We start from the raw sequence: 65,626 nt of genomic DNA, 5'->3' as shown, positions 1-65,626 counted from the left end.
AGGTTGCAAATGCATCACAAGAGATTTATTACAAAGCAACAAATCAGGACAAGAACTTCGGAATTCTAAAGGCTCCTCTAAAGCCATTGCTCTCTGTGTCTTACACACCTGTTTTCAAAGCTTGTACGCACCACTAGGGTGTGTCTAATATATTCTAATAAATAAAATTCTCATTTTAATACTGTCATGTGATACTCTGAAAATTCATAATCCTCCATAAATCATCACAGCATGACCTGATAGAAACGATGATCATTCGGTAACATTTTAAGTTTTTAAGTATATTCTAAAATATACACATCTATTATGAACCTATTCTCTTTATTTCATGAAAATACTTTATCATACAGTATAATCAGATTACAATTTCCCCTCCCCAACTACTCTCAGAACATCCCCACTTCTCCACCTACACAAATCCACTTTTCTATCCCTCATTAGACTAGAAACAGACATATGATAATGATAATGATAATACAGTAAAAATAAAATATAAAAACAAGCAGAAGAAAAAGAGCCAAAAACAGCACAAGAAATACATATAGACACAGAGACACACACATTCACTGACACAGAAATCCCATAAAAACAAAAAAGCAGAAACCACATTCTATATGCAAAGAAGCTGTAAGGTATTTCTAAAAACACAGGCATGAATAAAGGCCCTGGTGAAGTATTATGAGACAAAGTACCTCCAAATGCCAAAGATTGATTTTGCTTTGGCCACCTACTGTTGGACATGAGATCTGGCCTTAGGAGTGGTTTCTATATCAAGTGAGAGTCAATTAGAGAAGACTAATTTTTTTCATTTGCAAGTGGTTATATCTCCTGGGTGAGTAATGAGGGCTTGTGACCATTTCCTCTCTCAATGCTGGGACCTCGATCTTGCAAAGACCTGTGCAGGCCCTGCACATGCTGACATAGGAATTCATATGTGTGTCAGTCCTGCTGTGTTTAGAAGGCTTTGTTTTCCTTGGGATTCTATTCTCAGTGTGAAGCTACATCAGAAATAAAGATCAGCAACTTTTTACTGTGGCCCTTAGTTCAGGGTCTCTGCCTGTATTTCTTCAGATAGCATCATGTAGAATATAGTCTTCTATGTCTTTCTTTGGCTCTGCATTTATATTATTAGTATTTGTCTTTTGACTCATTTATTTCATTGTTCTGCAGATGTTCTCAGAATTTACTAAGGTCCAGACAAGAAGACATACCCTGTTCTTATGAATAAGATAAGACAATCAAGATTTCACTAAGGCTACCAACCCAGAGCAGTGAGTCCCTGACTAGAGGGCAGGCCTCAAGGTCCCCGCCAGGGAAAGCGGGCCCCCGCTGCTGGGGCTGCAGTCTCTGCTGTGATCTGCTAGACCTGCTCTGCCTGCGCCCTACTTCCCTTAGTCCCTGGCTCATTGGGGCATCCAGGAGTTCCTGTGTAGGTGCCGAGAAGTTTCATCGGGACGGGTGAGTGTGTGCTATCCTGGGGCGGACTGTCCCGGTAGAGAGCACAAACGCCCCTACACTAAGGCTACCCAACCAGAGCAGTGAGTGCCTGCCTAGCGGGCAGGCCTCAGCAACCCCCGAAAGGGAGCACAGGCACCTCCAGCTTGTACTGCAGTGTCGCCTGTGTTCTACTGGACCCCGCCCGACCCCTTGCATCCGGCCTTCTTTACGCGGGTCATTGGAATACCACGCATCCATGTTTTGGTGTTGAGGAGTTCATCTGGAAGGGAACGGTTCCTGCCCCTACACTGAGGAGATACACCTAGAGAGTTAGTCACAGCAAAGACTGGTCCAAGACATCAGGCCTCTCCTGCCTCCATTTGAAGGAAAAGATGGGCAGGCGCCAATGCAAGAATTCCCCCAACAACTTGAAAGGCAACGTGACATCACCAGGATCCAGGAATCCCGAAATGAGAAGTCTACACCCTAATTCAGAAGAATTAGAAGAATTCGACTCAAAAGTGAATTTTATGAAAATAATAGAGGACCTTAAACAGGAGGTGAAAAACTGCCACAACCAATTAGAGATTACAAACAAAAAGGTAGAGGAAATGAATAAATCTCTCAAAGATACCCAAGAAAACCAAGAGAAACAAGAAAAAGTAATCAAACAGGTAAGGGAAACGGTTCAAGACTTGAAGAATGAAGTGGAAGTAATAAAGAAAACACAAACCGAGGGAAGGATGGAGATGGAAAATTTGAATAAACGAACAGGAACTACAGAGACAAGTACCACCAACAGATTACAAGAGATAGAAGAAAGAATCTCAGACACTGAAGATACCATAGAGAAAATAAACACTCTCATCAAAGAAAACAGCATAACCAACAAATTCTCATCACAAAACATTCAGGAAATCTGGGACACAATAAAAAGACCAAACCTAAGAATAATAGGGATAGAAGAAGGAGAAGAAGTACAACTCAATGGTCCAGAAAACATATTTAATAAAATTATAGAAGAAAACTTTCCCAACCTTAAGAAAGATATTCCTTTGAAGGTCCAAGAAGCATACAGAACACCAAATCGACTGGATCAAAAAAAAACATCTCCTCGTCATATAATAATCAAAACACTAAACATACAGAATAAAGAAAGAATATTAAGAGCCGCAAAGGAAAAAGGTCAAGTTACCTATAAAGGTAAACCTATCAGACTTACACCTGATTTCTCTATGGAAACCATGAAAGCCAGAAGGTCCTGGATAGATATACTGCAGAAACTACAAGACCATGGATGCAAGCCCAGACTACTATACCCAGCCAAGCTTTCGTTCACTATAAATGGAGAAAACAAAGTTTTCCAGGATAAAAACAAATTTAAACAATACGTAGCTACAAATCCAGCCCTTCAGAAAGTAATTGAAGGAAAATCACAAACCAAGGAATCCAACAATGCCCACATTAACTCAGACATCTAATGACCCTTCACCAGCACAACTTGAAGAAGGGAAACACACAAACTCTACTACCAAAGGAAAGAAAGAAAGAAAGGAAAAATGACCGGAGTTAACAACCACTGGTCATTAATATCACTTAACATCAATGGACTCAACTCACCTATAAAGAGGCACAGGCTAAGAGATTGGATACGAAAACAGGATCCAACATTCTGCTGCTTACAAGAAACACACCTCAACCACAAAGACAGACATCTACTCAGAGTAAAGGGCTGGGAAAAGGTTTATCAAGCAAACGGACCTAAGAAACAAGCAGGTGTGGCCATACTAATTTCTAAGAAAGTTGACTTCAAACTAAAATCAATCAAAAGAGATGGAGATGGACATTTTTTACTCATAACAGGAACAATTCACCAGGATGAAATCTCAATCCTGAATATATATGCCCCTAATATAAAAGCACCCACTTATGTAAAAGAAACGTTACTAAAACTCAAGGCAGTCATCAAACCACACACACTAATAGTAGGAGATTTCAACACTCCTCTCTCACCAATGGACAGGTCAATCAGACAGAAACCTAACAGAGAAATAAGAGGATTAAGGGAGGTAATGAATCAAATGGACTTAACAGACATCTATAGAACATTCCACCCAAATAGGAAAGAATATACCTTCTTCTCTGCAGCTCATGGAACCTTCTCGAAAATAGACCACATACTCGGTAACAAAGCAAACTTACACAGTTACAAAAAAATATCGGTAACCACCTGTGTCTTATCAGATCACCATGGATTAAAGTTAGAATTCAACAACAATGCTATCCCCAGAAAGCCTATGAACTCATGGAAACTGGACAGTCAACTACTGAACCTCACCTGGATCAAGGAAGAAATAAAGAAAGAAATTAAAGTCTTTCTTGAATTCAATGAAAACGAAGACTCAACATACTCAAACCTATGGGACACTATGAAAGCAGTGCTAAGAGGAAAATTCATAGCATTAAGTGCCCACTTAAAGAAAACGGAGAAAGCACACATTGGAGACTTAATAGCCCACCTGAAAGCTTTAGAAAAAAAAGAAGCAGACTCACCTAGGAGAAGTAGAAGACTGGAAATAATCAAATTGAGGGCTGAAATCAACAAAATAGAAACACAGAAAACAATCCAAAGAATCAATGAAACAAAAAGCTGGTTCATGGAGAAAATCAATAAGATTGATAAACCCCTATCCAAACTAATCAAACGGCAGAGAGAGAATACGCAAATTAACAAAATTAAAAATGAAAAGGGAGACATAACCACAGACTCAGAGGAAATTCAGAGAATCATTAGATCTTACTACAAAAACCTGTATGCCACAAAATTGGAAAATGTTATAGAAATGGACACTTTTTTAGATAAGTACCATATACCAAAGTTAAACCAGGACCAGGTGAACAATCTAAATAGACCTGTTAGTCGCGAAGAATTAGAAGTTGTTATAAAAAACCTCCCCACCAAAAAAAGCCCAGGTCCAGACGGCTTCAATGCAGAATTCTACCAGAACTTCCAAGAAGACCTAATACCTATACTCCTTAATGTATTTCACAATATTGAAACAGAGAAGTCATTGCCAAATTCCTTTTATGAAGCTGAAGTTACTCTGATACCAAAACCACACAAAGACACAACCAAGAAAGAGAACTACAGGCCAATCTCACTCATGAACATCGACGCAAAAATACTCAATAAAATACTGGCAAACCGAATCCAAGAACACATTAGAAAAATTATCCATTATGATCAAGTAGGCTTCATCCCAGAGATGCAGGGCTGGTTCAACATACGAAAATCTATCAATGTAATCCATCATATAAATAAACTGAAAGTAAAAAACCATATGATCATTTCATTAGATGCTGAAAAAGCATTTGACAAAATTCAACATCCCTTTATGATAAAGGTCTTAGAGAGATTAGGAATACAAGGGTCGTTCCTAACTATAATAAAAGCTATTTATAGCAAGCCGTCAGCTAACATCAAATTAAATGGAGAGAAACTCAAAGCTATTCCACTAAAATCAGGAACACGACAAGGTTGTCCACTCTCTCCATACCTCTTTAATATAGTGCTTGAAATTCTAGCAATAGCAATAAGACAACATAAGGGGATCAAAGGGATTCAAATCGGAAAGGAAGAAGTTAAACTTTCATTATTTGCAGACGATATGATAGTGTACATAAGCGACCCCAAAAACTCCAGCAAAGAACTCCTTCAGCTGATAAACACCTTTAGTAGCGTTGCAGGATACAAGATCAATTCCAAAAAATCAGTTGCCCTCCTATACACAAAGGATAAGGAAGCAGAGATGGAAATCAGAGAAGCATCACCCTTCACGATAGCCACAAATAGCATAAAATATCTTGGGGTAACCCTAACCAAGGAAGTAAAGGATCTATTTGACAAGAACTTTAAGTCAATGAAGAAAGAAATTGAGGAGGATACCAGAAAATGGAAGGATCTCCCTTGCTCTTGGATAGGGAGGATCAACATAGTAAAAATGGCAATTCTACCAAGGGCAATTTATAGATTCAATGCAATCCCCATTAAAATCCCATCAAGATTCTTCACAGATCTTGAGAGGACAATAATCAACTTTATATGGAGAAACAAAAAACCCAGGATAGCCAAAACAATCTTATATAATAAAGGATCGTCTGGAGGCATTACCATCCCTGACCTCAAACTCTATTACAGAGCCTCAGTATTGAAAACAGTTTGGTACTGGCATAAAAACAGAGAAGTCGACCAATGGAACCGAGTAGAAGACCCTGATTTTAACCCACAAACTTATGAACACCTAATTTTTGATAAAGGAGCTAAAAGTATTCAATGGAAAAAAGAGAGCATCTTCAACAAATGGTGCTGGCAGAACTGGTTGTCAACGTGTAGAAGAATGAAAATAGATCCATATCTATCACCATGCACAAAACTCAAGTCCAAATGGATTAAAGACCTCAATATTAGTCTGAACACACTGAACCTGATAGAAGAAAAAGTGGGAAGTACTCTACAACATATGGGTACAGGAGATCACTTCCTACGTTTATCCCCAGCAGCACAGACATTAAGGACAACATTGAATAAATGGGACCTCCTGAAACTGAGTAGCTTCTGTAAAGCAAAGGACACTGTCACTAAGACAAAAAGGCAACCCACTGACTGGGAGAAGATCTTCACCAACCCTGCAACAGACAAAGGTCTGATCACCAAAATATATAAAGAACTCAAGAAACTAAACTTTAAAATGCTAATGAACCCAATAAAAAAATGGGGCACTGATCTGAACAGAGAATTCTCAACAGAAGAAATTCAAATGGCCAAAAGACACTTAAGGTCATGCTCAACCTCCTTAGCGATAAGGGAAATGCAAATTAAAACAACTTTGAGATACCATCTTACACCTGTCAGAATGGCTAAAATCAAAAACACCAATGATAGCCTTTGCTGGCGAGATTGTGGAGAAAGAGGCACACTCATTCATTGCTGGTGGGAATGCAAACTTGTGCAACCACTCTGGAAATCAGTGTGGCGATTTCTCAGGAAATTTGGGATCAACCTACCCCAAGATCCAGTAATACCACTATTGGGAATATACCCAAGAGATGCCCCATCAAATGATAAAAGTATCTGTTCAACTATGTTCATAGCAGCATTGTTTGTAATAGCCAAAACCTGGAAACAACCTAGATGCCCTTCAATGGAGGAATGGATGAAGAAAGTGTGGAATATATACATATTAGAGTACTACTCAGCAGTAAAAAACAATGACTTCTCGAATTTTGCGTGCAAATGGATGGAAATAGAAAACACTATCCTGAGTGAGGTATCCCAGACCCAAAAAGAGGAACATGGGATGTACTCACTCATAATCGGTTTCTAGCCATAAATAAAAGACATTAAGCATATAATTTGTGATCCTATAGAAGTTAAATAAGAAAGTGAACCCAAAGAAAATCATATAGTCATCCGCATGGAGAGGGGGAAGTAGACAAGATTGCAGGGCAAAAACTGGGAACTTGCGGGTGAGGTGGCATGGGGCAAAGGGGAAATGGGATGAGAAACATGAGAAGGAGAGGATGGGAGGAGCTCGGGGGATTGGGATGGTTGGGATATAGGAAGGATTGATACGGGAGCAGCGAAGTATATACCCTATCTAAGGGAGCCATCTTAGGGTTGGCAAGAGACTTGACTCTTGAGGGGTTCGCAGGTGTCCAGGAATATGTCCCCAGCTGGTACCTTGGGCAACTAAGGAGAGGGAACCTGAAATGACCCTATCCTATACTGATGAATATCTTGCATATCTCCTTAGAACCTTCATCTGGCGATGGATCGAGGTAGAGACAGAGTCTCAATTTGGAGCAACGGTCTGAGCTCTTAAGGTCCAAATGAGGAGCAGAAGGAGGGAGAACATGAGCAAAAAATCAGGACCACGAGGGATGCACCCACCCACTGTGACAGTGGAACTGATTTATTGGGAGCCCACCAAGGCCAGCTGGTCTGGGACTGAATAAGCATGGGTTGATTCCGGACTCTCTGAGCATGGCGGACAATGAAGGCAGATGAGAAGCCAAGGACAATGGCACTAGGTTTCGATCCTAATACATGAACCGGCTTTGTGGGAGCTTAGCCTGTTTAGATGCTCACCTTCCTGGAAGTAGACAGAAGACCTTCGTCTTCCCGCAGGGCAGAGAATTTGGACTGCTCTTCAGTATCAAGAGGGAGGGGGAATGGTGTGGGGGGAGGAGAAGAGGAGTGCGGATAGGGGGAGGGAAGAGGGGGGAGGGGGCAATATTTGGGAGGAGGGGAGGGAAATGGGAAACGGGGAGCAGGTGGAAATTTTAATTAAAAAAGAATAAAAAAAAAAAAGATAAGACAATCAAGTGAAAAAATTCTGTAATAGTTTGGGAAGATTTATGAATACACAAGAAGATTGTAAAGAAATTTGGAAACAGCAAAGGCATTCCTACAGTTACAGAGCTCTAGAGATTTCTAGGGTCATAAATCAAATCTATAGTTCCAGAACAGGGTGAGATAAAAGGAGGCATAAATAGGAGATTAGCACAGCTATTTCTTCATTTTACCATGGGCTTTATTTATGTTTTGTTGGGGACACATCAACCTGGGGTGCAGTGTTGCAATTACCATTGTAACTGTCATTTAGTAAATTATGTCACGAAATTTGAAAACTCAGTGGCTTGTCATGGGGCACATATGTAGACTAGTGAATTCTGTGTTATGTTTCATTTGATATAAAATATGTCCCCGGTAAAACAATACCGGTTTAAGTACAAGGTGTGTTGGATGAATCATTCTATGAGCCTACGAATGATTAACCTAGCAGATATGTAGGTTCTATCTCAATGACAATTTAAACAGTGAAGTAGGAAAGGAATGAATGATATACAATTAAGGATTACTTAAAGGAGCAAGATTTATTGAATGGTCAACCCACAAAGCTGCCCAGGAAGGTGGCAATCTCAATATGGAATCAAGGTTAGAGGTGCTACAGTCCCACAAGGAAAAATAAACATGAGGTGGAGACCAAGGATAAGTAATACTGTGTGTCTAAATGTCTCCAATTTTAAGGCAGTAGTTTATGGCTAGCCTGGTTACTATAATCATAATGATACACTTGCAACTACCTTAAAATAGAAAGTAACTAAAAGAGGATATAGAAAAGGAAGCAGAGCCACAAGGCTACTTGTGTTAAATAGATTTATGATGAGTTAGCAGACTGTAGAGTGTCTATAAGAGGCCTACGTGCCTACATTGTACCAGCTGATAAAAACGTTATAGTTCCATTGGCATCTCTAAGATATCACACAAACTTTCGCTAAACTCTGACTTAGACATATACTGAAAAAAAACATGGGAAATACAAAGAAAACTTAAAAATTGAATATCATAATGTTAACTGGACAGCTTATATTACTGACAATCATGTATGCTTGCAGATTTTAAACAAACAAGTGGTTAGACTGTGTGCAAGGTATAGCAGATGAAAAATTAACTCAGATCAATGTCAATTTGTAAATTCCGCATGGAGTGATAACAGAAAGTCCTGCATCTGAGAAAATTGATGAACAGAGAGAGAGAGAGAGAGAGAGAGAGAGAGAGAGAGAGAGAGAGAGAGAGAGGTTAACATTTCCTTTGTCAGTCTTAAAGCACCTTCTATCTTCAGCACACTAAAAGTTTGTTTCACATAAAAATTCTTCTTTGGGAATAGGGCTCTGTATTATTATGTTTTTGTTTCATAAATACATAATTGCTTGTCTGTTGATAGAATACATTGGAAATCTCACCTAACAGAAGAAAAAAATCACCCAAATATCAATATAGGTAAACAAATCTGATCCTAGAAAGTAATTTTTCACTGAATTTGGTCAACAATGAACTGTGTTCAATGAGAAAAGTTCACACTGCAATTATTTAGGAGATCTTCCCATATTTCAGTAACTGTCTGCATATTCTCTTCATTGATGTCTTCATTTCTTGATTCCTCAGCGTGTAGATCACAGGGTTCAGAAAAGGAGTACCAACTGCATCAAATATGGCCAGATACTTATCCAGGTGTGTGGAGGGAGAAGGCCATGAATAAATAAATATCAAGGGACCAAAGAACAAAACCACAACAGAGATGTGAGCGGAGAGTGTAGTCAGAGCCTTAGAGAAACCAGTTGAGGAATGTTTCTGAACAGTGACTATTATGACAATATAAGACATGGCCAGTATGAAAAAGGAGCCTACAGAGATGAATCCACTGTTGGCTGATACCATTAATTCTAATTGGTTGGTGTCTATACAAGCAAGTCTGATGAACCGAGGAAAGTCACAGTAAAAACTGTCCAAAATATTTGGTCCACAAAAAGGCAAATTCACTACATAAACAAATTGAACCAGGGAATGCATAAGACCAACCACCCAGGCAGACACTAAGATGAAAATGCACATTTTTGCATTCATAATGGTCAAATAATGGAGAGGCTTACATATGGCTACATATCTATCATAAGCCATGCCTATAAGCAGCACCACCTCTACACCACCAATCACATGGATGAAGAAGATCTGAGTGATGCAACCTCTAAAGGAGATGACTTTGCGCTTTCTGAACAGGTCATAAATCATCTTGGGACAAGTGACACATGATGCACCTAAATCAATAAAGGAGAGATTGGCCAACAGAAAGTACATAGGAGAATGTAAGTGAGGATCAGAAGCCACTGTGAAAATGATGAGGGAGTTTCCCATCATGCTTGCCATATAAAACACTGAAGCAAACACAAACAGAAGTACTTGCAACTTCCAGGAGTTGGTGAGTCCGACGAACAGAAATTCTGACACCATAGAGTGATTTGTTCCTTCCATTGATGTTCTTTGAAGCACTACCTGAAGGACAGCAGTAGAAGAAACTGAAAATTATGATAATTGTATTAATACTTTAAAAGGATAGAACTCAAGGTTATAAAAACCCATTTTTCATTTAGCATTTAAATTCAGTCCAAAGATGAATGTATATATGAGCAAATGCTTACATGGCTACTTATCAGGCGACACAAAATTACAAACACTCTTAAATACCCTTCCATACTAGTTAAAAGAGCTTTCATCAAAGGCTCTAAAATAGCAAGTTTTGGGTAGGTGTTTAAAAAGAAACCTTGTATAGAGTTATTGGGAACACAAATTAGTGTATGTATTCATTTAAGAAAGTGTACAGTGAAGTTGGGGATTTAGCTCAGTGGTATAGTGCTTGCCTAGCAAGTACAAGGCTCTGGGTGCAGTCTTCAGCTCTGAAAAAAGAAAATAAAGCATATATCCTTTTCTATAAAAATTTTAAAATAGGGCCTTTATATTTAAATGGTATAAAGTACATGCCTTCCAGTTGTAGGGCCCCAGATTTCATTCCCATTAAAGAAAGAAAGGGAAGAGAAAGGAAGGAAGGAAGGAAGGAAGGAAGGAAGGAAGGAAGGAAGGAAGGAAGGAAGGAAAGAGGGAGGGAGGGAGGGAGGGAGGGAGGGAAGGAAGGAAGGAGGGAAGGAGGGAAGGAGGGAAGGAGGGAAGGAGGGAAGGAGGGAAGGAGGGAAGGAGGGAAGGAGGGAAGGAGGGAAGGAGGGTGTCGGAGCCCATGTGGGTCCAACATAGATTCCCTAACCCAGCTGAAACGGAGTCGCGAGGAATAAAACTGACACAGCTTACAAGGTCATCTTGGAAAAGGCCATCCTCCTCTTTATTCTCAGAACATCTTATATCTACATTCAGTGGGGGAAAACACATTAGGCTGTCTCCAAGGCAACCAGGTGCCTGGGCTTAGGTCAAGTCCGCATCTAGCAGTCAGGTAGGACATGAATTAGCATCTCTATAAGACATCCTCTTAGTTACAAAAGGAAGGAAGCACCGAATCTCTAAACTTCTTGAGTCATCAGCTTTAGCCAACATCTCTCCTCAGGTAATCCACATTCTAACAAAAGAAACTAGGAGCAGCACATCCTGACTTTTGTTAAGGAGGCTATAGCTTGTCTGCAGAGCTATGTGATTAGCTCAGACCGGGCTATGGCTACTGTGCCAAACTGAAATATGGACCCACAGGAGGGAAGGAGGGAAGGAGGGAGGGAGGGAGAAAGAGGAGAGGAACAAACAGAAAAATGATTAGATGGAGATGAAGACAGAGAAAATACAATAGAACACAGGAGAAATGGACTGGGAGAGAGAAGGAGACAGAAACAGACAACTGAGAGAGGGAGTTATTAACAATTATGAATTTTAGAATGAATCACCCAGAGGAAATGACACTGTTTGGCCCATGATCATTGAAACATTATTTATAATAACCAATATAGAAACATCCCAAGTTCTCCTTTACAGATGAGTAGACAATAAATATAAATACAGACATACACATGCACACATAAACACACACATATATATATAGTATAGATATTTGAACTATTCTACAGCGTTTAAAAATCAGGGAATTCTGTGTCTCATAATAACATTTATGAACCTGGATGTCATTTTTTGAGTGCAACTATAGACACAAGAAGATAAATGCTAAAATATCTTATGTACATATAAAATCTGAAGGAAGTCATACTTATAGAAGCAAAGAATATGATGGTGGACCAGGCAAAAAAGGCATCGGAAGTGGGTGTGAAGCATGATGATGATGATGATGATGATGATGATGATGATGATGATGATGATGATGATGATGATGATGATGATGGTAAAAATACAAAAGCTCCATTGACATAATAGTTACTTCCTGGAGATACAGCGTAGCATGGTGATTACAGACAATGATAATTATGAGTGGCACTCTTGCTGAGAGTCCATCATCAATGTTCTCACAACAGGTAAGTATTCAGGTAAATATATACTAAGATATATATAATGTAATGTTATATATATGCTTTTTTATTTATATATAGATATTAAAATTAATCTTATATGTAAACGAATTCTGTATATATATATATATCAAATATATACAATATTTATTTGTTGGTTGTGACTATATAAACCAGAAAGGGAAAAATGACCTATTTGCCCATAGAGGTGTTCTTTTTAATTTAAGTATCATTTCTTTTTTCATTTATTTTAGGTGGGCAAAAGCTCTCTTGATCTTGATTTTCAGTACGAATACAGACCGTGAAAGCGGGGCCTCACGAAAAAATAAATAAAAATTCATTTATTTTATGTACCAATCAATTCCCCCTCCCTGCTCTCCTCCCATCTCCTCCCTTTTCCCATCTACATCCCATCCCCATCCACTCCTCCTCCATCTCCATTCAGTAAAGGGACAGGCCTCCTATGGGCCTGCACAAAGCAAGGCACAACAAGCTGAGGCATGATCAAGCTCATTCTCTTATGATGAGGCAAGACCTGCTAGTACAGGATGAGGATATGTTACCAACAGCCAACTAAGTACCAGGGAGAGGTCCTGCTATCACTCTTAGAAGCCTTACTAAGAGACCAAGCTACACAATCGTTACACACATGAAAAGAGCCTTCGTAGGTCTCATGCAGTCTCCCTACTGTTGGTCCAATGTCTATGAGCTCCCTGAAGCTCAGGTCAACTGTCTCTGGGGGCTCTCCATCACAATCCCCCCTAGAAAGGTACAATCTCTCCTCCCTTTCTTCCAAGGAAAATCTGTCTATCATTTTCAAATAACTACTTAGGAGAATAAATGAAACAAAGTAACACCCTTAGCTTTCTAATTTTAAAATTCAATCAACTCAGTACTTTTTACATTTTAGTTACTCTCTCATTCTCACTTTCACTCAAGAAAAATTAAAATTTTCACTTGTTAAAACTATGTAACTGTCTTACTTACAGTTCAGAAATAAAATTAATATAAAAACTTGTTATGAACCATGGGAGATGGAGTTGAAGGGATGGCTAAATGGTTGAGAGTACTCACTGATCTTGCAGAGGAAATGGGTTCAGTTTATCAGTATCCACATGGCAGCTCATATCTGTCTGTAATTCCAGTTCCAGAGAACCCAACACATCCTTCTGGCTTCCTCGAGTACTGCTTACAAGAAGTGCATATACATTCATGGAAGCAAAAAAATAAATAAACATAAGCACAAAAAATAAACATTTAAAAGAGGAGAAAATGTAAAAAATAAATCTAATTCATGATAGGTAAGTTTTATTCTGTTTTCAAATTCACAACAACACATGGAGAAATGAGTATGTATTGGAAAATTGCACCTCGAGTAAATTAAAAGTACCACAAAGCTTTTTGATGTTTTCTAGTGTCTTTTACATTTCTTCATGTACAATGTTATTTTAGCTCAAAGTCAAATACGATGAACATTTTTCTATACATCAGAGAATTTTTCATAGTTATTTTCCCATGCTATTCAATTTCTTTTCTAATTTGCTATCTACTTTGCTCTAAACAAACACAAATATGATCCATGCTCATAGCAATTTCAAAACTAAAATTGTATCTACAAATAAAGACACACTTCTCATTGTTTAAACATCTTTGTGCATTTTACCTGTATAAAATGTACAGCATCTTCACAGACTGTCTTCCCTGATTTCTCTAGCCTAAAGTACCAAATAATAACCTAACATAAAATATATGAAGCCAGTTATTCTAACCTCAAGAGATCATTGAGCCAAAGAGTCTAAAAACACTAGATAGTTTTGAATGTGTTCATAGTTTAGACTTTCTCCCTAGGGGACTGTTTGATTTGTCCAGTGCAACTAAAGGATTTCATAAAACAACACTAAAGAGAAAAAAGAAAACAAAATGGAAATGTTTATATCATTGTACTATTTTGTTGTAAATATTGATGACCAGTCATTATGATTAATCCCTAAAAGTAGAAAATTAGTTCAAATCCTGACTATACACATTTAATCATTTTAGCATATCTTAAGAAAAAGTATGAAACTTTCACTTTTATGCATTGTATAATTGTGAATTTGTATATAAATTTAGATGTGTAGAAGTCCACAGAAGATATGAAACTTAAAAATGAAAGAAATAATTAACTACCAATCAATAAAACAGGGGTCTAAGAGCAGGAACAAGCCAAGAGTAACCATTGTCTTCACTCCAATACAGTATAGTTCCTAAAGTCTTAAATAGTTCAATAATACAAAAGAAAGGAAGGAGGAAGGAATAGAGAAAGGAAGTAAGGTCAAAAAAGGAAGAAAGATGAAGGAAGGAAGGAAGGAAGGAAGGAAGGAAGGAAGGAAGGAAGGAAGGAAGGAAGGGAAGGAGGGAAGAAGGGAAGGAGAGAGGGAGGGAGGGAGGGAGGGAGGGAGGGAGGGAGGGAGGGAAGGAAGGAAGGAAGGAAGGAAGGAAGGAAGGAAGGAAGGAAGGAAGGAAGGAAGGAAGGGAAGGAGGGAAGGAAGGAAGGAAGGAAGGAAGGAAGGAAGGAAGGAAGGAAGGAAGGAAGGAAGGAAGGAAGGACAAGCAGCAAAAGGAGTCAATGTATCAAGGTAGCCCTTGTTGCTGATAACATGATTCACTATATACGGAGACCTTAAAGACCACCAAAAATCTCTTAAAGCTGATAGTTTCAACAAAGAGTCAGTATACAAAATAAACATGCAAAAATCAAAAGCCAATTTACAAATGTACAAAAAAGAAATCCAAGAAATGATATGGTAGCAAAAAGGGAAAAAAAAGAAAAGAAGAAACCTGGAGAAAAAAATCTAACCAAGAAAATGAAGATCTTTTACAATAAAAACTTTAGAACACTGAAGAAAGAAATTGAGGACTATATCAGAAGATAGAAAGAACTCTTGTGCTCATTGATCAGAAGAATCATTGAGAAAATTGATATCCTACCAACATAAATCTAGAGGCTTTATGAAATATCCTCAGTAAATACTAGAATCATTTTCACAGACATGAAAAACCAATTTCAAAATTTATATGGAGATTAAAAAGACCAAGGATAGCCAAAGTAATCCTGAACAAAAATACTACAGAGGATGTCACCATACTGATTTCAAATCACAAATAGAGCCCCAATAGTAAAAATAACCATGGTACTGGCACAAAAGAGACACATAGATCAATGGCATAGAATAGAGGACCCAAACATAACTCTGCATAGCCACAGAACCTGACATTTCACAAAGACACCAAAAATATGCATTGGAAAAAAGACAGCATCTTCAACAAATGTTGTTGGAAAACCTCAATCTCACCATGTAGAAAATTAAACTAAAGACTTATTTCTCGCCCTGAACAGAATTCAGCTCCAGGTGAAAAAAGGACATCAATGTAAGACCTGATGCCCTGTAATTGCTAGTAGAAAAAGCAGGAAGTACACATAAAATAACAGACACATGGAAGAACTTTCTCAATAGGACAGGCACAATGGCCAACAATTGACAAATAAGATTTCATCAAACTAAAAAGCTTCTGTACAGTGAAGGAAGCAGCCAAGGGAAGAGGCAGCCCCCATAAAGGGAAAAGGTGTTTTCCTGCTATACATCTCACAGCAGATTAATAATTGGAGTATAAAAAGAACTCAAAAAGAACTCCATTGAAGTATCAGCTGTAGGAACTGGAGAGATGACTCAATGAATAAGAATACTTGGGGCTCTTGCATAGGACCTGGCTTCAGTTCCCAAGACAACATGGCAGCTAACAATTGCCTATAATATCAATTCTGTGGTATATGGTACCATCTTCTGGCTTCTGGAGGCACTAAGCATGCACAAAATCTGCATACACACATGCAGACAGTACTCATACACATAAAATAACTTTTTTAAAAAAACATGAAAGCATTCCTGTCAGGGAAGCAGGTAGGGTAGTTTCAGATCTTCATCTCTCCTTCTGGTCCTCCAGATCCTATCTCCCAGTCTCATCCCAACTCTGTAGCAGAACACCAGATTTGGTCTCATTTCCTCTCTGATTCATTCATAACAGATAACAAAGATCATCTCCTCCAAAATTCCTTCCCCAATGGATGCCAGTATACAAGTCTCCAACACCAGCAAGTATTCCATGGGAACAAACTAGCTGAGCAGCCTAGCGAAACAGGAAAGCTAACTGAAGACATTCATTACTATCTCCTTTGGGAACAAGCAAAATCATCTTCTCCTAAGTGATGCCATTTTGACTTCAGACACTGTTTTACCAGTAGGGTGAAATAAAGTTCAGTTTCCCAAGCCCTCGGGAAGCTTGGAACCTTTTAATAGTTGACGGACCTCCCCCTTAAATCAAAAATAGTTGTTAAGTATCTTCACTTCTCTGGAAACATCATGGCTGCTCCTAAGAACAGAAAAAACAAATGAATCTGATTGGTTAACCTGAAAGGCTTGCATTGTGTGTCAATTGACAATGATGGAACATTCAAGGAAGATCCTAATCTCTAAATCCTGACTGCTGAGAATTATAACTGTAACATGGCAACAAATATTTTTATGCTTAAATATTTGCTTCAACTGGCATTCAGGGATGCAGTTCAGCTCCCAAGTCTGTTTTGTGGTCCTAAGTGATCAGGCCCCTTCCTCTCTAACTCCTTTTGTGCTGCCCTGCAGTAACTCTTGCCATTACCTCTTGCATCTGCTTGGGTTGATTCAGAGCCTCAAACCACAGCACTTCTTCTCCTCCAAACCTAGTGCCCCAGCCTCCACCCTAGTACTACAACAGAACACCTGCCTCAGCCTTCTTCACCTACTACTACGCATTTCCAGTGGATTCCACAGACCTTCCATTCCTAACCTCCCTCCCCCTGCTCCTTTATTCCAGCCCCCAACTCCAGCAGGCACTTTAGGAGACCTTTTGGGATGCTCTCTCTTGACTCTCTACTCCCATTTCAAGGATACTAAATAAGCATTTATGGCATAGTATTCTGTGGGGTTTTTCCCCTCCAGGGAACCACTCAGTCACATACCCTATCCCCATTCTTAGGTGTCTACTCCCAGTACCCAGAAACACATTTTATTTGGGAGCTCCAGTGACCACACCAATCAGGTCCACAGAAAATTTCCCACCAGGGAACACACAGACACCATACTTTCCTGAAATCCAGAGAAGAATTAGAAAACAAGGAACAAAACACCAATCAGAGACGAAACCAGGTATCAACACCCAGAACTATAATCCTCCCAGTCTAAATGCTCAGAGCCTAGTGTGAAAACAACAGCAATAACAGCTAGGATAATATGCCTTCACTTACATCCCAGCAATCCTACCAGTACATGCCCTGAATATTCCAACACAGCTGAAGCACAAGAAAAAGACCTTAAAGTCAACTCTATGAAGATAATAGAGATCCTTAAAGAGGAAATTAATAAGTCTCTTAAAGAAACTCAGGAAGACACAGCAAGCAGTGGGAGGAAATGAATAAACTCCTTAAAAGAAGCTTAAATCCCACACAACTCACCCCAAAGCACCCCCTCCCCTGGGCTGCATATTACTGCCCACAACTTTGTCTGCTTTACCAGAAACCAGTCTTTTCCTAGGAATCCAAGGTAAGATATTTCCCACTGCCTGCTAATACTCTTTAAAGCCTGCCCTACAACTCCAAATTATACCTCCTCCCCTGAGCTCTATTCCAGCCAACAAGTTCAGTAGAAGACTCCTGTACTTCCGCCTGACTCAAGGCATGACTAGTTCTAGGGACCCAAGGAAAGACACTGCCCACACCCAGCTAACACGGTGTAAAACTGGCCCACAATCAGCCACCTCTACTCCCTCCCTGAGCTCCATTATCCAACCCACAATCTTGGCAGAAAACTCCTGCTGTACTGGAGGGCATTCCATACTAGAATCCCAGAGGCCACACAGTTCATGGAACCACAGGGACAATATTGACATGCAAACCCCCAAAAGTCTTACAGGTCACAAAAACCTCAATAAAGACATACTATTGGACCTGAAAACTCACTAATCATCAGAACTTGGTCACTTAGGTCAGAGAACCAGAAAGGAAACAGAAAAAGGGCAACAAGACATCTATCTAACAAGGACAAAGTCAGGAATTAACACCTAGACCTATACTTATCCATAACCCAGATATGCTTAAATGCCAGTGTAAAATCGTTATTAACCAGAAAAAGGGCAATGTGATACCACCAGAACTGAGCTATCCTTAAACAAAAAGACATAAGCATTCCAAAGAAGCTGAAGCACAAGAAAATTTCCTCAAAACCAACTTTATAATGATAACAGAGGTCCTTAAAGAGAAAATGAAGGAAATCTCTTAAAGAAATTGAGAGAAAAATGAACAAAAATAGGAGAAATAAATAACTCTCTTAAAGAATGCCAAGAAAGCCAAGAAAAAAAATGAACGGGTAAAAGACATTGGTCAACCTGAAAGTGAAAATGGAAGCAATACAGAAACCACAAACTGATGAAATTCTGGTCAGTTTTAGATAAGTTCTATGAGGTGCTGAGAAGAAGGGGGTATATATATAGTTTGATTTTTTTGAGACAGGGTTTCTCTGTGTAATAGCTTGGCTATCCTGAAACTAGCTCTGTAGACCAGGCTGGCCTGGAACTCAGAGAGATCTGCCTGCTTCTGTCTTCCAATTGCTAGGATTAAAGGCATGCGCTACCAACACCTGTTGTTTAGGTGAAATGTTCTGTAGCTAACTACTCTCTCCATTTGAATCATAATTTCTGTTAATTTCATTATTTCTCTGTTTAGTTTTTGTTTGGATGACCTGTCTATTAGTGTAAGTAGGGTATTGAAGTCTCTCACAATGTGTGAGGTTAAATGTGTAAAATAAGTTTTAATAATGTGTGTGTGTGTGTGTTTCACAAATGTAGGTGCCCTTGTATTGTGGCAAAGATGTTAAGAATTGCAATGTTCCCTTGGTGGACTTTTGCTTTGATGAGTATAAAATGTCCTTCTCCATTTTTTTTATTTAATTTTGGTTGAATGTCTACTTCATCTTGATTGAATGTCTCCTTATTAGGTCTGTATGCTTGGAAAATACTTTTCCAACCCTTTATTCTAAGGTAATGCCTGTCTTTGGTGTTGAGGTATGCTTCTTGTATACAGAAATATGGATGATGTTTTCTTATCTATTCTGTTAACCTGTCTCATTTTATTGGGGAATTGAATCAACTGATATTGAGAGATATTAATGACTAGTTGTTTTTAATTTACTTTTTGTTGTTGGTAGTACGTGCATGTGTGTGTTTCCATTCTTTGTGTTTTTCTGGTGTGAGATTATCTATTGCCTATGTTTATGCGGTTGTATTTAATTTTCTTGAGTTGGAGTTTTCCTTTAATACCTTTTGTAGGACTGGATTTGTGAATAGATGTTGTTTAAATTTGACTTTGTCTTAAAAATTTTTGTTTCTCCATTCATGGTGATTGAAAATTTTGTTGGAAATAGTAGTCTGAGCTAGGATCTGTGGTTTCTTAATATCTGTCCAGGACCTTCTGGCATTTAGATTCTGTTGAGAAGTCAGGTTTGTTTGGTGTTTTATAAGTTTTTTGTACCTTTACAGGCATGTCTTACTTTAGATGAGGGAAACTTTCTTATCTCCGCTCAAAAACCAAGAAAATGTATTTAACAAAATCATAGGTGAATGGTATTTGGAAAATGACACTTGAAGTTGACCTGTGTCATCCATATGTACATGAACACATGTACAAACATACTTGTACACTGACAGGAGTGTGAGGCAGACACACTCACATACATACATTAAACATTTCTTTTTTATATGCTGGAGCAGTTGAGATGCTACCATACAGTATTCTAACAAATTCAATGTAATGATTTTATGAGGATATTGGTCACAAGGTATATCCACCAATGTCTGCAAAAGCAGTTATATTCACAAAATAGAAATTGATTTACAATTGATGTTACATTTGGAGTCTGAAATTTTTAGTTTGTACTCTCCATTCTTTTTCAGTGTAATGGGTTTGTTGATCTTAAATAAAAGTATAAGTTGATGAGCTGCAGGAATGGCGTTTTTTCTTTCTGTCACCTAGGCTTACCATGTGATTCTCACTGGATCTTTGTCTTCCTCACTAACACTCTGTCTGAGATCTGTATTTGTCTCACTGCCCAGCTCCATTCAAGCCCGAGTCTTTCACACGACTGTTCCCTTGTAAAAGGACAGTAGCTATTTTGACTGAGGCAAAGATAGCACCCCTTTCAGCTTCATCCCAGGAACATCGAGGTGAGAGGTCATCTCAATACTGAAATGAGAGTCATTGTTTTTTTTGTTTTTTTTTTTTTTTTTTTTTTTTTTTTGGATTTTCGAGACAGGGTTTCTCTGTAGCTTTTGGTTCCTGTCCTAGAGCTAGCTCTTCTAGACCAGGCTGGCCTTGAACTCACAGAGATCCGCCTGCCTCTGCCTCCCAAGTGCTGGGATTAAAGGTGTGCGCCACCACAGCCCGGCTGGGATTTTCTTTTAATTTCTTTATTAAAAATTTCCACCCTCCTCCCATTTCCCTTTCCCTCTCCCTCTCTCCCTCCCCTTCCCCCTTCCTCTCCAATCCTAAGAGCAGTCAGGGTTCCCTGCCCTGTGGGAAGTCCAAGGCCCTCCCCCCTCCATCCAGGTCTAGGAAGGTGTGCATCCAAACGACTATGTTCCCAAAAAGCCAGTACATGCAGTAGAATCAAAACCCACTGCCATTATCATTGGCTACTCAGTCAGCCCTCATTGTCAGCCACATTCAGAGAGTCCGGTCTGATCACATGCTCATTCAGTCCCAGTACAGCTGGCCTTGAAGAGCTCCCATTAGATCAGTTGCACCATCTCAGTGGGTGGACGCACCTCTCACGGTCCTGACTTCCTTGTTCATGTTCTCCCTCCTGCTCTTCATCTGGACCTTTGGAGCTCAGTCCAGTACTCCAGTGTGGTTCTCTTTCTCTGTCTCCATCCATCAACAGATGAAGGTTCTATGGTGATATTCAAGATATTCATCAGTGTGGCTATGGGATAAGGCCAGTTCAGGCACCCTCTCATCTGCTGCCCAAGGACCTAGCTGGGGACAGCTCCTTGGACACCTGGGAACCCCTCTAGAGCCAAGTCTCTTTGCAACCCTAAAATGGCTCCCTTAATTAAGATATCTTCTTCCCTGCTCCCATATCCACTCTTCCTCCATCTCAACCATCCCATTCCCCCAAGCTCTTCCCAATCCTCCCCTTCTCCCTTTTCTCTCCCCATCTACCCTTCCCCCCACCCAACCGCCAGTCCTGTGCTCCCCACTTTTGTCTGGCGATCTTGTCTACTTACAATATCCAGGAGGATAAATATATGTTTTTCTTTGGGTTCACCTTCTTATTCAGCTTCTTCAGGATCATGAATTATAGGCTCAATGTCCTTTGTTTATGACTAGAATCCACTTATGAGTGAGTACATACCATATTCATCTTTTTGGGTCAGGGTTATATCACTCAGTAAAGTGTTTCCTATTTCCATTCATTTGCATGCAAAATTCAAGATGTCATTGTTTTTTACCGCTGAGTAGAACTCTAATGTATAAATGTGCCACACCTTCTTTATCCAATCTTCTATTGAGGGGCACCTAGGTTGTTTCCAGGTTCTGGAATGGGACCTCCTGCAACTGAGAAGCTTCTGTAAAGCAAAGGACACTGTCATTAAGACAAAAAGATAGCCTACTGAATGGGAGAAGATCTTCACCAACTCCGCATCAGACAAAGGTCTGATCTCCAAAATATATAAAGAACTCAAGAAACTAAACATTAAAATGCTAATTAACCCAATTTAAAAATGGGGTACTGAACTGAACAGAGAATTCTCAACAGAAGTTCAAATGGCCAAAAGACACTTAAGGTCATGTTCAACCTCCTTAGCAATCAGGAAAATGCAAATCAAAACAACTTTGAGATACCATCTTACACCTGTCAGAATGGCTAACACCAATCAAAAGCACCAATGACAGCCTATGCTGGAGAGGATATGGAATAAGGGGCACACTCATCCATTGTTGATGGGAACTTGTGCAACCACTTTGGAAATCAGTGTGGCGGTTTCTCAGGAAACTGGGAGTCAACCTACCTCAGGATCCAGCAATTCCATTCTTGGGAATACACCCAAGAGATGCCCAATCATACTACAAAAGCATTTGAGTCATTGGTTTTGAATTTTTAGTGTGTGTGTAGCTGTGTGAGCATGCATGCAGAAGTCCAAGGACAATTTGCTGGAGTCAGCACTCTCCTTCTACCATGCTGAGGATAGAGCTCAGGTACTCAAGTGATAAGCTCCTTTACCCACTGAGCCAGCTCCTCGTTCCCTGAAATGTGATCTTTTATGAAGATTGCAATCCCCTTCAAAATTCTGTCCTTCTGTTTCCATTTCCCTATTATACATGTTATGAAGACCTAATTATTGCATTTAGAGTATAGTTCTTATATTCCTTTCTCTTTTCCTTTCACCCTCTACTAAATCTTCATTATCACCTTTTATTTTTATCTCTTTCCTGCCCACCTCCCTAGCCTTACATCTTACCTTTCTTCAAAATTGAAGCTCCTGTCACACCAGTTCTCTCAAATATCATGAGACACTGTTATATTTCTCATTCCCATGAAATTCTGTGTGTGTGTGTGTGTGTGTGTGTGTGTGTGTGTGTGTGTGTGTGTGAGGGGGGAGGGAGAGAGAGAGAACTCCTCCACTCATAGAAAGTAAGGAAACCAGAGAAACACACTGGGACTTCCAGGCAGTATGGTCTACTGGATTTGTGTAACAATTTATTAACAAATGTTCCTCTTCACAACTCTAATAAAAAGACTCCTAAACTCTTGCTAAACAGTGTGTCTTTCTTGATAATTATCTTCAATACAGATAGCATCATACTTTTTCTTTACATATTTTTGTCTATATTTTTTATTCATCACATTTAAACATAAAATTCAAAGCATGAGAAAGAATGAGGGCAAAAAGAATCTGACTCTTTCTCTTCACAGTGTAAAGGAATATGACAAAATTTCTAAAACGTTGAATAATCTTTTAAATGTTAGCTAGAAGAGTTCACAATCCAATAATTCATGAAGAATAAAGGACTCATTGTGGTACAATTAAGTAGATAATATTCAGGATGAAACTCAGAAAGTTAAATAAACATTAGATCCAAAAACAAAACAGCTACATTACATTAAAATGACAACATATTGAAAAGGGACGTGTTAGGCAAGTCACACAATGGTTACCTATGAATTAATTTTATGTGTGCCTGTTTGACTAAAGTAAGGATGTTAGTATTTGTCTGTGAGTACATGCTGTGGTCTGGATAAAGTTGAAGGGAAGAGAAAAGCTGGGCCTGAAGAATCATGTCCTGCTAAGAGTCTTCCAAACAGACCAAGCTACATAATTGTCACACACATGCAGAGGGCCTAGGTTGGTTCCATGAAAGCTCACTAACTGTTGGTCCAGTGTCTATTGCTTCCACCTGTCCAGGTCAGCTGTTTCTGTGGATTTCCTCATCATAACCTTGACCCCTCTGACTCATACAATCTGTCATCTCTTTCTTCAGGAGGACTCCCAGAGCTTGTACCATTGCTTGGCTGTGGATCTTTGCATCTGCTTCCATCAGTTACTGAATGAAGACTCTCTGATGACAATTAGGATAGTCATCAATCTGAATACAATAGATGGCCAGTTCAGGCACCTTTTCCACTATTGCTAGGATCATTCCACTTAGCTGGGATCATCCTTGTGGATTCTTGGGAGATTCCCTGGCTCCAGGTTTCTCATTAGATCTCTGTCCCACACCAAACTGCTTCTTGCACCCAGCCAGGCCATCCTGCTCCCTCAAATTCTCATCCCTCCACCTCCCACCAGTTTGTACAGAAGATTTCTTCTATTTCCCCATCCTAGGGAAATCCATGCATCCCTCTTTGGGCCTTTTTGTTCTCTATTCTCTCTGGGGCTGAGCATTGTAGGTTGGTTATCCTCTTCTTTACTCCTTATGAGTGAGTACATACCATGTTTGTCTTTCTGGGTCTGGGTTACCTAACTCAGAATTATTATTTATAGTTCCATTCATTTGCCTGAAAATTTCAAGATGTCATTGGTTTTTTACAGCTGATTAAAATACTCCATTGAATAAAAATACCATAATTTTCTTATCCATTCTTCAGTTCAGGGACATCTAGGTTGTTTCTTCGTTCTGGATATTATGAAGAATGTTGCTATGAACATAGTTGAGCAGATGTCCTTGTAGTATGATTGAGCATCTTTTGGGTATATACTGAAGATTGATATAACTGGGTCTTAAGGTAGATTGATTCACATTTTTCTGAGAAACCACCATAATGATTTCCAAAATGGTTATGCAGGCTTGCACTCACACCAGCAGTGGAGAAGTATTCCCCTTACTCCACATCCTCTTCAACATAAACTTTCATCAGTGTTTTTTATTTCAGTCTTTCTGACAGGTGTTAAATGGTATCTCAGAGTCTTTTGATGACTAAGGATGTTGAACAATTCTTTAAGTGTTGTTTGGCCATTTGAGAGTCTTCTGTTGAGAATTCTGTTTAAATCTGTACCCAATTTTTTAATTGGATTATTTGATGTCTGGTATTTTTAGCTCTTTATATATTACGGAGATCAGCCCTCTGTTACATGTGCGGGTGGTAAAGATCTTTTCCCATTCTTTAAGCTGCTCTTTTGTCTTATTGAGAGTGTTCTTAGCCTTACAGAAGCTTTTCAGTTTCAGGAGGTCCCAATTTACTAATGCAGTATCTGTGCTACTGGTGTTATATTCAGGAAGTAGTCTCCTGTGCCAATGCGTTCAAGGCTAGTTCCCACTTTATCTTTAGCAGATTCAGTGTCACTAGATTTATGTTGAGGTCTTTGATCCACTTGGACTTGAGTTTTGTGTATGGTGATGGACATGAATCTAGTTGTATTCTTCTACAGGCCAACATCCTGTTATGACAGCACCATTTGTTGAAGATGTTTTCGTTTTTCCTTTATATAATTTTGATTTCTTTGTCAAAACCAGGTGTCGATAGCTATGTGGATATATCAAGGTCTTTCATTTGATTTGATTGATGCACATAAACAGAGTTAGAAAAAAATATTTTCACAGAGATGGGTCAAAATGCACTCCCAAGTTCATGATGCAAAGATCTTTCTATACCTCAGAAACTGAGTACCCTCTGCATTACTTGGTGTTTTGTGAACTCCTAACTGTGAGTGGGTGTGTCTCTTACTCTTTTGCCTGCTCTTTAAACTATTTTCCTTCTATTTGGTTGCCTTGTCAAGGTTTGATATGAGGGTTTTTGCCTTGTTTTATTGTATCTTGATTTGTCCTGTTTTGGCTGTCATCTCCGGGAGACATGCCCTTTTATGAAAAGAAACAGAGAGGAAAGGTAAGAAGAGGTATGTAGTTGTGATGTATCATATGAGAAAGGAATCTTTTCAATAAATAAATACATATATAAAATACAAACATTAAAAAAGTTTCTAGATCATACACAAGGACAAGATCACTTACTTGGAATCCATACTTACCTACAGAGAAAACTCCTAAGAGATAGTGTTTGGAATTGTCTTCACTTACACATTAGCCCTACTTGAAAGTGCTGTTTCATAAATGCATTCTTTACACTCATAACTAATGAAACCACCATATATCTTTGCCTAGTGTAGTAATTAATGCTTTTCCTTGGCCTATACAAAACTAATAAATCAAAGAAAACATATTCCAAGACATTCAGTCCTTATTGATGGACAAGGTGTTTGGTATTGAGGTTCCTAATACAAAGTCATCAAGTTCAATGTCTCCATTAAGCAGTGCTCGTGTAAACCATCATCCATGTGTACTTCATTTTCAATCTAGAAATAATCCAAGCTTACTCACACACTCAACTGAAACATTTCATATTTGAAACTTCTCAAATTGGTTGGAATATCTCTATTTTGAATTATTATTTAGGGGATTTAAATGATTGTCTCCTTTTCAAATACATACATACATACATACATACATACATACATACATACATACATAAAAGAAAATGACTTTGTAGCTTCAAATTTACTGAACTCAATAAACTAAATGTTTAGTTGTTCTTTTGATACAATGTCCTTTTGTATCCCAGGTTGGCCTCATGACAATCCTCCTGCCTCTGTCAACTAAGCTGTGCAAAAACATGCCCAAAATACCTTTAACAATCCTTTTTATATTTCTGATTTTCTTTCTTACTTTATACCACACATTAAAAATTACTATTTTTCAAACTTCTTTCTTATTTTATTTTTATTTTTTCCATTCAAAAATTTACACTTCCTCCCCTCCTCCCATTCCCCTCCCATTCCCTCACTTACCCTCCTCCCCACCCCCTCCCTCCTTAAGAGAGGGCAGGGAACCCTGCCCTGTGGGAAGTCCAAGGCCCTCCCCACTACATCCAGGACTAGGAAGCTTTGCATTCAAATAGACTAGGGTCCCAAAAAGCAAGTACAGGCAGTAGAAACAAGTTCCAGTGCCTTTATCATTGACTTCTCAGTCAGTCCCCATTGCCAGTCACATTCAGAGAGTTCCGTTTGATCACATGCTCATTCAGTCCTGGTCCAGCTGGATTTGGTGAGCTCCCATTAGAACAGGCACACTGTCTCAGTGGGTGGACCAACCCCTCATGGTCCAGACTTCCTTGCTCATCTTCCCCCTCCTTCTGCTCTTCAACTGGACCTTGGGAACTCAGTCCATTGCTCTGATGATTTATTCTAGTTGTTGTTCAGAAATAAAATGAGTACAAACATTACCTATAAATGGTGGGAGAAAATCAGAAAATAAATACAAATCCAGGTAGCTTTAGATATTATTTTGTTTTGAAATTATCCATATCATATCTAAAACTGAAATTAGCTTTTTATAAAAGAATCTGAGATGAATGTGAATTAGAAGTAGAATTCTGACCACTTGAAAATGCTAGGAGGAAGAAACTGCACAAAAGTCTCTCATCTTCAATGCCATATCCCTTCCTACTCTCTTACTGTTTTCTTTTCTAGTCTCCTGTGGTTGACAAATTCTGTGGTCTATTTGAGAATTTGTCATTTACTTTTCAAGATTGTTTAAGCTAACTCATATTTTTGTCTCTGGAAATTACAACTTTCACATGGTTGAACATTTTATTTTCTTGAAAATGTTGAAGGCCTTTGTCTGTATTTTTGAAAGTGCCTCAGGTAATGTGATACACAGGTGTGTTCTACTGTCTTCCACTCTGTGGTCTCTTGACTTTTTGTATATTCTTCTCCACCACACTAAACTAGTGACATTGAAACTCTGTTTCTCACTTCATTGCTCTAAAGAATAGAAAATTTTCCAGGGAAAGAGCAATGCCTTATATAACTATACATCCACAAGTTTCTGTCAAGATTTAAACATTCAATGAATACCTGTTTAACAAAACAAAACTGCATAAATACTGAAAAATTAATCCTAAGGTTATATAAAAAGAAATAATCAAAATAGTTTAAACTAGGATTATAAAAATAAGAGAACAATAGCCCATGATACAATTGTCCATATATCTTAGTTTCAAAAGGAGTACATAAATTTATAACACTGCCTTTAAAGTCATAAAAGCTTCACAATAGATTGTGCACACAGCAACAATGCAGGACAAGAACACCAGTATCCTCCCACAGACTCCTCTAAAGACACTACTCTCTGTGTCCTACACACTTGCTTTCAAAAGCTTCTAAAACCACTAGAATGTGTCTAATATATTATAGTAAATAAAATTCTTTTTTTTTTTTTTTTTTTTTTTTTTTTTAGTAAATAAAATTCTGGTTTTAATACTGGTCAATGATACCCTGAAAACTCATAATCTTACATAAATCATCACAGCATGACTTGATAACAATGATGATCGTTCAGTAACATTTTTAGTTTCAAAAGCATATTCTAAAATATAAACAATGCATTATGATTTTATTCTTTTTTAATTTTATGAAAATAGTTTTTTCATACAATATATTCAGATTGAGATTTTTCTTCTGCCAACTACTCTCGAAACCTCCCCACTTCCCCACACACCCAAATAAACATTTTTTCCCTTCCTCTTTGGAAAACAAACAGGCATAACACAATAATAATAATAATATAATAAAACTAAGAGAAACAAAGAAACAAGCAGAAGAAAAGAGCCAAAGAAAAAGCACAAATAGACACAATGACACACTCACTCACTCACACAGAATTCCTATAAAACCATAAGAATCCCTTAAAAATCAATACTATATATGCAAAAGACTTATTTTAAAAATAAATAAATAAACAAGCAAGCAAAAAAAAAAAAAAAGACCCAGCATATCATTGAGAGATAAAGAACCTCCAAAATGCCAAACAATTCATTTCGTGTTTGCCACTTTCTGCTGTACATGAGATACAGTGAGACTCAGTTAGAGACAACTAATTTTCATTTGTGAGTGGTTATCAGTTGGAGATAGCTTCTGGGTTAGAAATGAGTGCTTGTGTCTGTTTCCCCTCTCATGGCTGAGGCCCCATCTTTCACAGACATTTGTGGGTCCTGCGCATGCTGCCACAGTCTTTGTGAGTTCATATGTGTATCAGTCTTGCTGTGTTTAGAAGACTTGCTTCATTGGTGTCTTATTCTCATTTTAAAACTACATCCCAAAGAAGGGCAAACACCCTTTCATGGTGGCCCTTAGTTCAAGGTCTCTGCCTGTATTTCTTCAGATGGCATCATGTAGGATATATCTTCTAGGTCTTTATTGGGACTTGCATTTATACTGTATGTATCTGCCTTTATAAATGTGTATGGACTCTATTCTTTTCTTTAGTTTACAGGGTTTATGAGAAATTACTCAAGGTAATTTTTCTTCCATAAATCATCACAGCATGACTTGATAACAACAATGATCCCCCAGTGACCTTTTTAGTTTCAAAATCATAAACATAGTTTCTAAAATATAAACATTGCATTATGATTCTATTCCGTTTAATTTATTTATTTAAAATATTATTAAATATTTTTTAAAATTTTTATCTTTTTTTAACCCTAATCTAATGAATAAAATGAGATTTGATTATAACAAGTGAAGAAATTCTTTAAAAGTTTGAGAAAATTTATACAAACACAAGAAGATCATAAAGAACCTCAGGATCAGCAGGGGAATTCCTACAGCTATAGAACTCTAGGGATTTATAGGAGAATAAATTAAATCTATAGTTCCAGAACAGAGTGAGACAAAAGTAGATGTAAATAGGAGAGTACCACAGATATTTCTGCAGTTTATCCTGGGCCTTATGTTCTGTTGGAGAACACATCACCCTGGGGTGTGGTACTACAATTAACATTGTAACTCCCCTTTAGCAAATTATGTCACTAAACCTGAAAACTCAGTTGCTTCTCACGAGACACACTGTAGACTAGTGAATTTTGTGTTATGTTTCGTTTGGTATAAAATATGTCCCCTGGTCAAGCAATTCCTTGTGTAAGTACAAGCATTCTATAAACCACAAATGATTAAGCTACCATATATGTAGGATCTAGCCCACTCACACTTTAATCAGTGAATAAGAAAAGGTATGGATAATTTACAATAAATATTTACTTACAGGATCTAGATTTATCTAATGGTCAATACTCAAAGCTGCCCATGAAGATTGTAATCTCAATTTAGATGCAAAGTTAGAGTTGCTAGAATCCCACAAAGGGAAATGGGCATGAGATAGAGACCAAGGAGAGTTAATACTGTGTCTCTCAATGCCTCCAATTTCAATGGTATAGTTGATGACTAGCTAGTAACTGTAATCATGACACACTGGCAACTAGCTTGAAACATGGAGGAATTAAAAGGGTATATTGAAAAGGAAGCAGAACAACACTGCTTCTGTTCCAGAGTCTCTTAATGAGTTAGCATGTTATAAAGTGTCAATGAGATGCATAGGTACCTACAATGTAACAACTGATTTAAAAAACATTATAGCTTCATTTGCATCTAGAAAATATCACATATCACATTTTTGCTGAACTCTGACTCAGATATATTCTAAGAAAAAAGGAGCATGTGAAATAGAAAGGAAATATGAAAGGGAACTTGAATAAATATGAACATCGTAATGTTAACTGGACAGGTTATATTCCTGAAAATTGAGTGTGTATGCTTGCAGATTCTAAACAGACAGGCAAATGTGAGGCTAGAATGCATGCAAGGTACAGAAGATGAAAAATTGGCTCATATCAATGTCAATTTGCAAATCATACATGGAGCACTAACTGAAAGCCCTGCATGTGAGAAAATTTATGTTCAGAAGGGAAGAGACAGTGTGTGTGTGTGTGTGTGTGTGTGTGTGTGTGTATGTGGGTGTGTGGGTGTGCGCGCGTGCCTGTGTGTGTTTACATTTCGTTTGTAAGCCTTAAAGCAATCTTCTATCTTCTGTACAACTAAAAGTTTGCTTCACATACAGTTTCTTCTTTGGGAATTGAGCTCTGTCTTATTATAATCTTTGTTTTATAAATATATAATTGCTTCTCTGTTGCTAGAAAACACTGCAAATCTTTCCTAGCAGAAGACAAAATTCACCCAAATATCAGTATATATGACCAAAGAAAGTAATTTTTCACTGAATTTTGCCAACAAAAAAAAATTATTCAACGATGAATTCCACACTGCAATCATTTAGGAGATCTTCCCGTATTTCAGTAACTGTCTACATATTCTCTTCATTGATGTCTTCATTTCTTGATTCCTCAGCGTGTAGATCACAGGGTTCAGAAAAGGAGTACCAACTGCATCAAATATGGCCAGATACTTATCCAGGTGTGTGGAGGAAGAAGGCCATGAATAAATGAATATCAAGGGACCAAAGGTTAGGACCACAACAGAGATGTGAGCAGAGAGTGTAGACATGGCCTTAGAGAAACCACTTGAGGAATGTTTCTGAACAGTGACTATTATGACAATATAAGACATGGCCAGTATGAAGAAGGAGCCTACAGAGATGAATCCACTGTTAGCTGATACCATTAATTCTAATTGGTTGGTATCTATGCAAGCAAGTCTGATGAACCGAGGAAGGTCACAGTAAAAACTGTCCAAAATATTTGGTCCACAAAAAGGCAAATTCACTACATAAACAAATTGAACCAGGGAATGCATCAGGCCAACCACCCAGGCAGACACTAAGATGAAAATGCACATTTTGGCATTCATAATGGTCAAATAATGGAGAGGCTTACATATGGCTACATATCTATCATAAGCCATGCCTATAAGCAGCACCACCTCTACACCACCAATCACATGGATGAAGAAGATCTGAGTGATGCAACCTCTAAAGGAGATGACTTTGCGCTTTCTGAACAGGTCATAAATCATCTTGGGACAAGTGACACACGAAACACCTAAATCAATGAAGGAGAGATTGGCCAACAGAAAGTACATGGGAGAATGTAAGTGAGGATCAGAAGCCACTGTGAAAATGATGAGGGAGTTTCCCATCATGCTTGCCATATAAAACACTGAAGCAAACACAAACAGAAGTACTTGCAACTTCCAGGAGTTGGTGAGTCCGACGAACAGAAATTCTGACACCACAGAGTGATTTGTTCCTTCCATTGATGTTCTTTGAAGCACTACCTGAAGGACAGCAGTAGAAGAAACTGAAAATTATGATAATTGTATTAATAATTTAAAAGGGTAGGACTCAAGGTTATGAAAACCTATTTTTCATTTAGCATTTAAAACCAATCCAAAGATGAACAGATGTATGTGAAAATGCTTACATGGCTACTTATCAGGTGACAGAAAATTATAAACACTCTGAAATACCCTTTCATTCTCTTTGAAAGCATTTTTATCAAAGGTTTATAACAAGTTTTTATTTGGTGTTAAAAATGAACCTGTGCAAGAGTTATTGGGATAATAAATTAGTATATACATTTATTTAAGAAAGCATACACTGGAGTTGGAAATTTAGCTCAGGGATAGCGTGATTGCCTAGCAAGTACAAGGCCCTGGTTTTGGACCTCAGCTCCAAAAGTAGAAAAGAGAGTATATAGCCATTTCCATAACAATTTTAAAATCGGGTCTTGGTATTTACTGGTATAGTACTCATGCCTTCCAGTGTGTAGGGTTCTGGATTTCATCCCCATTAACAAAAGAAAGGGAAGAAGGGAGAAAGAGAGAGAGAGGATGGAAGGAAGGAAAGAACGAAGGGAGGAAAGAAAGAAGGAAGGGAGGGAGGGAGGAAGGTGAAAAAGGAAAAGTAGAAAAATGGAGAGCTGGAGATGGAGGCAGATAAAATACAGGAGGAAACAGGATAAATGGACTGGGAGAGAGAAGAAGGCAGAAAAGATAGGGACAGAGACAGACAGACAACTAAAAGAGAGAATTATTAACCATTATTATTTTTGGAATTAATCATTCAGAGGAAATGGCCCATGATCATTGAAACATTATTTATAGTAACCAAAATAGATATCCCATGTGCTCCTTTAGAGATGATTGGAAAATAAACATAAATGCAGACACACACACACATATATACATAGTAAAGATATAGTAGACTACTCTATAGCCTTTAAAAATAAGGGAATTTTGGTCTCATATTAACATTAATGAAACTGGATGCCATTTGTTGAGTGAAACGACAGCCACCAAGAGATAAATGCTGAAATACCTTATGTGCATATAAAATCAGAAGAAAGTCATACTCATAGAAGCAAATAATATGATGGTGGACCAGGCAAAAAGGGTGTCAGAAGTGGGAGCAAGATAATGATGATGTTAAAAGTACAAAAGCTCCATTGACATAATAGTCACGTCCTGGAGATCCAACGTAGCATGGTGATTACAGACAATGATAATTGTGTGTGGCACTCTTGAATATTGCTTATTGCCACTTATCAATGTTCTCACAACAGATAGTATGTAAGGTAAACATTTTTGTTGGTGTAAGATATATGTTTTTATATATAACTTAAAATATGTATCATGAATTAATATGTAATATATATATTATATGACATTAAATGTAATTTGATATGTGTTTTAGCCTAATATATGAATATATAATAATAACAAATATATAATAGCTTAATATATCACATATGCAGGCAAATGTTGTGTACCAAAATATACAATATAGTTTTGAAACAGAGACCATACAGTGATGCTGGTGGCAGTCATGTAGTATTCTGTACTATGTGGTATATTTGGATTACAGTGATGCCCTTTAGTATAGAAAATGACAGTTCAATGTCAAATTTCATATTCTAGCTAAGTGTTTGCTGTAAAATAAGATGCATAGATGAGAATTACTTCCTGGATAGTTCAGCTCATGCATAGAAATTTTAAACCTCACATGGTAGCCATGCTGTAGTAGAAAGCATTTGTTCAACACTGAAAAAAAAAATTATGACAGTATGTTGTAGGTCTACGTCGCCTTATAGAACAAACATCACAGTAGAAACAAAACAGGCTCTCAAAGCAAAATTAAGAAAAAAGCAAAATTCAGAAAAAGAAAATAATACCATTGTTCGGCCACTAGCAAATCATTCCAGAGATTGTTTATTAATCTTTTGGATATATTATAAAACTCACATTTCATGTTAGTATATAAACATAAGATGTATTCAACATATAGGTGTTCTGCATGAACTAATTAATCTTGATACTAATATTCTTTCATTTTTCATAATACTTTGAATACATGAGATAAATAAATGAATTAAAAGAGATATTATCATAAAATAGAGAGAAAGAAATTCCATTTCTGGAAGGCATTTCAAAATGTATTACTTATTCCCCTTCAAAATATGTTAACTACCACTTATTCAATAATAGATTTTTCAGGTTATTTAGTAATCAAAGTATACTTTCAATGTAATTTAAATGTATTTTTCTCAAAGAACTCTGGGTGTCTCCTTAGTGCTTATAGTTAATTAAGTGGAATTCATTAAGTGTTATATATCAACTAGATATACCTCCCATAGATTTAAGGACTACAGTGATTTTTTATAACCTATGCTAAAATTCAGAATTGTAACATAATATATATAAGTATTTGTTGAAACATAAAGATGTAGTTTGATTATTTCAAGCACACATGAATATATACCTGATTATAGGTTTAAAGACAAGAAAGGAGATTTACAGAGTTCTAAAGTGACAGAGAAACTAGAAGCAAACCATAATAAAAGTAAAGAAAAGTAAAGAGGTCAAAGTGAAAATCTAAAACCAACAATGAAATTTGAAATGTATGTGTGGTTATGGAGAAAAAGTAAAGTATAAACAATTTATTCAATTTGTATTGTTTTCCAACCATTCCTCAAAAGTTGCATAGCTATAACCAATTACAGAGCTTCAAACATCTTTCAAGTTCAAAAGCTATGGGAAGCATTGTCAATGAACCCTGTATCCACCATGAATTTGTCTTTTGGATGGCCAATCTCCATCACCTGGGTAAAACCCAAGAATGCTTTTGAGTTTAGAGTAGAATGATATATAACTATATCACAACAACATGGAATTTAGAAAGAGATAATGGTTAAGACATGATGGGCTTATATTCACTTGACACAGAATAGCATCCAAAAAGTGTCATGTAGACATCTGCAGAGAGTGAAGGATATGATGTTCATTTGTCTATGAGCCACCAACAACAAAGGAAACACACACAGGAAAGGTCATTTTAAATCTTTTCTTACCTTTGGTTGTGTTTTAATTTTATTCCTGTTTATTATTTAACATACATTCACTTACAACTATTAAAATATCCATGATACAAAAGGCAGACTTCATTTTTTTAACTTACATTGTGACTATTCCCCTTGTTCATACCTATATAGTCCTAAATATGTCATGTATAGAATTCTCTAAAACAGATTTTTCAGACACCTAAGTTTTTAATAATTACCTAATTCTTACAGGAAGCATTTGGTAATAAAGTTCCTACTGCAGAGCTGTAAGTTCAGCACCCCTATCTGCTATGTTAGAGCAAAGCACCCATCAAAACTATCACCTGTGAATATTTTCTCCTGTTTTGATAAATATTGTAAGTTTATTACTCCTGCAAGACAGGCTCTGGATTTTTACTTCTCAAATTGTCATGAACACTGTTTTACACTCAAAGAACCCCAAACCCTTCTAATTTAAGAACAACTGCTGCCCTTATTGATTATTGTGGAAAATATAAATAACTGTGTGTCTTTTCCAAATAACTACTTATGAGAATACACAAAACAAAGCAACACCCTTAATTTTCTAATTTCAAAATTCAATCAACTCAATACCTTTTGCATTTTAATTACTCTGACTCTCATTGTCACCCAAGAAAAATTATGATTTACTATTTGCTAAAATCTTTAACTGTCTAACAGTTCAGAAAATAAATTAATATACACATTTGTTATAGGCCACGGGAGATGGAGTTGGAGGGATGGCTCAGTGGCTGAGAGTACTCACTGATCTTGCAGAGGAAATGGGTTCAGTTTATCAGTACCCACATGGCAGCTCATATCTGTCTGTAATTCCAGTTCCAGAGAATCCAACACATCCTTTTGGCTTCCTCAAGTACTGCTTGCTAGATGCACATACAAACATGAAAGCAAGAACTTCATATTCATAAAATAAAAACAAATCTTTTACAAACAGAGTAAATGTGAAAAATAAATCCAATTCATGATAGGTAAGTTTTATTCTGTTTTCAAATTCTCCACAATGCACAGAGAAATGAGTATGTATTGGAAAATTGCACCTTGAGGAAATTAAAATTACTACAAAGCTTTTTGATGTTTTCTAAGGTCTTTTACATTTCCTTGTGTACAATGTTATTCTAGCTCAAAAATCAAAGAAAATTGGCATTGTTCTAAACATCACAGAATTTTTTCATAAATATTATCCCATGCTATTCAATTCCTTTTCCAGGTTGCTATCTACTTTGCTTTTAACAAACACAAGCACATTAGGTATTCTCTATGCTCATAGCAATTTCAACACAAGAATTGTATCTACAAGTAAAGCCACATTTCCATTGTTTAAACATCTCTGTGCATTTTACCTGTATAAAATGTACAACATCTTCACAGACTGTCTTTCCTAATTTCTCTAGCCTAAAGTACCAAATAACAACCTAACATAAAATATAGGAAGCTACTTAATAAAACCTCAAGAGATCACTAAGCAAAAGATCCTGAAAACACTAGATAATTTTGAATGCAATCATAGTTTAGATTCTCTCCCTAGAGGACCATGTAATTTGTCCAGGGCAACTAAAGGATTTCATACCTCATGAAACAGCACTAAAAAGTAAAAGGGAAACAAAAATGGAAATTTTATATCATTGTACTATTTTGTTGCAAATACTGATAACCAGCCATTGTAACTAATCCCTAAAACTAGAAAATAAACTCAAATCCTGACTATAAACAATCATTTAATCACTTTAGTATATTTTTTATTTTTTGTTGGTTTTTGGTTGTTTTTCTCTTTTAATTCTTTTTATTTTATGCTTTAAAACAGAAAACCAACTATCTTTTAACATTTTACATGCCAATCCCAGCTCCCACTCCCTCCCTACCTCCCGTTCCCTCTACCTTTCCCTAAGCTAACACCATCCAACTATCAGAGAGGGTAACGCACATTGTTTGGGGAAGGTCTGAGGCCATCCATACTAGATCTAGGCTGGCAAGGTATCCATCCAAAAAGAATGGTTTCCCAAAAATTCAGTACAATCAGTAGGGATAAATCCTGGTGCTACAGTTAGCGGCCCCACAGTCTGTCCAGCTATACAACTGTCACCCACATTCAGAGGGCCTAGTTTGGTCGAATTCTGTTCCCTTCCCTTTCTGTCTGGAGTTGATTAGCTCCCATTAGCTCAGGTAAACTGTTTTAGTGGGTGTCCCCATCATGGTCATGACCTATTTGTTGATATTCTCACTCCTTCCACTCTTCAACTTGACTTTGGGAGCTCAGCCCAGTGCTCTGCTGTGGGTCTCTGTTTCTATCAATTGCTGGATAAAGATTTTATGGTCATATTTAAGATGTTTATCAATCTGAGAAGAGGTCTAGGTGAGTCTGGGACCTCCTAGGAAGGAGGCCTGAACCAAGACCTCTGCAGTTCTGGGAAAACCCGAGTCTGGGGACTCTGAGGGAGTAGACTAGAGCCAGAGCTCTTTGTGGGATCAAGTCCAAGTCAGGGACCTTTGCAGGAGCAGACTCAAACCAGGGACATTTACAGAAGCAGGACTGAGCCAGATACCTAGGCCAGAGCAGCCTGAGGCAGCGAACTCCACAGGATCAGGTACAATGGAGCAAACACTGAGGGAGCAGGCAAGAATCAGAGACTTCTGTGGGTCTTGGGAGTGAATCTGCAGAGGGAATAGGCCTGAGCCAGGACCTCTGCCAGAACTGGCCCAAGGGAGTAACCTCAGCAGAAAGAATCCCAAGCAAGCAATCTCTGTGGGAGGAGGCCCAAATGAACCCTGGTATGGCAGAGCAAACTGCAAGAGCACCAAGAAACCTCCAGGAACATGAATTGACCAGTGCGGTGACTGGAACTGTGGCCCTGACTGCACCATGAGGAGCAATGACCTGAGCCTTGAATACACTGGCGTCTGGAGGATTGATCACCAGAGTCACAGACAATCCCAACTACAGAGGAAAAATGGGTAGACAATCACAATCAACACCACAAAGAGCAACACAATATCAGTAAAAACTAGTGACCCTAAAACAGTAAGACTGGAGCAACCAAATATGGATGAAACAGAAGAAAAGAACCTAAAAAAATAACTTTAGGAGAATGTTTAAGACACTCAAAGAGGAAATTAAAAACTCCCTCAAAGAAATGGAGGGAAAGACTAACAAAAAAATTGGAAGATATCAACAAATCCCTTAAAAAAATACCATGAAAAATAAATCAACATATGAAAGAAACTATTTAAGACTTGAAAACTGAAATACAGACAATAAAGAAAACACAAGCTGAGGAATTATAGTAACAGAAATCATGAGAAAATGATCAGGAACCACAAATGCAAGCTTAAATAGCAGAATACAAGAGATGAAAGAGATAATCCTGAGTGCTGAAGATAAAATACAAGAAATAGACTCATCAGTCTAAGTATCATTAAATCTAATAAAAGTGTAACACAAAATATCCAGGAAATATGGGACACTATGAAAAGACTAAACCTAAGAATAATAGGCATAGAAGAAGTTCAACTCTAAAGCACTAAAATATGTTTAAGAAAATCATAGAAGAAAACTTTCCCAACCTAAAGAAAGATATGGAGCTTTTGTCTGTGGGGTCCTTGGACTACCAGGAGCCCCTGTTCTGGTGCTGAGGAGATTCATCCAGACGGGTGACTGTGTGCCTGCCCAGAGTGGACAGTTCAGGAACAGAGCACAGGACCCCTCCAGCCCCTGCTGCAGGGGCTTCTTTGTTCCACATGACCCTGCCTCCTCCAAGCCTGTCCTATTGTCTATGAGGTCCTTGGCCCAGGAACAATTCCTGCTCATGCACTAAGGCTATTCACTCAGAGGGGTGAGTGTGTGGCAGCCTGGCCAGAAGATCCCTGGAAAGGAGTGCAGGGCACCTCCAGCTCCTGCTGCAGGGGCTTCTTTGTTCTACGTGACCCTGCCCCCCACCAAGTTCACCCTTTTTTCTGCAGGGTCCTTGGCCAACCAGGAGTTCCTGTGCCTGTGCTGAGAAGATCCATCTAGATGGGTGAGTACAGTTTCTGCAAAGATTTTACCTGTTCCTGGATATCTTTGAACTCTGAGCTAAGCAACTTGATGAAGATAGGCACTGCTCCTGCCTGAAACACAATCCAGGTCTGAAGAGAGTTTCCTGAAGCAATATTTGTCAGGACATAAGCTGTTTCAAACTATAAAGACAAAAGTAAGTTTCATTGTCTTATTAAAATTTAGAAGGTTCTTTACTTAAAGCAATACAATGTTTAGTACAATTAAAAAAAAAGTCTAGGATCAATCTTGGATCATTATTGGCATGTTGTAAATACCATGCTAATTTAAAAGTAATTTCCAGAATCTCTCAGTCACATAAAGATGGAATATACACAGTCAGTCTGATTTATGTATATTATTGTGTTTTCTTTGAATTTTTTGACTGTGACTGAGCTACACACAGAAAGACATTTCACTATACGGGCTGCTAGGCTAAGCCAACATATATATTTTAAAGGTATCTTCACTTCAAAATTTGGGTGTAAGGATTTGTTGCTTTGGAGAAGAGGTTCTCTTTTTGTTTCCACAGAAGATGATAACCTATGGATTCCTTCCAGACTAATGTGATTTGATGGACCAAGACCCCCAGAAAAGTCACTGTGAACACCTCCCAAAAATTACTTTGCCCAGCAAAAAGCAGGAAGCAGTTTGGAGAATACTACACCCAAATTCCCTAAACAATTGTTTATAAATTTTTGTTTACACATAAAGGGGGATATGAGATAGATATAAATACTTTGCATTGGTATGGATCTTGGTCTATTGATACAAATTTTAGGTTAATTTTGTTATATGTATATTTCTGCTCTTGACTAAGGTATTGTATTTGTGCAACTCATTTAAAAATGTAATGTATAATTAAGAAATACAGGTTAATAGATAATCATCTATGATAGTCAACTCATGTTACTTAGGTATTCTAGATGTATGGAGATATATCTTAGATGGATAAGTATTCTTCAAATCTTTCAAAAACATACAGAATATGGCATTTAAATGTTTTAAGACATTAAAACTTTTCATGACAATAAGACACATCTGCTCCTGGCAGCATCAATCTACTTCAAGAGGAAGATGTGCATCTAAGAGTCTCCTTTTGGAGTTTGTTAGTATTTGGGCAAGAGCTCTTGCCTGGACTGCTTGATGATATGCTGTATAAACTGGACATGCAGGACACACAGAAAAAATGATTGCTGAACTTGCCTTGTAAGACAAGTCCTTCAGGGTTTCTGCTTCATGAAAGAGTCTGCCAGATACTATGGGCCTGTAGGCTGAAGATGGATACCTAGAAGAATGTTACAGAACTTTGGGTGACTGTCCAGACAGTGAGATGTCTCTGTCAATTCTAGAGCTTTGGAAGTGGCTTACAATGCACTTCCTGCTTTCTTAGGTAATATTATATCCTTCTGGAGTCTTTGATGGAATTGAAAAATAGATAGTTATAATTATAGTTTTCTTTAGTTATGCTAAAAGATAAAGTAGATATAAAATTGTAACTGTTATTTTTGTTTGATACTAGCTTTGTTATATGTAATTTTACCATGTTAAAGTTAAATCCTTCTTTTTTATTTGAACATAAAAGGGAAAATGGTGTGGGAAATCCTTCCTGTATGTGTTGTTTTTATTGGTTAGTGAATAAAGAAGCTGCTTTCAGCCAATGGTTTAACAGAGTATAGCCAGGCTGGAAAAGATATTTAGAGAGAGTAGGCAGAGTCAATGAGGAGCCATGTAGCTGCCAGAAAATAAAAACGTGAGCTGCCAGTTAGAACCTTACTGATAGGCCAAGAGACTCAATGTAAAATATAAAATAATAGAAATGGGTTAATTTAAGATGTAAGAACTAGTAATAAATATGCATAAGCTAATAAGTCAACCAGTGTTGTAATTAATAATTTCTGAGTGATTGTTCTAAGCAGCCAGGAAAACAAACAAACAAACAGCCTCCAACAACAATAAAAGAATATTTAAAATGCCTAAAATTTCAGAACAAAGTATAGTTACCATGAAACCATATGAAAAAAGTGTTTCATAAGTTGATACAGAATGATCTCAAATTTTTGTTGTTGTTGTTGTTTTTCAAGAAAGAATTTCTCTGTGTAGCCCTGGGTATCCTGGTGTTCACTTAGACCTGGCTGGCCTTGAACTCAGTCTACCTGCCTCTGCTTCCCAAGTGCTGGGATTAAAAGTGTGCACCATCACCACTCAGCGAGCACCAAAAATTTTAATGAAAGGAACAAAGCAACAAAAAAAATGTACTTTCATACAGTAACACACCATTTCATTAATTAAAGGGCTAAAAAGGAGTAAGTACATTAACACAGGCACTGTACAGATCATCCCTAGACAGAATCACAAGACACCATCAAGACTTATTGCTTGGGGCTGGAGAGATGTCTCAGAGGTCAAGAGCATTGCCTGCTCTTCCAAAGGTTCTGATTTTGATTCCTGGCAACCACATGGTGGCTCGCAACCATCTGTAATGAGGTCTGGTGCCCTCTTCTGGCCTGCAGGCATATACACAGACAGGATATTGTATACATAATAAATAAATAAATAAATATTTTTAAAAAAAAACTTATTGCTTACAAGACAGGCCTAGATGACTTGAAAAAGGTAAGACTCTAATGACCATTCTATGCTCCTTTGAGCTTTGTACTGTGGTGCTATATTTATGATCCAATAAATAAATAATTGTACGGAATGGGCAAAGTGAAATAGAAAGAGAACATTAGTGTGAAGTGTATTTTACACAATTACAATTGAAAAGGGCAAAAGATATTGTAAGTAAATTAAACAGGTAAAAAGATAACAAAAGGCATATAATTAAAAGCAATGTCTGCTTCAGAGTATATGAGCATCTAATAGATGAGAAGTCTTCAAACCCAAGTCCAAAGAGAAGTTTCTTTTTTTCTTTAAAATATATTGGCCCCCTTAGAGACAAGAGTCTCACTCTTGTTCTTACTGGCCCGGAGCTCTCTGTGTAGACCAGGCTGACCTTGAAATCAGAGATCTGCGTGCCTCTGCTTCCTGAGAGGAGAGATTAAAGACAATTGCTGCCATTTCCAGGCAAAGAAAAGGTTCTTAATAGAGATAAGAAAAAGGAAAAAAAGGAGAAGGAAGTGGAAGAAGAAAAAGGGGTGGTGGCAAAGGTAAATTGAGCAAAAATCAATCTAGTATTACAGCATTGGTAAGCAGAAAATATGAAGAAAATTATAACCAACAAAAACTGCAGCCTATTACCAATTTTAGAGATGCCTAACTTTCTCTTCAGCTTAACATTAAGAAATCTAAGAATGAAAGTGTATATCCCTATATTCAGTCAAGACCCCTATATTAAGTTTTTTAATTCTTCCCACCAGTCTCTATCCTTTAATAAATAACTTATGCAGTTGAAAAAAAAATGTCACATTTCGGTTTAGTAATAGAACATTGAATGTGAGATCAATTACATCTCATCAAAAATATACTTGCAGAGAGAACTGCCAAGTCAGTTCCGGCTGAGAGCATGGCGAGCTAGGGTGTGCCGCCTCCTTCCTCCGGGCCCCCACGGCCTCCGGCCTGCGCCGGGTGAGCCGGGGGGCCCGGGAGCAGCCTTGGTCTCCGTCCTGCGGACCCCAGGAGCCCAAGCCCTCACAACAGCCGCCGATACGGCCGAGCCGCGATCCTGCAGCGCCCCTTCCCCCGCCAACGAAGGGCCTCGATGGCGGCGGCCTCTGCGCACCGCCTCCTCCATCCACCGGCGCCCTGCTCTCCAGGCCCGGGCCCATGGAGAAGCCCCAGCCAGGACTTCGAGGACATCTCCAGTTGTCGGTGTTGGCGAGCGGGACGTGGCGGAAAGAATGGCGGCCACCCGAAGGCCAAGACTGGCCCTCGAGGGCCTCTGCAGCCTGAGGCGGCGGGTCTGCGCAGGAACACTCGGCCATCACTGGGAGGGGACCGCCCTGTTGAGCCCTCGGACTTGGATGAACAGAGGCCTCGGCGGCCCTGGAGCGAGGTGAGCCGAGTCCGGCATAGCGGGAGGAACGATCGGTCGTAGGGCCGCGGGGTCCCCTTCCACCCGAGAGAAGACGGGACGTGACATCGCAAGCGGCGAAGATTTCCCGCCGCCGTAGAAGGCCTTGTCGATAATATGAAAACGCTGCTCTCAACCTTTCCCCCGACCCTTTTAGAGAGACCTCGGTTAAATCTGGACGCGTAGCTGTCGAGATTGCGGACGCAGGGTAGAGGTAAGAAATCACACGTGCGTACCTAGTTGTCTTTAAAAACACCGTAGACGTGTCTTCTAGAAGTGACTTTGAAGTGGAATTGTTTAGGCCACCTCTAGAAAGACCCCTGGAGCAACATTCGTCCTTGTTTATTCAATAGGTTAGAGGACCCAGCTGGAGGAAGAAGAGGTCCGGAGCCATATTGATCCTGTGAAGGAGACATCTTTTTTTTTGTTGTTTTTTTCTGTTGTATTGTGTGCACATTTTGTTCATTTCTCAACCCCCGCCCCCCGTTTGTGTGTGTGTGTGTGTCAATGCCAGGTGTTTTTTGGAACTATCTTTCTAGATGCTCTAAAGTGCCTGACATATTTTATAAGTAGTGGTAGAAAAACAACACATTATGTAAATACGTTTTTGTTAGGATTCATTTGAAATATTGTTTGGGGAGGAAGAGCTAAACCATTCCCGAGTTGACCACATTGTGTTTGTGCCCTGGTTCCCAGGGGAAGGCAGAGCTCTGGCCATTGTGCTCCATTGTGTTTGGCTTTGCCGTGTACATAGCATATATAAAGGACGAAGGAGTCCTAATTTACGACATCTAGTCCCTCTAGGTGTCAAAGAGGTCGCCAGTGTATGACAAAGTAGAGGTAGTAGAATACATTTTGTGTTTTTTATGTTAATATTTTCTTTTTGTGTTAAAATTTTTTAATTACTACTCTTGTTCCATGTGTGCCGTTTACTGGACTGATGTGTACACAGTGGACAACAGTCCTTACTTGAAACATCTGGTCTGTCTAGATGTTTAGAAGTGCCCAACGTATGTTAAATGTAGAGGTGGTAAAATATCACTTTGTAAATATCTTTTTGCTAAAATTCATGAAACGCTGTCTTTTGGGAGTAGAATTATGGAGCCCTCTGTGAGCAGTACTGTCTGTACGTGCTCAGTGGTCTGGAGGAAGTAATGGGAAGCAGCGCGGTCATGTACAGTGTGTTTATACGGGACCTTTTCAGATATCATTGCTATATATTTGCATTTTGTTTTGCTGTGTGTAGTCTGTATATAATGGACACATGCCTAAAATTTTCAGCTTCTCATCTCTAGATGGTAAAGAGGTTGCCAGTGTCTGACAAAGTAGTAAAATTAGCACATTGTATACACTGTTAATTTGTAGGAAAGATTGCTCTGTAAATGGTTTGGGGATATGAATTTGTTCAGCTATTTCTAAGCATTGCCTATGTCTATACTTGTCTACTGGCTTGAAGGCAGAGAAGGGAGAAGAAAGTGGGTCAAAGTCCAGATGGTTATATTTAGAAGATACCTCAGATAATAACCATTGCTTCGCATGCAGTTTTATTTGCCAGTGTAGTGTGTATAGCGGATAAGTTCTTACATGAGATACCCGGTCTAGGTATTTTCAGTGTTTGATACATTTAAAAGCAGAAGTAGTAGAATAATACTTTATGTAAATAGTTTTGAAAAACTGGAGATACTATGTTTAGAAGTAGAATTGCTAACCCACCTCCGAGAACAGTGCACAGGCTGGACTTGTCCAGTGGACTGAGGAGGTGGGAGGGAAGGAACTGCAAAAAGATCCCATTAGTGTGCTAGACGTTTTTAGCTTACCCATCACCCTGTATGTTATATACATTTACCTTTGCTACACTGGACATACTGGACAGAGGGGTCCTCATTTATGATACCGAGTTTCTAGGTATTAAATTGCCTGTATATGACAAAAATAGAGTTAGTAAACTAACACCTTCTGTGTACTCAGTGTCAAAATTCACAGCAAGGCTGTCTTCTGAAGAGTTGTGAAAGTATCGTCCAAGTGACAGGTGCCTGTGTCTTGTGATACAGGGGAGGGGCTGAAGAAAAAGGTCAGAGACCAGAATGCTGTCAGCAGAAGACACTTTGAGATCTAACCATTGTTACATGTGTGTGGTTTCCACACTACTGTATATATAGGGGAAAAATTCATGTCCTCATCTGAAACATCTAGTCCTTCTAGGTGTTTAGAAGTGCACAAAGTATGTTAAAGGTAGATGTAGTAAATACATGTTGTAGATTCTCCTGTTTAAACTCGTGGTGAAATGCCGTCTTTTGGAAATGGAATGAAAAAAATCACTTCTGAGCAATACAGACTTGTGCTGGATTGGGAGGGAGGAAGAAAAATGTATGAAGGCCTAATTCTAATGTAAGTTTTGGTAACGCAAGATTAGCCCTTGTCCCTTTCACTGTGCTTCTTATTTTGCAGTATATCATGTGTACAGAAGTCGGACGAGTCAAATATGCAGCACCTAGTCTTCCAGAAGGGAAAGAGGCTGCCAGTATGTGACTGAGTAGAGTAGTGTTTGAAAGTTGTGTTAAAGTTCATAGGAAAGAACTCTTAAAACCATGTAGGAAATGAGGCTGTTATCCCCACAAAACCATGACAGGTTCATAAACCTGACCCTTGGGTTAAGAGAGGTGGGGAGGTTCTAGACCAGAGCTTTGCTCTCAGGTCTGTTAGGGATGCGTGGTTTATTCTCTGCCCCGCACTGTACATATGCGGGGAAACGGAAGTGTTACTAGAAACATCTTGTCGTTAAGCTTTTCAGTGCATAATAACTTGGTGTAGTATGCACGCTTTTAATCCTAGGCTGAGGCAGGTGGATCTTGTGAGTCCCAGGCCAGCCAGGGCTACAAGCCAGGGCTTTTTCTCCCACAGTGAGAAAATGTGCATAATGGACTGGTAGGTGGCTCAGCAGGTAAAGGCGCTTGCCACAAACTGGTGACCCGAATGTGATCTCCAGGATCAACATAAGAGGAAACTGATCCACAAATTGTCTTCTAGCCTCATACAAAGTGGCATGCATGTGCCTACACACATACACTAATCATAAATGTAAAAATGCACGCACAGTGAAAATAGAGGGTTAACAGCACCTTTTAAGGATTGTTATTTCATAGGAATGGTCACACTGGAATGGAACTGTTAGACGTGTTCTTTGAGCAGATGCTGTTCCCAGGTGGTGGAGGTGGGCAGGGAAAGAACAGTGCAGAGTGAGGTGCTGTGCCAATTGGTTGGTTCCCCGTTCTCTGCCATTGTTCCCGTGTGCATTTCCGTTAATGTTGCCAAGTGTTAGAGGATAAGTCCCAGTGCCCAAAGGGTGTTAGAAGCAGAACGGTCATTATAAATGTCCTGCCAGTCTTTTGGAGAGGCTGTTTTCTGGAGGTGCTCTTTGTCGTACTTTCACTATCATCATTCTGAACTGGAGTTGGACAGAGAAGAGGACGGATGAGGGAAGAGCTCTTGGCTAGGACCACCACATCTAGAAGACAATTTTAACTGTACCCAGGAATCCATATATGCATTGTTGGGAAGATACTTGTGTTTATTGTGCTCAAAGTTCATTCCACAACATCTGACCGTCATAAATGACCTAAAAGAGCGGATATGGTTAAAGGTAGCTTGACAGAAAAGGTTCCTCTTGAACATGGAATTGAGCCGTGTCTGGACATATTGCTAGGTTGACTGTGAAGGGACAGAGGGAGGCTCACAGGGCGAGGTCTGCAGCACTGCACTGTTGAGATTGACATCCTGAGAACCCCTGCCGTAGTGCATCTTCAGTGCTCATAGGAATACATTTATTGAGCAGGAATATGCCTTCACATTTTAGTGTACAGATCTGAAGATAAACTTAGGAATGCTGTGCTTAGTGTGCTCTGTTGCTTTGTGTTTCCCTGTAAGCTGAGCATTGAGGGAATATAGAATTTTAATTGTAACTTCGCCAGTACTTCTATCTAGAGGCCTGCTGCCATTTTTGTCTTCTATGAAATTTTTGTTGCCAAGGAAGACAGGATTACTGCTTTATCTGACAGATTGACATGGCATGGTGTATTCTGGTTATCAACATACTCATGTAGCGTGGGGTTTTAGATGGTGAATAATCACAATGTGGGGGCAAGCATGGTACATACTGTGTAACCTCAGTTACCTGATGTATGTACACTTACAGCACCCGAGGGACACAGCAAGCTGAGCTGCGTGTGACTGGGTGGCTGTTCTTGGCTTCTTGTGTTTTGTTTCCTGTAATGCACATGCTACAAAATAAATAAAAGCTTCTTTTTAAAGTTTAAAAAATATATATACACTTGTAGCTAATTATTTTCTAAGCGTTTATATGAATTAAAAAGGCATCAATCGTAGGAAAAATTACGTCATCAATCATTGAAGATAGCAGAACAAATTCAGGTGACCGACAGTACATTCCTAGCAGAAGAAACAAGAAGGTCAAATGAGAGAAACTTATATGTTCTTTGTTGCCCCTTGAGGGTTGTTTGGTTTGTATATTTTTAAGATTAATGTAACCAGTGACTCAATCTATGATTGTATCGACAGTTGGAAAAATGACACCAGAACAATAGGGCTGTCAAAGACACCTCTGAAAGCAGAAATTTTAGCTAATGCTGCAAAACCTACATATGCATAACTATATCAATAAAGTTTGTGGAGGAAGGCTTAAAAATCTAACACAGAAATATCATGGGGAGAAGCACTTTATACATTTATCTCTAGTTAAGTTACTAATGAAAGAAATGCTCAAACTATTTTCAATCTCTCCAAAACATACACACTTCAACTGCGTTTGGTTCTACCACCTAGAGCAAGAAATCTCAAATAGTATAGCACATTATTTAACTACAGAGGAGGTGTAGCCTAAGATGTAGTTTATGTAACTCACTATTAAAATGAACCTGGAAAAATATAAAGCTAATGATGTAAGAAGGCAGCAGACCATCTGACTAGAAGGTGGGCTCAAAGTTAAAAACTAATTGCCCAGTTACTCTAGATATCAAGTCAGAAGTCAAAAGCTCTGAGGACAAGTGATCTGGAAAGAGCAAGTCTTATCTGGATACTGCATTTCCGTGAGGAAAGGGGTCGCAGTCAGATTCTGATGCGCATCACAGCAAGACCCTGATAAGGGAACATATTAAAGAGCTATCAGTGGGAAAAATCAATTAGCATAGTATTGCTGCCAGGGTTCATACTGCTGACTGAGTTTAACAAACGTCTGTGAGAAATGCAAGGATCAGAAGCCTACTCAGATGAACCAGACAGAAAAACAGTTGTGATGATGATCAGGAAAGTGAACAAGTGAGCACCAGCGAAGTATGGACGAGAAACATTAGATGTGCTTCTGAAAAAGTGAATGTGCCAGAGCTATGCTTATATTCAGTACATAATCATGATGATGACCATCTTTAAATACAGACAAGATTCCAGAAGGGGAATTTAAAAGTAGTATTGGTATTTCCTATTCCAGTGTTTTCACCCTGTGATGAGTTATAGCTGTAAGGGTGGGAGAGAAAAGAAGAGAGAGGGAAGGGTAGAAAAAAAACCACTTCAGAAATGTAAGTCCTTATTCAGATGTGTTTAATGTGCAGGTACACCTTTTTAAAACTTGGATGTAAGCTGCCTAGATACCCTTTCCTTACAGTCTATCCTGTATTTCACTAAGATTTATAGCTTTGTTTTTAATATTTTGGTCTTAGGTGCTAGATTAGAATGTAACCAGAGAGAGACAGTAAAGAGGAGAGCTCAAACTAATGGTGAATACAAATACATGAAGATATGATAGAAACATCCAAAGGAAACAATAATAACTTACATAATCGTATAACCCAATAGGAGAATAACCTGGAAAGTGAAAGGCGTACCTAAGAAATGTTATCACCAAAAGTAACAAATCATGGACAAAATAATCACAGCCTTAGCTTTCTCTGTGTTGTCTTATACTAGCATAATCTTAGCAGTCCAAGAACCGCATCACAGGAAAGAACCTACTGTGTAGCTATAACTGCTTATACATTATTACTCCACTGATGTTTTACATACGGACTGATCGCTACAACTGCCATCTGTATTCTTCAGATTTGAGGTTTTTCTCTCTGTCCTCTTTCTGAGTCTCTACCTTCTGGTGCTCAGTTCCTTTAATAAGGAAAATGAGAATCCAAAGCTGAAGCACTTCTGGGCTCCTATCAAGTTTCCCACTCTAGGTTGAGGTTCGCCTGGCTCCTTTTCTCCTTTGGATCAGGACTCTGTTGTTGGCCACTTTGCTGGTTCCACTCTGATTCTTAGCAAATGCCAGGCTCATCTGGAGAGCAAGTGAAAAGAAAGACTCACATCAGAAAAGCAAACCCAGATTACCAAACTCTGCAGAGAAGCACACCTGAGATATCTGAGCAACCCTCCAGGAAATGGAGAGACATCAGTGAAGACAGGGAGGGAAGAGGATGAAGGTTTACTGCAGTTTATCACACTAAGCTTCCTTCCAGAGGGGACAAGAAAGCCAAGAAAGGGAAAAAAAAAAAAAAGCTAAGCCAACTTCATTCAAATTTACAACTTCTGGAGGAGTGCCATCTAATATTTAGAAGTAAAAAGTAATTTATCGTTTCTAGATAAAACTTAGTAAAGGTTTGGCAGCGCAGTATATTAGCACTGCAGAAGATAGTATAAAGATGCTGGACCTGACCTCAAACAAGTGAGCCCACAGACTACTCGAGGTAGAGCAGTCTCCTGCCAAAGGCTAGAGGGTGTCACTAAGCCTGACAGCACTCTAAAGCTAAGGAACTGCCTAATCCCCAAATCCTGGACTCTACCCTTATTCACCTCCAGTTTGAATGGCAAGACAGTATCTGGGTAGTGATGTCCCAAAGAAGGCATTTAGGGCTCTCTTATTTGAGACAATCCACTGATCTGAGAAGACAAAATGGTAGTGACATTCACTAATACTCAATTCTTGGGATGAACAAAACTTGACCCTGGGATTTATTATTGAATTAAGCCACCCAATTTTATTTGTGCCACAGACTATCAGTCTCTGTGTGAAAGAGAAATGGCAGAAACCTTATTCTAAAGATGTGCCACTCGCTGTCTTACACTTAGTACTGCCCCCGTTCACAAAGCAAGGAATTCCCTCCAGACACATCTAATTATCTGAAGACATGGCAGAGAATTTATGTCCCTGGCTCCTCCCTGAGCATAATTGTTCTTAACTGCTTTGCAGGTGATCGATGTCACCCAACACTCAGACTGGAGAGAGATGCGACACTGTACTTCACATGCAGAAGGAAAGCTGGAGACAAACACTCTTATATAACTGAGGTAAAAATTCATGAAGGGTCACTTCAGAGAAATCATTTTTCAGTCTTTCATCTCAATTACCAGTCTGGACAAGGGTGGAATCTAGAAATTTAGATAAAAGCAAATCAGAGGTTTTGAAGGCTTCACCTAAGTTCTAACAGGTAATGAACCACAAAATAATATAGAATTTTATGTGTCAGTCAGAAAAGGGCACTGTATATGAACATACTATACTGCTTATAGACAAGACTACTGAGAGTATAGAGACAAGATTCATTTCTCAAGAGTTTTCACTTTAATTCTGGAAGCTTCTGCTTTATTTCTTTTTTAAAATATTTTTATGGTTTATTTAACTTTATTTTATGTGTATTGGTGTGAAGGTGTCAGATCCCCTGCAACTGGATCTTCAGACAGTTGGGAGCTGCCATGTGGGTGCTGGGAATTGAACCCTGGTCCTCTGGAAGAGCAGTCAGTGCTCTTAACCACTGAGCCATCTCTCCAGCCCCTCTGCTTTATTTCTTTAGTGCATAAGAGAGTAGACCTCTATAAGTACCTAATTAAAAACTGCCTACCTGAGAGTAGAGCTGCTACCACTCAACTACACAAACAGTCACTTAGGGGCTCAGGCTCTGTTCTCTGCAGTGTTGGTCATCTGGATTCCCTTTTTCCTGAGAAAACTCTCTCTTTCCTTGCTCTCAGAGTAAATATAACTTTTCAACTGTCTGGGGATTCTGGACCTAGATGGAGACCAGAATTACAATAATCCAGGAGGCAGCAAGCAAGACAGAATCTTAATTCAAATCAACACAGGCAAAAGTCAAACTGGAGAAGAAAACCAATGGATTTTTTTTTACCTTTGCTGGATTTCCTCCTTCTCCTCTGGAAGACATTCATCACCACAATAAAGATGTAAGATTAAAGAGAAAGATGGAGCAGGAGGAGAAAAAATAGTAAGACAAAGCATTAAGACTCACAAATCATCTGCAATAAGGAGCCTGGGACAGGAATTACCATTTATGAAATGCCTCGGTCAAGAGTAACAAAGGAGGCGGGAATTGCCTTATGATTGGCAAGTATTTCTCCCATCTTGTGATCTACTTGCAATTTAACCAAATTTTATAGCTACAAGTTACCTCTAAAAGACCTGAGTCCTTCACATTACATAAAAGACGTTGGTGAGAATTTATGGATTATAGGTATTTGTTAATAATTCAGATATTAAAGGAATCTGCTAATGAACAATCAAATTAGTAGAAAAAGTTGAACTTTACCCAGGGAGAAAGAGTAGTATTTTTAGAATTCCAGATACTCAAAGGCTGTGAGTTTGACAGCTGGCTCCTCTTGCTGTAAAAATTATTCAATCCTAGGGGGCTGGAGAGATAGCTCAGTGGTTAAAGCACTGACTGTTCTTCCAAAGGACCAGCGTTCAAAATTCCCAGCACCCACATGGCAGCTCACAACTGTCTGTAACTCCCGTTCCAGGGGACCCAACAGTTCAGGCAAAACACCAATGCACATAAAAATAAAGATAAAAAAATAAGTTAGAAATTAATACTAAAAAATAATAATAAAATATTCAATCATAAGGTGGTAAACTCTTTGTATAGTATTGGTAGAAAATCAAACTTGTGGCAAAGTTTTCTTGTAGTCTAGTAAGACCAAATCTGAATATTGAGTTTCTAGGACAGTCCGTGTTATATACACCATCTTTAGAACAAGTAGTCTAACAACCCCCCCCACACACACACACATACACACACAAGAAACTTCACATAAATTGCACAGGCTCCTGGTTATGACAACTCCTACTGCTAAAAATTCAAATAAGACACAAATTCTAGCAAGTATTGATCAGGACCCCTACATGTTAAACAAACCTATACAAGCAGTTTACAATGTAGTTATCACTGATACCATTATAAACAAACAAGCCTTCATATAGATTAGTAACTCATAATACGTTTTCAAGAACAAATATCTAAGGCAAGAAATGAAAGTAACAGCTGGGCAGTGGTGACACACACCTTTAATCCCAGCACCAGAGAGGCAGAGACAGGCCGATCTCTGTGAGTTGAAACTAGCATGGTCTACAAGAGCTAGTTCCAGGAAAGGCTCCAAAGCTACAGAGAAACCCTGCCTCGAAAAACCAAATAAATAAATAAATAAATAAATAAAGTGGGGGTGGTGGTGGCAGGGGCTGGAGAGATGGCTCAGAGGTTAAAAGCATTGGCTGCTCTTCCAGAGGTCATGATTTCAACTCCCAGCAACAACATGGTGCCTCACAACCATCTGTAATGAGATCTGGTGCCCTCTTCTAGTGTTCAGGCAAACATGTAGACAGAACACTATATATAATAAAATAAAATTTTTTTTAAAAGAAATGAAAATATCTGCACCTGCAGTGTACAATTTTCACTTCAGCAACTCCACAAACCTGGCCACTCACTCCTGGTGTGTTGACGACTTCATCAATTAGGATTAGGTTCTGTTTCCCCATAAAATAAAATAAAAGATTTCAATATAATGACTTTATAGATCCAAGTTAGTCACAATACCCCTCTCATCATTCACTGGTCAACTTTCATATTAGAAATTTATACCCCCAAAAAGGTCAATATTGAATTTTGTCACTTTAAAAGTTATGTAGCTTGAAAGGTATCACGAAAATATAAGCTTAAATATTAAAAGTGAAAGAAGAGCCTCCATTGAAATAACTCACTGAATCCTTTCTGACACACGAATTGAAGCTGGGATGTCAACAACAGGAACAACAGAATGTATACAAACTCGTGAAAATGAAGTAAATTGCTACTGAATGAAAAATGGGTCAGGACAGAAGTTATGAAAGAAATGTAAAACTTTCTAAAACTGAATGAAAATAAAACACAACATACTAAAAAATTATGGGACACAATGAAGACAGTTCTAAGAGGCAAGTTCATAGACCTAAGGGCCCACATAAAACACTGGAGAGATCTCATCCTTGTAACTTAACCCACACACAAAAACTCTAGGAGAAAAAGAATAACACCCCAAAGGAATAAATGGCAAGAAATAAACTCAGGGGAGAAACTTATTAGTTATTAGTAGAGACAAACAAACAGTACAAAGAATCAATGGAACAAATATTTGGTTCTTTGAGAAAAATCATTAAGATTGACAAACTTATAGTCCAATTAACTAAAAGGCAGAGAGAGAAGATCCAAATTAACAAAACTAGAGGTGAAAAGGGGGGGATAACAACAGACACTGAGGAAATTCGGAGAATCATAAAGGGCATACTTTAAAAACTAGTACTCCGCCAAAGTGGAAACTCTAAAAGAAAGGGATAATTTTCTTGATATACACCATCTATCGAATGCAGTGTGAGATTCCACGAGATTCCACAGAGCCTTTGCGTCTGGCTTGAATTCCAGAGTGCTAGTAGCACTGAGGCTTTGAGCTACCTTTTGTTTAAAGTCAGGGATTGTTATCTGAGTTGCTCTTTTGAAGGAATTCTAGAGCCTTTGCATAACTTAGTCTGGAGAGAACCTGAGATCTAATTAGGCAAATGATTCCTTTAAGTAACTCCAGAAAAGAGGTTTTGGTATGCGGAAATTGACTTGCAAAAGGTTTTTTATAGGTGAGAAACCACCAATCAGTCAGCTCATCAGAAGGCTGGACATGTCCTCTGGCATTTCCATTTAGGTGTCCTAGGCTAACTATAATGGTGGCCTTTAGCTTCAAATAAGTAAAGATGGCTGCAAAATGGAATGGCTAAGCACATACCATAGTCTAGCGCCCAGAACAGAATTATCTTTGGAAATACAATAGGGATACCTACTGGCTGTCATCTTGACATGAGCTACAGTCGTCAGGAAAGAGAGAGCCTCTATTGAGGGTCGCCTCTATCAGATGAGCCTATGGGGCATTTCATCTCCATCAGAGGAGCCTGTGGGGCATTTCATTGATTAATGGTTAATATGAGCGGGCCCAGGCCTGTGGGCAGTGTCACCCCTGGACAGGTGGTCCTCGGGTGAATAAGAAAATAGGCTGAGGGGCTGGAGAGATGGCTCAGCGGTTAAGAGCATTGCCTGCTCTTCCAAAGGTCCTAAGTTCAAATCCCAGCAACCACATGGTGGGTCACAACCATCTGTAATGAGGTCTGGTGCCCTCTTCTGGCCTACAGGCAGAATACTGTATACATAATAAATAAAATGAATATTTAAAAAAAAAAAAAAAACAGGCTGAGCAAGCCATGGCAATCAAGCCAGTAAGCAGCACCCACCATGACCTCTACTGCAGTTCCTGCCCTGACTTCCCTAAATAAAGGATTGTGGGGACAAAATATAAGGCAGATAAACCCTTTCCTCCCCAAGCAGACATCTCATGCAATAGGAAGTATAGTGAAACCGGATCCCACAACCAGGAGCGAGGAGAAACTGTACATGTGTTCAGCTTCGTATCAAGTGAGAGCCAGACTAAGCCTCGCAGGAGCTGGGGCTCTCTCCTTTGGGCTAGACTCATCTGAGCATTCTGCTTGCCTTACCTAACTCACTTGTGGGTGTCGGTCAGCTGGGACTAAAGCTGGGGATGGTTGGGCTAGGATAACTTAATTCATATAGCAAGTGACAAGTGTAGGCTGCAGGGAGTCAGTAGCCCCTGTGGCCTTTCTAGCAGGTTAACTCAGGCTTATTCTTTTCTTTTTATTTATTTATTTTTTTTCGAGACAGGGTTTCTCTGGGTAACATTCCTAGCTGTCCTGGAACTTGCTCTGTAGACCAGGCCAGCTTCTGTGCCTCCCGAGTACCAGGGGTTTTTAGCCTGCACCACCACTGCCCTCAGGTTTATTAGTTCTGGAGAGAGTAGAAATGACAAGGTTTCTTGAACCCTGGGGCCAGGACAATGTGATTCTGTTACATTCTTCACCCAGATCCAAGGGGTAGAAACAGACCAAAGCTCCCAACGGTAGGATCACCAAAGAATGGGGGGCCATTGTTCACCCATCATAAATGGCTTTGGTGGGCTAATGAAAGTATGTGTCTCTTACACAAATACACACTTACACACAGGCCCTCACCTTGCTCAGTCTGAGCCCCTAAAGCACTATCCAGGTACTCAGGGCCTAGGGGAAGAGGTGATAATGTTAGAGACCCTCTAAATGATGGTGTTGTTTGTTGTTTACTCTTAGCTCTTTTGCTCTTTGGTCTTTTGGGGGCCTGCCACCCAGCTCCCAAATAAATCACACACAGAGACTTATTCTTACTTATTAATGCCCTGCCTTAGCTTGGCTTGTTTCTTGCCAGCTTTTTTAAATTGAACTATCTCGACTACCTTTTGCCCTGGGCTTTTTCCTTTTTTTACTTCTGTGTATCTTACTTTTTACTCTTATTCCATGGCTGGCCAGGCGGCTGCCCCTAGTGCCCTCCTTCCCCCTTTCCAGATTTCTCCTTCTATTTATTCTCTCTGCCTGCCAGCCCTGCCTATCCTTGCTCCTTCCTCGCTATTGGCCATTCAGCTCTTTATTAGGACCATCAAGTGTTTTAGACAGGCAAAGAATCACAGCTTCACAGAGTTAAACAAACACAGCATACTACTGGGTGATGGTGGCTCACGCCTTTAATCCCAGCACTCGGGAGACAGAGGTAGGCAGATCTCTGTGAGTTCAAGGCCAGCCTGGTCTATGAAGCAAGTTCCAGGACAGTCAGAACTGTTATACAGAGAGACCCTGTCTTGAAAATCTTAGATGATAGATAGATAGATAGATAGATAGATAGATAGATAGATAGATAGATAGATAGATAGATAGATATACATACATACATACATACATACATACATACATACATACATACATAAAAGTATTTAATTTGGGGCTTCAATATCAGAGGGTAAGACCCTGACCATATGACAGAGAACATGGCAGCAGGCAGGCATGGCCCTGGAGCAGTAGTTGAGAGCTCACATCCTGAGACACAACCTTGAGACAGAGGAAATTAGCTGGAAATGCTGTGAGCTTCTGAAACCTCAAAATACTCCCTCAGTCCCTACCACCTACCCCACCCCACCACCACCCACTGGCAGACACATCTCCTCCAACAAGGCCACACTTCCTAATCCTTTCCAAACAGTTCTACCAGCTTGAACCAAGTGTTCAAACATACGAGCCTATACTGGCTATTCTTATTCAAACCAATGCAGTGAGTTTATTAAGTATTTAGACAGAGAAACATGCAGGAAAAGAGCTGTACACAACCCCAAGTCATGGAGTGGGCTTCTGGAGACAGTCACACTTAAGTGCCTTAAAATAGCTGGGATATCCTGGGGCTTTCCCAGTTACATTCCTCAGTGCATGTAAATTACAAGTTTTTGTTTTTGTGTTTTTTATTTGTTTATTTGGTTTGGTTTTTCGAGACAGGGTTTCTCTGTAGCTTTGGAACTAGCTGTCCTGGAACTAGCTCGTATAGACCAGGTTGGCCTCAAACTTACAAAGATCTGCCTGCGTCTGCCCCCTGAGTGCTGGGATTAAAGGCGTGTGCCACCACTGCCTGTTTTTTCTTGTTGGTGTTGTTGTTCTTGTTGTTCTTTTTTAAAAAATGCATAGCTCAGGCTAGCCTCAAAATCCTGATTCGCCTGCCTCTGCCTCCTTCAGCAAATCCTACCGGTATGCACCACCACTACTGGCAATGAATTGTAAGTTTTAAAGATTACACAAAGCTTAAAATTTAAGTAAGGTATAAAGGATATATAAAAATGTGAGCTGGTTTATTTATTGTTCTTTTTTGAATTTCTTTTTACTCTCTGAAGTATTCATAGAAGTATACAGTGTATTTAATGCTAGCCCCCCACTGCCTCCTCCACCTCTGTCTGACCTCCCCAATATCTGTTTCCCCTTAAGTCCTCTTTTTTTTAAAAAATATTACTCTGTATCCATTAGTGCTGTCCTTATGTGCTTTACTTTGGGTTATCCATTGGTGTGTGAGGAATCTGCCAATGGCCAGCCACCCCTCAAAGAAAAGTGAGTTTTCCTCCTGTGTCAGCCATCAACTACCAGTAGGTCCTTGGGCGGGGTGAGGCCCTTAAGAGCCCCTCCCTACTCCATTCTGAAAATTTTGACTGAACTGATCTTGTCAGGTCCTGCACATTCCTCCCCATCCCCTGGCTTTGACATTCTTTCTTCCCCCTTTCCACCTTATTTCCCGGGCCTTGGGGTGAAGAATGACCCAGATAGCCCATCTACAGCTGAGTGCTCATAGTCACTGTCAGAACTTGCAAACAGTTAAGAGTCTACATTAACTGCCTACTACAATGAAAGACTTCTCTGCCCAAGGTTGCGAGTACAAGCTGGGTTTAAAGGCCATGTGGGGCAACTGGAGGGTCCCTATTGCGGACAGCACTGAAATCTGTGGAGTCCTAAAGGTAAGGAAGATCTCTGTTCCAGCAGAGGATTCTGGTTTGTGAGTCCACCCCTAAATAAATAACCGTCTATTGCCGGGCAGTGGTGGCGCACGCCTTTAATCCCAGCACTTGGGAGGCAGAGGCGGATCTCTGTGAGTTCGAGACCAGCCTGGTCTACAAGAGCTAGTTCCAGGACAGGCTCCAAAGCCACAGAGAAACCCTATCTCAAAAAACCAAAAAAAAAAAAAAAAAAATAACCGTCTATTTGTTAGTTCTGAGCTAGTGTGGGATTTCTTTTAAGCGTCCTTCCACATAACTGAGAACTTTTTCACATAAATTTTTAATTTTTTACTCAGTTTATGTGGTAAAAAAATTCATTAGAAGATATTATCTAATGAATTAGTGGAATATTAGGGGGGGTACCTGACCAAAGTGTAGTTAAGACTCAGATCTACATGATCCACATGTGCCTTCTGTAATTTCTCTTCAATCAAAGCCAATTCTCTTTTCCATCTGATAATCCCCTGGGTCTGTTTAAGTCCTTGTCACCAGCTAAGGTTTTATTTAAATTAATCAGGTCATCAGGTTTTATCCCAATAGTGTGCCGTAGAAGGGAAATGTCCCCTAGCAATCTTTGGAAGTCGTTACGAGTCTGCCATCAGTCTCTCCTAATTTGCACCTTTGGGGGTCTAATTTCTTGTAAACCTATTTTATAACCTAAATAATTTAAGTTTATTATATTGCATTTAAATTAAAGATAATCACACATAATACCGCTTCAAGGGACATTTACTACCCCCTGTATATTATTCTGGGACCTGGACATACAACTGAGATCAAAAGAGATAAAAAAAAACCTCAGGACTTCTTATAATGAAGTGTGATAAGGCAATAAGATAGTTATGTTAGGTGGCAAAATAGATGTAGTAAATATACAACTTTAAATTAGCAGCTGAGAGATGCCTTTCTGAGCTACTATTTGAGCCTCGGGATTGTGTGGTCATTAGGATGAGATTGCAAATACAGTGGGCTAGCTGAGTGCTTGGTGTACAACGAGATTTCACAAACATTCTTACGAAGAATGTCTGAAATCATTAGGAGTTGGCTATATTTCTGCACCCTCCACCACCGGCCGGCCTTTTAGGGTGAAGGAGCACTTGATGAGCGCTCTCTGTCTCTTGTTGGAGCTCCTCACTGACTCTTCCCAGAGCCTGAGCCCTTAGATCTCTGTCTGCTTACCCCAGCTGAAGCACCACTTTCCAACTCGTCACTGTCTCTTACATTCACATCCTGAGCGATCCCAACAAAGGATGCCTTGTGACGTCAGGTTGTAGTCCGACCTTTTGCTAAATTGCTGTTGCCTTGACTAGCCCTGTCTCTGGTTCTCATTTTTTCATCACAAAGTTAAAAAGCCATACTAAGCCAAGTTTCAGGCTCTACTCCGGGTTGGTACTCATAGTAGCAGCTTGTGCCCCTAGTCCAAATCTCCTCAAAAGCCTGGCCCATAGTCTCTAGCACAAACAGCAGTAGGTAAGAAATTAGGGTAAACCGGAACTCCCAAACTACACAGCAAACACCCGGTGTTTGAAGAATACCCACCCTCTCGGCATTGCCCGGCCTTCTTGGATATTCCCTGGTCACACCCCAACACATAATCATCTGCCATGCCTCTCCTCCTTAGAACCCCTTGATTCTGTCTTTGTGGAAGTGGAAGGTTGTAGGGCATCAATTGGTGTCTGTCATTGTGACGCGATAGGTAACAAACAAGGCGTGCCTGGTCACCAGGGTAATGGCCAGTTCACAATTCCAAAGGCAGAAGCCTCAGTCCCGTCTTCCGTCCCACGGAGAGTGGTCGTGTTTCAGGGGCGCGGCGGCGGAGGCGCTAAATTTGGGATTCCCGAGTTGACGTGGCTTAGGTCGAGCGGGGGGAGGCCGGCGTGGCCGGTGGCGCCCACCTGCAGGTGAGTGTAGTGGGCAGGCCTCATGGAGAGCCCCGCATTGGCCAGCCGCACACCGCTGGCCAGGGGACACTGGAGCTCAGCCGGCCGCCCCGCCCCTCGGGGCTCTGCCTCTGTCACCTGCCCATCCTAGGTGGCAGCCCAGTGCTGCCGCCCTATGTGGCCCAGGAGCATTTAGACACCTGGGCGGCAGGCGGCAGGCAGGGTCCTATCTCCTCGGGGGAGCCGCAGAGGTGGGCTAGCCAGCCAGTCCTGCGTGTTTCTAGGTCGGGGTGTGTGACAAAGCCTGGCTTTAAGTCTAGAAACTCCTTTATGAATATGCTAATCACCCTGAGTTGATTACCACCCACTATATGCCTGAATCTCAACATCATATACCTTAGGGACTGTGCAGATATGTGTCAATAAAAATAAGAACTAAAGTTTCCTTATGTGTGACCCTAAACATAATTATTTTACAGTTTCTGTTAATTTTTCTTTAGAAACCCACTTCTCATTGATAAAACACAGATATAGAAAATCACACTATAAAATATATAGTTACTGTAACAAATATAACTTGGTTGACTATTCTAGAAGCCCTTCTTTGTGGTTTCCTTTTAGTTTTATTATCTATTTGGGAATCTTGCTCTTTTCACTTGCTATGTCTTCCATCTTTTCCTTACAACTGTGTGCTGAGGGACATGGGTCCTGCGGCTGTGGAGTTGGACACTCCGCAGGAATGCACATGGGTTATGTGGTTCAGTGTGTTCCTCTGGCCTCTGCGTTTTCTGCAGATGTAGCAGGATGGGTGGCCTGAGTTTCCATCCTTTGACAAGACTCTAGAAGGTGGTTGTCTTCTTTCTTTGGGAAGTTCATAATATCTGGACATTGCTTTATTATCAGCTGTTGACTGATCAGTGTCTAGATACCTTGATCAGGGCCTGAAAATGTTAGAACAGCTGTTTTTTTCTGAATAGTTTTGTGGGAAGGTAGTGCACTCTCGTGCGTGCATTCATGTGTGTGTGTGTGTGTGTGTGTGTGTGTGTGTGTGTGTGTGTGTGTAGGCCAGAGGTCAACCCTGGGTGCCCTTAGGATTCCTCCTCCCTTGTCCTTTTGAGACAGGGTCTCCCTGGGACCTGTGCTGGTCAGATAAGTGAGGATGGCTGTCCAGGGAGTTTCGAGGTCTTGCCTCCACATTTTCGGTGCTAGGATTCCGAGTGTGCTGCCAGACCTGGCAGTGTGTGAGCCGTTCCCTCATCAGTGTGCTTGACACACTGATTAGTGAACAAACGCCAGTTGGCTCTGCACTTTGCTTGGTTTGTTGCACACCCGTGACTACATCTGTTTCCTCTTGAACAGACACTGCTGACGCCGGATCTGGTGGTGGTCATTGATTTTGACTGTTGCTACGTTAACTTGGGGTTGACAGGAAACTTGATTATACGGGGACTTTATATTGTGTGTGGGGGGGGGCACTGTTTGTTCTGCTCAGGTTGCCCACAGGTCTTTGCTGTTCCTCTCCTTGCTTTGCTCCTGTCTGGGATCTAAGAAGCACACAAATGTTCCTGCTTCCCCGCCTAAGCCATCTTCTGAGTCCATCAGTTGGTTGTTCGCTTAATCCCAAGAGCGGCGTGTAAAATTTAAAGACAGAATGATCGTCTGATAAGTTATATTCTAGTGTGAATTTCTTTAGAGGATTTATACAGATCTCTATGAAAGATTACTGATGGTGTTCATTTCCTTTATTAAAATTAATCTTCGATGGCTGGAGTGTGCATTAGCGGTAGAGTGTCTACAAAGCTTGCACAGGCCCTGAATCCTCAGCATAGGGACTTTGGGGGTGTAGCTTTTCTGAGCGCTGCCTTTTCTTTATGGGTTTAATTTTCTGTTCACTGATTTCTGCTCTGGGCTTTATCTCCTGTTCTCTGCTTATGTTGCCTTTTGTTTTCTAATTCTGCTCACAACAAGCAGATACTGATTTCAGTCATTTACTACTGTAAATGTTTATACTCCACATTGAATAGTGACTCTCCACTGACACCACATGGTCTGTCAGGAAAACTACAAAAAAAAAAAAAAACGGGCTTCGGGGAACACACGAGAAGGGACATTTTGTTGAGTCTTGGGGTTTTATCAAAAATAAGAAAAGGATCAATGTGGGAAAAGGAAAACTTAAGATTTTCGTTTATCAATGAAAAAAATAGGGCATTAAAGGCAGCCCTTAAGACGTCCTTGACAATGACGTCCTTGCATTTAAAGATTGTGTTCTTGCATTTTATTACTCAAACTGATCCTGGTGATGGTGTGTACAATATGGCGCCTGAGCAGGACAGGGTGCGGCTACACCATGCACACAGCTGGCTGCACCCCGAATCCAGTGACAGTCCCTGCTCTCACATAGATGATATGGCTCCTAACGTCTAGCTGCACCCATCTGCTTTACTTACTCTCCAGCAGCCCGTATCTGTTTTTACTGACTGTTGTACTTTCTATTTCTCTTGCAGAGATGCTGAGCCGATTTTCGGAAATAGGAAATGTTCTTTTGCGTGAACTGTCCGGCTATAATGCCGAACAGAACATGAAAGTTCTCTTAGAAGCTGTGAGTAACTTTGTCCAGATCCAGAGTAACAAGACCTCCATTGTGTGTTCTTCTGAGGAGATTACTTTAAGCCAGAGGGATGTGAGCAGCCTCCCTCATGCAAAGTAGAAGTGATGTTTAAGAAAACCACTGCCACTCTGTAAATGGTCCTGTGCTAAGGACTGTTAGTCCGAGAGCTGTGGGGACAGAAACCAAGTGTAGATGAGCCAGGAAAGATGGGTCTCTGTTGTCTGCTTAGTCAGTTTAGTACCAAACTGTCTTAAGAAGTTACTGTTAACATCTTCCTCCTCCCCTTCCGCCTCCCTCTCCTCCTCTTCTTCCTCCTTGGGGACATAGCTCTAAAGAGTAAATGGGACTGGAACACTATTTTTGTTTAAAAACCTCTGTTTATTTCCATAAATTTGTCTGCCTTTCTTGTAGTTTGCATTGTATTTTCCAACCCTTAAGGATTCAAAAGATGTCCATTAACTTTTTCAAAGACAAGTGGCAAGCCAAATAGTTGAGGGCTTTTGTTTTGTTTTAAAAGTTTTTTGATAACTTAATTTAATTTAATTTGTTTGAGATAGGGTCTCATGTATTCCAGGCTGGTCTCCAACTTGCTCTGTAGCTAGCCAAAGATGACCTTGGACTCCTGATCTCTCAGCCTCTGCCTTCTGAGTGTTGGGTCCTAACCACATGTGGGTACCCCTGTAGAGAACAGGAACTGTCAAGTATTGGGGGCGTGTCCAGATTACACTGGTGCTGCTGTGCGCCTGTGGCTCACAGAGGTTGTAAGTCAGCCTCGACTGCCCTTGCTCCCTGTATTATATTATCAGAAGTGTTCCTTCTGAGGGGACTTTTTCAAGTTCTGAGCCCACAGCCCTTGAGAGCACTTCTTACCTCCCAGTTCCCTACTTAGCCTTGCCTTTCAGGGACATTGCTGTTCCTTGTCTGCCCTGGGGATGTGGCTCAGGAGAAGAGCACCTATGCAGTGTGGATAAGGCCCTAGGTTTAGCCCCTCCTACAGCAGGGGCACGAGAAGGAGGGGAATAGAATAGGGTTGTTTAATTTCTCAAAGTTGGTTTTAAAAGCAAGTAATTTCTTTGAATTCTTTTCCTCCTCTATGGTTCCTATGGCAACTCTCTTCCCCTGTCTGTGATGGCAGGCACTAAATCTTCCTTTTCATGTTGATTCTTTCAGACATCCCTTGAGTCGAGTTGTTAGATTTTTTTATTTATCCATTTTCTACTCTGCATTTCACTCTAGCTTACTACTTTGCCCTCAGGCCTTAAACGTGCCAGCATCTTCTATTATCATTTCCTTTCCATGTTCAATAAATGATGTCCAGCCATCCCAGTTCACTCCAGCTGTCAGTCACAGAAGCCCTGTACCCATGGTGTGTCATGGTGTGCTTAGCGCAGCGTGCATGTGTGCATATGTGTGGCAGGGGTCATGGACGGACAGCAACAGAGAAGGGTATCATAGACTAGAAGATGGTGTGTCTGATCCCTTGAAGCTGGAGTAACAGGTGTTTGTGGCTTCTAGGATCCAAACCCTAGTTGCTGTGATTCCAAAATAAGCTTTCTTAAACTCAGCTATCTTCCCAGCCAAAAATTTATCCCTTTGTGTTAATTTTTTTTCTTGATTCTGTTGTTGCTGTTTAATTTTGTTGTTGTGGTTGGTGGATTGGTTTTATTGTTTTTTGTTTGTTTGTTTGATACAGGGTCTTTCTATGTAGTTCTGACTGTTCTGGGACTCTAAACCAGGATGGCTTCTAAGAGAAATCCTCCTGCTTCTCGCTCCTGAGTGCTTCTATCACTTTAATGAAGCTGTAATTAAATGTCTCTAAAAGGCAGTGTAAAAGATAAAATATATATTGATTATAACTCTTAAGCAAGTGACTTCAATCTATTGCAATTTTCAGCAATATAAGAACTCTATGAAAGATGAGCTGAAAGAGCTAAACCGTGAACTCCACGAGAAGGAGAAATTGATTAGCCATTTGCGAGCCCAGCTTCACCAGGCGCAGTCAGAACAAGCCATGAAGGTAGGAGTGAGTAACCTCGTTATTAGCTTAACAAATCTTTACCAGCCAAAGGATATCCAGGGCAAATGCCTCTTTCTAGACAATCAGTAGCAATCTCCCGTCAGCCGGTCCCTCCCTGCCTGCCCCTCCCTCTCTCCCTTACTTCCACCTCTACGCATTTATTAGAGTTTGCACACGTGTGTGTGGCATTCTCGGTTGGTATTTGCACATACTCGGTATGTTCTTTCATATATGGATCATGTGTTTTCAGAAACTCTTGAATTGCATGATTCATAGCATTCGGTCAGCTCCGATGCTTTCATATTTTCCTTGCAGGATTCTGTTAACCTTTGTTTTTGGTTGTGTATTTTTTTTCACCAATTTTGATTAATATTTTTTGATTTATTCTTTTTCTTATTTAACTCAAGGCATTCTGTTTGATGTTTGGCTTTCTCTTCTGAAATGAGTTTTCTTTTATATTTTATTATTTTTTAAAACTTTTCTAATTCTAACTTTCCTTTCATGTCCTGTTCATTTTTCTTACACATGTTTAACTCTGAAATATAAGTTACACTGTCTTTAAGCATATTGTTCTGCTCCTTATTCTTCATGATTTTTTTTTGTTTTTGAGGGAAGGTCTCACAGTGTAGCCCAGTTTTACCTTGAACTTGTGGGAGTCCTCCATTCTCAGCCTCTTGAGTGCTGGAATTATAGGCATGAGCCACCATGCCTGACTTTTGAATGATATTATGTAATTGTTCATTCATCTTTTGTGTGAATATTTTTGCTTACACGTATGTATATGCACTCCATACCCCCAGAGGTCACACGAGGACATCAGATCCCCTGGAATTGGAGTTACAGATAGCATGGGTGATGGGACTGAACCTGGATGTTTTCACAAGAGCAGCAAATGCTAGATGCAACCGAACCATTGCTGAGCCTCTGTCTATACAGATCTCATATGGAAATCTTTCCTGTAGATGGCCGGCGTTTACCAATGATCAAAGAATGGGAAGTGTTGCTTCTCTTCTAATGCTGGCTGCCATCTATTCCTACAAATACTTCTTGGTTACCATGGATATTTTTCATATTCCACATATTCATGACATGTAGATCTATTGCTTTATTATTATTATTGTTGTTGTTGTTATTGTTATTGTTGTTATTATTATTATTTTACAGACTTTATTGCCAAAAAAATCCCAATTATCATGGTTTGCCCTTAATTTGTTTAGTCAATGGTTTGTAGGATAGCTTCAAACATATTGTTACTGTTGTCC

At 39.5% G+C, this 65,626-nt stretch overlaps 2 protein-coding genes across 2 annotated transcripts; both read right to left on the bottom strand.

Annotated features, from left to right (window-relative positions):
* Positions 1-9,370: 9,370 nt before the first annotated feature.
* LOC130881589 (olfactory receptor 4F3/4F16/4F29-like) lies at positions 9,371-10,309 on the bottom strand. Its single transcript, XM_057781227.1, has one exon. It carries the CDS (start codon positions 10,307-10,309, stop codon positions 9,371-9,373), a length of 939 nt encoding a protein of 312 aa, XP_057637210.1.
* Positions 10,310-31,017: 20,708 nt separating this feature from the next.
* Positions 31,018-31,956, bottom strand: LOC130881643 (olfactory receptor 4F3/4F16/4F29-like). The gene has a single exon (XM_057781314.1). It carries the CDS (start codon positions 31,954-31,956, stop codon positions 31,018-31,020), a length of 939 nt encoding a protein of 312 aa, XP_057637297.1.
* Between the last annotated feature and the right edge of the window lie 33,670 nt (positions 31,957-65,626).

The sequence above is a fragment of the Chionomys nivalis genome, chromosome 9, assembly GCF_950005125.1.
Source record: "Chionomys nivalis chromosome 9, mChiNiv1.1, whole genome shotgun sequence".
NCBI lineage: Eukaryota > Metazoa > Chordata > Mammalia > Rodentia > Cricetidae > Chionomys > Chionomys nivalis.
Note: the sequence above shows the minus strand (reverse complement) of the source record. Positions and strands in the feature narration are given on the sequence as shown.

Coding starts and splice junctions, on each gene's coding strand:
- LOC130881589 (XM_057781227.1), bottom strand. CDS start 10,309: ATGGAAGGAACAAATCACTCTATGGTGTCAGAATTTCTGTTCGTCGGA.
- LOC130881643 (XM_057781314.1), bottom strand. CDS start 31,956: ATGGAAGGAACAAATCACTCTGTGGTGTCAGAATTTCTGTTCGTCGGA.